A 72,089-nucleotide genomic window follows, 5' to 3' on the forward strand; every position below is an offset into this window, starting at 1 on the left:
GGGCCCCAATGCAGGCAAATTGGATTGATTCAGTTTACGATACCTGGTCAGTATGGACGAATAGGACAGAAGAGCCCGTTTCCATGCTATATAACTCTATGACTGTAATTTCCAAAATCCCTTTTAAAACATCATTAATGTGTACTTTACATCTCCTAAAGGTGTCATCGAATCATTTCAAAAGGGTACATTACTTCGCTGGTAAGTCTAGATCTTCTTCTACCAGGATCAAAGTGCAGAAGTCAGATTATGAACAGCAAATTTGATTAAGACAACTACATTTTAACACATGCCTCCACAAACAACAGATGTGCTGCTTGTAACACTTCATTATTCTCCCCTCTGCATAAATGGTGGGGATCATTTTTGAGACTGAAACTGCACTCCAAGTTTAACCTCTGATACCATTTTCCCTCAGACACAGAGTTTTCTGTCTATGCAAAAATTCAGACATCTGTTATCAATGATAAAACTAACTTCTTCAAACTAACTAACTAACTTGACTTCAGAACATTAGGGAAAACTATGCATTTCTGGGATTCAAATACCAACGTAGTAATAACGCATCATCAGTAAGGTAAAACTAATGTGTCTCATGATGGTCTCATCCCAATTTATGTTCCCAGCATGCCTTATTAAGCCTCATAAAAGTAAACATTCTTTTGTACAGTGGTAGGGGGGTTGTGGGTGGAAGTCAGCAGTTATTGTTTTTCTGGTCTAACTAGCTGAGCCTTCCTGAGGAAACAAGTGATTTTTATTGCATTATTGCAACTATTTACAGATTACTTGAACATGACCTGCATTATGACAGAGGGTGTTCGGAGTGTACTTGACTCAGGTTTGTCTCCTATAAGTTCTTTCTTTACTCTCCTCAAGTCCCCATGACTTCATCACAATGTGTGCTGCTTACTTCACTCTAACAAATATTACCTCCTTCAGATTCATTCACACCCACGTACAAAATCTCCCCTACATCTTTTTTCTCTCGCACTGTCATTGTTATACATTTGTTACTCATGGGCAGTATGACAACCTCACTGAATTCAGTGCAAATAATTCCATTGTCTGTCTATCTCTATACATTCTCTCAAGTGGTGTACGTCATTCAGTTGTTGCATCTTTGACTTTACTTCTTCCCAAACTTTAGTTCTTAATTGTTTGGATCTTTGCTATGACTCCAACAGTAATCTTGTCTCAAAAACATTGTGTTAAACCAAAATTGTGTACTGTCTTAAATTGCCCAAACTTACTTACTCCTGGTTTCTAGGTTAATGATTTCACCAGCTCTTTACTTCTGGCATAAGCCAATCCTTAACTGTGGGTCCCCTTAATTTTGATTATTTTTTCAGCCCTTCCTCATGGCATCTGTTAATTCTGGCAATGATGCCTGATCAAAACTGCAATTGCTTTTAAATTACTGTCACTTCAGCTTGAATTACTGTGCCTGTAAGGTTTTCCCTTTTGTGCAAAGGATATTTGGCTTTAACCCATGCAGTCCTAGAAACCTAGACAAGTTGTTGGCTCATGGCTCCAGAGACCACAACTCATGCTGCACCTGTAGCTCTGCCTTGGATGTGAACATTTGTTCTTTTCCTGCATATCTTCTGTCAGGTCTTCAATGATTTCTGTGTAATTCTCTTAAGTGTTCTTCTAAGGTGAGTGTTGCCTCAAGGTTTGTGAGGCTCAATGTTGTTAGCTAGATCAAAGATGGGGAGACCATCTAGTCCCTCTAGCCTGGTCTCCCATACTCCATCATGGCTAATCACTTAGCCCAATGACATTTTCCTGTGCTAAATACATATTGCTTGATGTCATTAATAACTAGAAATTCAACAATCTCTGCCTTGAACTTAATGACTGAGCTTCCATAGCTGTTTGGGACAGAGAATTCCAAAGATTCACCACCATGCGAGTAAGGAAGCTTTTCCCCATTTCAGTTTTAAATAGAACATAGAACATAGAACAGTACTGCATAGAACAGGCCCTTCAGCCCATGATGTTGTGCCGACCATTGATCCTCATGTATGCACCCTCAAATTTCTGTGACCATATGCATGTCCAGCAGTCTCTTAAATGTCCCCAATGACCTTGCTTCCACAACTGCTGCTGGCAACGCATTCCATGCTCTCACAACTCTCTATGTAAAGAACCCGCCTCTGACATCCCCTCTATACTTTCCTCCAACCAGCATAAAACTATGGCCCCTCGTGTTAGCAATTTCTGCTCTGGGAAATAGTCTCTGGTTATCGACTCTATCTATGCCTCTCATTATCTTGTTTACCTCAATTAGGTCCCCTCTCCTCCTCCTTTTCTCCAATGAAAAAAGTCTGAGCTCAGTCAACCTCTCTTCATAAGGTAGGCCCTCCAGTCCAGGCAGCATCCTGGTAAACCTTCTCTGAACCCTCTCCAAAGCATCCACATCTTTCCTATAATAGGGCGACCAGAACTGGACGCAGTATTCCAAGTGCGGTCTAACCAAAGTTTTATAGAGGTGCAACAAGATCTCACGACTTTTAAACTCAATCCCCCTGTTAATGAAAACCAAAATGCCATATGCTTTCTTAACAACCCTGTCCATTTGGGTGGCCATTTTAAGGGATCTATGTACCTGCACACCAAGGTCCCTCTGTTCCTCCACACTGCCAAGAATCCTATCCTTAATCCTGTACTCAGCTTTCAAATTCGACCTTCCAAAATGCATCACCTCGCATTTATCCAGGTTGAACTCCATCTGCCACCTCTCAGCCCATCTCTGCATCCTGTCAATGTCCCGCTGCAGCCTACAACAGCCCTCTGTCAACGACACCTCCAACCTTTGTGTCATCTGCAATCTTGCTGACCTATTCTTCAATTCCCTCATCCAAGTCATTAATAAAAATTACAAACAGTAGAAACCCAAGGACAGAGCCCTGTGGAACACCACTCACCACTGACTTCCAGGAAGAATATTTTCCTTCTACTACCACTTGCTGTCTTCTGTTGGCCAGCCAATTCTGTATCCAGACAGCTAAGTTCCCCTGTATCCCATTCCTCCTGACCTTCTGAATGAGCCTACCATGGGGAACCTTATCAAATGCCTTGCTGAAGTCCATATACACCACATCCACAGCTCGACCCTCATCAACTTTTCTAGTCACATCCTCAAAGAACTCGATAAGGTTTATGAGGCATGACTTGTCCCTCACAAAGCCATGTTGACCGCATTTAATCAAGCCATGCTCTTCCAGATGGTCATAAATCCTATCCCTCAGAATCCTTTCTAACACCTTGCAGACGACAGACGTGAGACTTACTGGTCTGTAATTGCCGGGGATTTCCTTTCTTGAAGAGAGGAAGTACATTTGCCTCTCTCCAGTCCTCAGGTACGACTCCAGTGGAGAGCGAAGATGCAAAAATCTTCGCAAGTGGCGAAGCAATCACATTTCTCATTTCCCAAAGCAGCCGAGGACCAATCTGGTCCCGGGTCTGGCAACTTGTCAATCTTAATGTTTGACAAAATTTTCAGCACATTAACTTCCTCTATCTCTATCCACTCCAGCATGCACACCTGCTCTTCAAAGGTTTCATTCACTACAAAGTTCGTTTCTTTCGTAAAGACAGAAGCAAAAAACTCATTTAGGGCTTCCCCTATCTCCTCAGACTCCACGCACAAGTTGCGTATGCTATCCCTGATCGGCCCTACTCTTCCTTTGACCATTCTCTTATTCCTCACAGAAGTGTAAAATGCCTTTGTGTTCTCCCAAATCCGTTCTGCAAAGCCTTTCTCAAAGCCTTGGCTCTCCTCAGACCATTTTTGAGCTCCTTCTTTGCCTGCCTGTAATCTCTAGAGCTGGGCTTGACCCTAGCTTCCTCCACCTTATGTAAGCTACCTTCTTCCTTTTGACGAGAAGCTCCACCGCTCTCGTCATCCAAGGTTCCTTTATCTTACCCCTTCTTGCCTGTCTCAGAGGGACATATTTATTCATCACTCGCAACAACTGTTCCTTAAACAGTCTCAACATGTCTATAGTGCTTTTACCATGGAACAATTGCTCCCAGTCCATGCTTCCTAACTCATGTCTAATCGCATCACAGTTTCCTCTTCCCCAATTAAATATCCTCCCATTTTGCCTAATCCTCTCCTTCTCCATAGCTATGTAGAATGTGAGGCAGTTGTGGTCACTATCACCAAAATGCTTTCCCACCACAAGATCTGATATCTGCCCCGGCTCGTTTCCGAGCACCAAGTCTAGAATGGCCTCTCCCCTCGTCGGCCTGTCAACTTACTGAGTTAGGAAACCCTCCTGAACACACCTTACAAAAACAGCTCCACTCAAATCTTCTGCTCCAATCAATATTGGGAAAGTTAAAGTCACCCATTACAACAACCCTACTACGTCCACACTTTTCCAAAATCTGCTGACTTATGCTTTCTTCAATCTCCCTGCTGCTATTGGGGGGCCTGTATACCCCTAACGAGGTGATTGCTCCCTTGCTGTTCCTAATTTCCACCCATACTGACTCAGTAGGCAGATATTCCTTGACAATGGAAGCTTCTGTAGCTGTGATACCCTCTCTGATTAATAGTGCTACACCCCCTCCTCTTTTCCCCTCTCCCTATTCTTTTTAAATGCTCTAAACCCTAGACCATTCAGCAACCATTCATGCCCCTGAGAAACCCATGTCTCTGTTATGGCCACAACATCATAGCACCAGGTACTGATCCATGCTCTAAGTTCATCACTTTTATTCCTGATACTCCTTGCGTTAAAGTAAACACACTTTAACTGATCCCTTGGTTCCTTCCCAGGATAATCCTTCCCACTAGCTGGTCTACCTCCTGCTATTGCCTCATCTGCATCAACTTTCACCTCCAGTTTACAGCTCAGGTTCCCACCCCCCGCCATACTAGTTTAAACCCTCTCGAACTACTCGAGCAAACCTTCCACCCAGGACATTGGTCCCCTTCCAGTTCAGATGCAACCCGTCCTTCTTGTACAGGTCCCACCTTCCCCAGAAGGCATCCCAATTATCTACGTATCTGAAGCCCTCTCTCCTACACCAGCTTTTCGAATAGAGATAAATGGCTTGCCTTTTATTTCAAGACTGTGACCCTTGGTTCTAGACATCACAGCCAGAGGAAACACATTTCTGCATCTACCCTGTATATCCCCTAAGTATTTTGCCAGTTTCTATGAGATTACTGATCATGCTTCTAAACTTTGGAAAGTAGTTAAGAAGGCAAATGTACTGATGACATTTATTTTGAGAGGACTTGAATATAAAAGCGGGGATGTACTTCTGAGGTTTTATTAGATTAGATTAGATTACTTACAGTGTGGAAACAGGCCCTTCGGCCCAACAAGTCCACACCGACCCACCGAAGCGCAACCCACCCATACATTTACCCCTTACCTAACACTACGGGCAATTTAGCATGGCCAATTCACCTGACCCGCACATCTTTGGACTGTGGGAGGAAACCGGAGCACCCGGAGGAAACCCACGCAGACACGGGGAGAATGTGCAAACTCCACACAGTCAGTCGCCTGAGTCGGGGATTGAACCCGGGTCTTAGGCGCTGTGAGGCAGCAGTGCTAACCACTGTGCCACCGTGCCGCCCACTTAACATAGTAGGCTCTGGTCAGGCCACATTTGGAGTATTGTGCGTCAGCTTTGGGCCCCATATCACAGGAAGGATGTATATACTGGCCCTGTTGCATGTTCAGAGGAGATTCACAAGAATGGTCCCAGGAATGAACAGCTTAACATATGAGGAATGTTTGAGGTCTATCCTCGATGAAGTTTAGAAGGATGAGGGGGTATCTAATTGAAACTTACAAAATATTGAATGCCCTGGACAGGTGAATGTTGGGAAGATGTTTTCATGAGTAGGAAAGATTAGGACCCGAGGGCACAGCCTCAGAGTACAGGGAATACCTTTTCGAATAGAGATAAGGAGGAATTTCTTCAGCCAGAGAGTGATGAATCTATGGAATTCACTGCTACACAAGGTTGTGGAGGTCAGGTCATTGAATATATTTAAGATGGTTCTTGATTGTAAAGGGGATCAAGGGTTACAGGGAGTAAGCGGGAGAATGGGATTGAGGAATTTATCAGCCATGATTGAATGGTGAAGCAGACTTGATGGGCTGAATGACCTAATTTCTGCTCCTACATCTTATGGTCTTATGGTCTAAAATACCAGTAGTAATCTTGCAATATGGCTCAGAAGGAATCTCAGGTGGTATGAAATGTTCTTGGTAGAATTGGTATGTTTCATGTGACTTGATTATTTGATTGATGTTCTTATTTATGAGAGACCAATCTCTTGAGTCATCTGTGCCTATATGATCTTCTTGTACTTGTATATAGTCTACCATGTTTTTAGATTAGATTACTTACAGTGTGGAAACAGGCCCTTCGGCCCAATAAGTCCACACCGACCCGTCGAAGCGCAACCCACCCATACCCCTACATTTACCCCTTACCTAACACTACGGGCAATTTAGCATGGCCAATTCACCTGACCCACACATCTTTGGACTGTGGGAGGAAACCGGAGCACCCAGAGGAAACCCACGCAGACACGGGGAGAACGTGCTAACTCCACACAGTCAGTCACCTGAGTCGGGAATTGAACCAGGGTCTCAGGGGCTGTGAGACAGCAGTGCTAACCACTGTGCCACCGTGCCGCCTGAGGTGGTTTTGATGAAATACTTGCAGAATTACTACTTCTTTGCCTTCAAATATTTTGCTGGAATAGTCACATATCACCAGAAAGAACCCACCAGGTTGGGTGTCTGTTGAATGCGTTCGGATCATCTTTTGATGATGTTTTTTGAGCTGTGCACTTCTTCATCATCTGACATAGCCCACTGAATTTGCTCCTCTAAGCTGTGACAAAAATCAATGAGATTGATGTTGAGACTATCGTCTAACGCAGACTTAATAATACCCCATGCAGATTTGAAGAATATCTTTTTCTTAGCTTGAAAGCCAGCTAAGAGTATTGCACCTAATCATTTGGGAGACTGGTTTGTGTTGAGCTTTCAAATTGTACTTTGGACTGGTGGAAGTATACATGTGAGACCTTCACAATAGATCATTTCTAAATCCTTGAGGTCAGTATGAACAATAAAATGCTTAAAATTGTTGTATCCTGAAAATCTTTCTTTGAAAATTGGGCATCTTTTCTTAGCTGAAACACCGCTCCACCAATCAGGTGTTGGCTAGACTCATCGCTGCATTCTGGAACCTTTAGTGTTGCAATTTGTGGATTGTAATTTTAGATCTATGCATTTTGGTAGACCTATAATGGAAGCTCTGGCTGTATCACTACCCAAAGGTTTTAGGTGTTCAAACTGAGAAATATATTCCAACAAACATGAATAATTCCAGCGCAAGGGATGGTACACAAATTGTGAACAGTTAGATTACCATATGTGGACTAAGCATTGCTTTTGTGTGTCTGATTTACTTGCTCACTTAATGGGTCTTGTCTTACACTAATGAGATGTAGTTTACCATGAGATGTCGTTTATTATCATTGAAACACAAGACATATACATGCAATTCTATGAAATGTCTCTAATTCCCGATTAACCCTATCTTCTCACACTGATTTAAAATCTGCTTTGGGAAAGTGCAGATGATACCCTGGTTACAGCTGGCTGAACTGAAGTTGAGGCTGTTCTTCCTGCTCCCGTGGTTCCTATTTCTTGGTTCTGACTTTGTCTCTGGAGTGGACTCAAATCCCTTCTAATTTGAGTGGCCTTTCTAAATACAGTCCTCCAGATCATCCCCAAGTACAGTGGCTTATGATTACTTGGTAAGAGCAATATGATGATAATTCAGTGACTCCATTTAAATTGAACTTCTGTTCCATGCAGGTTGTTACAAAAGACAGTGTTGATATTGTAATTTCCTATTGATTTGAGGCGATCCAAGGAGACAGGCTGTCTCAAAACAGTTCCACTGCAACTCTGATCTATTATTCCATCCGAAACCTTGCAGTATTGTTCTCTCAACACCAATTCAGTATTGTCAGTGAAGGTGAATAGCTTGCACATCTGTCTGGCTTGATCCAATTTGACAGTGAATCCTGCAAGTCTCTTGGCTTATTATTTTTGTTCCAGTGTCTCATTAATATGTATTCAATATAATCAGTCAAGGCAAATGGCTTGGATATCTGTTTGGCCTGATCCAATTCCCAACATGCTGTTCAGTTGGTCAGTGTTAGTCCCCCAAAAGAGCTGTTATTTTATTAGAAAGGACATTCCATTACCTACAGATTACACCATGTTGTGCCAGTTTTGTGAGTACATTTCTTAGTGCACTTGCACTAATGCCAATCTTGACTACTAATGCATTTTGCCTATTCCTTTTTGGGGATATCCCATGAATGGAGATAAAAACTTTAGTTTTTGTGATGGTATCCAAATGGGGTGTTAAATTGATAATATGCTCTGTCTGGCCGCTGGAAGCCACGAAGCTGCAAACATCGCTTTAACTTTATGGATATACTTGTTTGACATGGATGGAAATTTGAAAGCATCTTTGATATTGTTCCTTGGTTGACTCTACTTCACCTCCTGCTCTGGAGCATTATGTTACCCTTGGGTATACCTGCACAATCACATTTCTTGCATGCTTAACTCAATGGCCTCTTGAAGAACATAGTATTTTGTGATAAATGCAAGTTAGGAACTCCCTTGGTCAGTGAGACAAGCCTCAATTCCTACATGATTTTTGTTTTGCTAATAATGTAGATAGTTACAATAGTCTTAGAATACTTATAGTGTGAAAACAGGCAATTTGGCACAACAAGGGGGGCAACGCTCTGAAGAGCATCCCACAGACTCATCCACATCTCTATCATCCTGCATTTCCCATGGCTAATGCACCAAGCCTACACATTCCTGAATGCTATGGGCAATTTAACTGGCCGATCCACCAAACCTGCACATCTTTGGACTGTGGGGGAAAACCGGAGCACCCGGAGGAAACCCATGCAGATATGGGAAGAACGTGCAAACTCCACACAGTCACTGAGGGTGGAATTGAGCCCAGGTCCCTAGCCCTGTGAGGCAGCAGTGCTAACCACTGAGTCGTCATGTGCCGGAATAGTTGTTGAGAGTCAAGTAACTGAAGATGTTACTGACCAGCTGCAGTGCTTCAAATCTGCATGCTTCTTGTGGCTGTGAGTCAAAGGTACTTTCTTTGGATTTGTCAAAAAACTCTGTACGGTAGATTTTAATAGGCATAAAGGCATTGACCAATTCCATAAGTATTCAACTAAGTTAGCTTCAGTGAAATCACATTTCTACACCTTTGTGGCAACACTTGCATACAAATAGGTTGATTGTTTCCAGTAGGCATTCATTAAGGTGCCACATAAAAGATTATTGCACAAGTTCGGAACTCATGGTATTGTGAGTAATATATTAGCAAGTACTGAGGATTGATTAACACACAGGCAACAGAGAGTTGGGATTAAAAGAATTTTAAGGTTGGAAAGACACAAGAGTAGAATGCCACAAGAATCAGACCTCAAGCCTCAATTGCTTATTATCTTTATTAATGACTTATAGGAGGGGGTACAGTGCAATGTATTAAAACTTGCTGATAATATAAAAACTTGGTAGGGAGTCATGTAGTGATGGGACATAAGGAATTTGCAAGGGATAAATATTGGTTGAGTTTGTGGGCAAAAACTTGGCAGTTAGAGTTCAGTGTAGGTAAATGAGAGGTCATGAACTTTGGTAGGAAGAACAAAAAAACACCAAACTAAATGCACCACAGAGGAATCTAAGCAAATGAAATGTTGGCCTTTACTGCTTTTGGTAGAGTTTAAAATTAGGCACGTCTTATTGCATGGTGTTCGTGAGGCTGTGCCTGGAATACTGTATACGTTTTTTGTTTCTGTGTTTTGGGAAGGATGTATTGGCATTGGAGGCAATTCATAAGTTATTCATTAGGATGATTCCTGGGATGAAGTGGTTGGCTTATTAAAACAGCTGAACAGGTTCGGTCTTTATTCAATAAAGTGTAGAAGAATGAAGGGGCAATCCTGTTGAAATTTCTGAGGGAACTTGACTTGGGAAATCTTAAATGAGGGGACATGGTTAGAGAATAAGGGATTTGTGTTTAAAACTGTGATACAAAGAAATTTATTCTCTCAGAGTATCAAATGAACCCCAAGGAGTTGAGGCTAGATAATTGAAATTATTTAAAGAAGATGGAGATAGATTTTTGAATTACTGGGGATTTGTGAGCTCTGATGACCTAGTATGAAAGAGGTGATGAGACCTGCGCAGGTCAGCCATGGTACTGTTAAATAATAGGGTAGGTGTAAAGAGCTGAATAGTCTACTTCTGCTCTTGTGTCATATATTTCAGCTGGCTATTGTTAGTTTGATAAGAACTCAAGCTTGTGTACTGTGTACTGACGTGGACTTGAATGTTACGTTGATCTTCCAAAATGTGAAAAAACTTTAATTTGTTGCAACCATCATTGGAAATACTGGAGGATTTTACTCTTTTTAGTCCTTTGATTCCCAAAGCTATAAGAAGTTTGATAGTCTGTCTTCCTTTATCAGCTATTTGTTGAGTCGGTCAATAAAGATTGATGCTTGCTTTAAATAACTAAAGTTTCAAAAGAATGTCAATGGAGTACTAATCCATGCTCAGATGCTTGCTTTCTGTCTTTACTGACCTCTTTAAAATGGCAGTATAAAAATCTGTGTTGCAGTTCAGTGCCTTTTTTGTTTCTATCTGTTGTTAGCTTCTCCTTTTTTTGTCTCTTTTATTGTTGCTGTAGCTTTTGATGGCATGGTGCTTATAGCTGGCATTCATACAAAAGAGAGTGAATATCGTGACATCATGCACACTTAAAATTTATGAGCCATTTCGAGAGGCACGATGGAGGAATCAATTTCTGTCTGTGTACAGGCATTTTGATATAGAAATTGTACTTTTGGGTGTTGTATCGTATATTTCATTCTAGGTTGAAACTTCAATAGGTAGAGAAGAATCAAGGTATTAAAACGGAAGCTTCAAAAAAATCTGGACAAGCCAAACGAACAAAACTGGAAATGCCAAGAAGACATGGTAAACTGGTTAACAAGGTTAGATCACATTGAATACTGGGAAACTAGCTATTTGGATACAAAATTGGCTCAAAGGTAGAAGACAGATGGTGGTGGTGGAGTGTTGCTTTTCAAACTGGAGGACTGTGACCAGTGACATGCTACAAAGATTGGTGCTGGTCCACTGCTTTTCGTCACTTACATTAACAATTTGGGTGTGAATATAGGAGTATGGTTAGTAAGTTTGCAGATAACACCAAAATAGTGTAGTGAACAGTGAAGAAGGTTACCTAAGAGTACAATGGGACCTTGATCAGATGGGGGATGGGTCGAGGAGTGGCAGGTAGAGTTTAATTTGGACAAATGTGAGGTGCTACATTTTGGTAGGGCAAATCAGGGCAAGACTTAAACACTTATTGGTAAGAAGGGAATGTTGCTGAACAAGGAGACCTTGGAGTGCAGGTTCATAATTCCTTGAAAGTGGACAGAGTAGTGAAGAAGGCATCTAGTACACTTTCCTTTATTGATCAGTATGGGTTCATATTTCCATGAAAATGGTCAGAGTAGTGAAGAAGCCGTTTAGTACACTTGCCTTTATTGGTCAGTGTACTGAGTAAAGGAGTTCAGAGGATATGTTGCAACTGTACAGGATATTAGTGAGGTTACTTTTGGAATACTGTATTAAACTTGAAAAGGTTGAAAAACATTTTACAAGAATATTGCCAGGGTTGGAGAGTTTGAGCAATAGGGAGAGGCTGAATAGGCTGGAGTGTTGGAGGCTGGAGGTGACTTTGTAGATGTTTATGAAATCATGAGGGGCGTGGGTAGGGTGAATAGTCAAAGTATTTTCCCCAGAGTAGGTCAGTCTAAAACTAGATGACATAGGTGAAAGGTGAGAGGGGAAAGATTTAAAAGGGACCTGAGGGGCAACTTTTTCAAACAGAGGGTGGTACATGTATGGAATGAGCTGCCAGTGGAAGTGGTGGAGACTGTTGCAATTACAACATTTAAATGGCATCTGGATGGGAACATGAATACAAAGGGTTTAGAGGGATATGGGTCATATGCTGGCAAATTAATTTAGGATATCCAGTTGGCATGGATGTGTTGGACCGCAGGGTCTGTTTCCATGTTGTATGTCTTCATGACTCTATGTATTGAGTATGGGAGTGAGGAGGTCATGATGCTACTGTACGGGACATTAGTTAGGCCAAGTTTGGAATATTGTGTGCAATTCTGGTATCCTTCCAAGGATGTTGTGAAACTTGACAGGATTCAGAAAAGATTTACAAGAATGTTGCCAGGGTTAGAAGATCTGAGTTATAGAAAGAGGCTGAATAGACTGGGGCTGTTTTCCCTGGAGTGTTGGAGGCTGAGGGGTGTCTTTATAGAGATTTATAAAATCATGAGTGGCATGGATAGGATAAATAGATAAAATCTTTTCTCTGGGGTGAGGAAGTCCAGAACTAGAGGGCATAGGTTTAGGGTGAGAGGGGAAAGATATAAAAGAGACCTAAGGGGCAACATTTTCATGCAGAGGGTGGTATGTGTATGAAATGAGCTGTCAGAGGACGTGGTGGAGGCTGGTACAATTGCAGCATTTAAACGGTATCTGGATAGGTACATTAATAGAAGGCTTTTAGAGGGACTTGAGTCATATGGTGGCAAGTGGACTAGGTTAGGTTAGGATATTTGGTTGGCATGGATGAATTGGATAGACGGGTCAGTTTCCGTGCTGTACATCTCTATGACTCTATGACTTTATTTAAGCCACTCATAACAGTTTGAGGAATGAGGTCAGTCATTTTTTCCCAAGCCAAACATATGACCATTGGTACTTGCATAGGTCCCAATTATCCCTGTACCTTTGTGGGAGATGTGGAACATTCTTTGTACCAGCCCTACTCTGACCCACTTCACATTCTTTTTTGGATACATCAATGGTCTCTTTGGGCCTGCTTCCTTATTTTATGTGGAATTATAAAAATTAATCAGTTTTGCTTCCAATTTCCATCCTTCTCTCACCTTTACCTGGTCTGCTGCTGACTCTTCCCTTTCCTTTCTTGACTTCACAGTATCTACTTTTGAGGATATTGGCCACCAATATCCATTTTCAGCCTTCTGACTCCCACAGATAGCTCAACAGCACCCCCTTTGCTTCCTGCAAGGTTTCCATTCCATTCTCCCAGTTCCTCTGCCTCCATTATATGTTTCATGTTTGCCATATTCCAGCAGAATACCTCTGACATAACCTCCTTTTTCCTCAACTGAGGAGTGCCCCTCCTCCCACTACCAACCCTGCACTTGCCCCATCATATTGACGTTGACAGGCCTTGTCCAATCCATTTCACCCACTTCTTTTGCCTCACCCCTTCTCCTCTTTCCAAGAACAAATATTACTTTCCACCATTTGTTTCTGCATTTCAAGGATCAGTCATTCTATTGCCATTTCTGTCACCTCCCAACAAGTTTCCACCAATAAACACACCTTTGCCTCCTCTTCTCTGTCAGCATTCCACAAGGACTGTCTCCATTGTGACACTCTAGTCATTCCCCCATCACCCCTAACGCTTCCCCACCTCCCTCATGGCACATTGCCATTAAATGGCAGAAGTCTAGTGCTTAGTCATTCACCTCCTCCTTTCTTACTGTCAAAGGCCCCATACTTGCCTTCCGGGTGAAGCAGCATTTCACTTGTACTTCTTTAAATCTAGTCCATTACATTCACAGCTCATATGTGTTCTCCTTTACATTGGCAAGACCAAAAGCAGGCTAGGTGACTGCATTACACAGCACCTCTGTTCTGTCCATAGTAATGAACTTGACCTCCCAGTTGCTTGCCATTTCAATAAACCAGCTTGCACCCAGTCTGATGTCTCTGTCCTGAGCCTGCTACAATGTTCTAATGAAGCACAATACAAGCACAACAGCAACACCTCATTTTCCATTTAGTCATTTTACAGCTTTGAGGTCTCAATATTGAATTCCATTATTTCAGAAACTGACCACATTAGATCTATTTTCCATTTTTCGTAGTATCTTTCTCCCCACTGTGTTTTTGTCTTATTTGTGCCTTGTTTGCAGTAGAGAGGAACATTCTCTCCCTTTTGCACCTTAATGTACATGCATTTCAAGTCTCTTTCTCTTACACTACCATTAACAATCCCTTTTATGTTTTGCATTGGATTATCTACACCATCTGCCCCCTTGATTTTCCACTGCCTCAGTCAAAAGCACACAAAAAAAAGTTCCGATACCTTTTAATACTGAAACTGCACTGAAAATGTTAACTATTTCTTTTTACACAGATTCTGCCAGATTTGCTAAGTTTCTTCAGGAATTTCTGTATTCATTGAAGTCAGTTGCTGTCTAATCTGGGACAAAACCTGGTTGCAGCACATCAGGATGGACAGATTTAGCATACACATGCAAAGCATAGAACATAGAACTGTACAGCACAGTAATAGGCCCTTTGACCCACAATGTTGTGCCGAATATGACACCAAATTAAACTAACCCCTTCTGCCTGCCCTTGGTCCATATCCCACCATCACTTGCATATTCATGTATATATCATAAGTGTCCCCTAACATAGCTGACTACACCATCACACCTGGCAGTGCATTCCAGAATCCTACCACTCGCTGTGTTAAAAAAAAACTGCCCTTTGAACTTAACCCCTCACCTTAAATGTATGCCCCTTAGTATTAGACATTTCAACTCTGGGAAAGAAATTCTGACCGTCAAACTTATCTATACATCTCGTAATTTTATAGACTGCTATCAAGTCTCCCCTTTGCCTCCACCACTCCAGAGAAAACAACCAGAGTTTTTCTAGCCTCTCCTTATGGCTCATACCCTCTAATCCATGCAGTGTTTCTGTAAACCTCTTCTGTACCCTCTCTAAAGCCTCCACAACCTTCTGGTAATGTGGTGACCAGAACTGAACATGATACTCTTAAGTGTGGGCAATCTATAGTCTTATAAAGCTGCAACATGACATCCTGACTCCTGTGCTGAAAGCCCTGATCAGAAAAAAAGCAAGCATGCCATATGCTGCTTTTATCATCCTATCTACTTGACAACCTTCTATACTATCCACAACTCCTCCAATCTTTGTGTCATCTGCAAATTTACTAGATTAGATTAGATTCCTTACAGTGTGGAAACAGGCCCTTCGGCCCAACAAGTCCTCACCGACCCTCCGAAGAGTAACCCATCCAGACCTATTTCCCTCTGACTAATGCACCTCACACTATGGACAATTTAGCATGGCCAATCTACCTGACCTGCACATCTTTGTACTGTGGGAGGAAACCGGAGCACCCAGAAGAAACCCACGCCGACGCAGGGGGAGTGTGCAAACTCCATACAGACAGTCGCCCAAGGCTGGAATCGAACCTGAGTCCCCGGTGTGGTGAGGCTGCAGTGCTAACCACTGAACCTATCTACATTTTAATCAAGTCACTTATATTTATTACAAAAAGCAGAGGTCCCAGCACGGATCATTGTGGAACACCACTAGCCACAGACCTCTAGCTAGAAAAATACCCTTCCACCATTAACCCTGCCTTCTGTGGACAAACCAATTCTGAATCCACACGGCTAAGTCATCATGAATCCTATGCATCTTAATCTTCTGGATGAGCCTATCACGAGGGACCTTGTCAAAAACCTTGCTAAAATCCACTGACAACATCCACTGCTCTACTCTCATCGATCACCTTTGTTATCTCCTCAAAATTCAATCAAATTAATAAGACATGACTTGCACCACACAAACACACGCCAACCGTCTTTAATTAGACTATGGGAATCAACATTTCGGGCAAAAACTGATGAAGGGCTTCTGCCTGAAACGTCGATTCTCCTGCTCCTCAGATGGTGGCTGACCTGCTGTGCTTTTCCAACTCTAAACTCTGATCTCCAGCATCTGCAGTCCTCACTTTCTCCTACTTAATTAGACCATGCTTTTCCAAATGTGCATAAATTATATCCCTAAGAATTCTGTCCAAAAGCCTCCCAACCACTGATGTGAGACTCACCAGTCTATAGTTTCCTGGATTATCCATGTTTCCCTTCTTGAATAGACGATTAAGATTAGCTGTTTGCCAGTCTTATGGGATTTCTCCTATAGCTAACGAGGATACAAAGATTTTGGTCAAGGCCCCAGCAATCTCCTCATTTGCATCTCTCAGTAACATGTGGTAGATACCATCAGGCTCTGGGGACTTAGCCACCTTAATGTTCTTTAAAAGACCCAACACCACTTCTTTCTTGGCCACAACATGCTGTACCTGTTAGCATTCTCCGCACAGATCTCACTACCCTCCATATCTTTCTCCTGGGTGAATACCGACACAAAGTTATTTAGGGTCTCGCCCATATCCTCTGGTTTTGGGCAGAAGTTCCCTCCTTTCATACTTGAGTGGTTGCACCTTGTCTCTAGTTATCCTCTTATTTTTAATGTATTTGTAGAATGCCTTGGGTTTTTCTTTAACCCTATTTGCCAAGGTCATTTCATAGTCTCTTCCTGCTCTCCTAATTCCCTGCTTGAGCACTTTCCTGTTCTCTTTATTTTCCTCACAGACCCTGTCCGATTTTAGCTTCCTAAACCTTATACACGTACACAATCCTTTATCTGAAATTCTTGGGGTCAGTTGTTTTTTTGGAATTCGGAATAAATGACATTTTCAGTGAAATAAAAAATATTACTGAACAACAAACCCACGTGTGAGTAGCATGAGTGCTGAGACACAATTGACCCCCACCAGTGCTGGGCTATGCTGCCACATCACATCTGAGTGACTTGAGTTGAGTGGGCGTGGAGTTGGGTCACTTGTTTGCATGCCAAACAACCTTGTTATGCAGAAAGAAACTTCACGAAAAAATTTCAAATTTTGGAGCTTTTTGGATTGCGGAATTTTAGATAAAGGATTGTGTACCTGTGTATATTTTTTTTCTTTTGACGAAATTCATAACCTCACTTGTTATCCAAGGGTGCCTTATCTTACCATCCTTATCCTTCCTCCTTGCTGGAACATGCCGGTCATGAACTCTGTTCAGCAGATCTTTAAACAACTCTCATGTGTCAAATGCAGATTTGCCCTATAATTAACACAGTCTAGCTCCTGCCTAATGCTGACGTAATTTGCCTTCCCCCAATTTAGTACCTTCCTGCAAGATCCTGACTTATCCTTATGCATAGTTATCTTAAAACTTAAGAAGTTGTGATCACTGTTTCCAAAATTCTCTCCCATTGGTGGCCAGGCTCCTTGGCCAATACAAGGTCGTGTATGGTCCCTCCTCTAGCTGAACTACCCACGTACTATTTAGGAAAACCATCTTGGATGCACTTAACAAATTCTGCCCAATCTAAACCTATTGCTGTAAGGCAGTCCCAGTTTATACTGAGGAAGCTAAAGTCACCCACTGGCAATCCTGTTGTTATTGTATCTTTCCATAATTTGCCTACATATTTGTTCTTCAATGTTTCAGTGGCTGTTGGAAGGCTGTTGTAATTCAATCCTATTCAAGTGATTGCATCCATCTTATTTTTGAGCTCTACTCATACTACCTCAGTGACTGAGACTTCCAGTATGTCCTCTGAGTACAGACATTCTCCCTGATTAGTAATGCAACTCTTCCACATCTTTTAACTTCCTCTCTATCTCATCTGAAACAATGAAACCCTAGAACATTGAGCAGCTAGTCTTATCCCTCTTTCAATGAAGTCTTGGTAATAGCTACAACATCAATGTCCCACGTACTGATCCAGGATGTAGGCTCACCTGCCTTACTTATTATATTCCTTGCATTGAAATAAACACACTTCAGCCCATTATTTCCAATGTGTTCATTTATCTCTCTCTGCCTGTCCTTCCTTTCTGGCTTACTGGTCCTAACATCTACCTTCCCTTCCAGATTACACAAGTATGACCATATTACCATTGAAACTGTAAGGAGCACATTAGCCTCAGAATAATCCACTATAAATTTATTCATTACTCTCTCCAAGTCCACATGACAGCATCATGTGTGTGGTATTAGTTGCACTCAATAAAGTGTTAATCATTTCAGTCCCTTCAGATCCTTTAACACCACAATGTTTTCTGCGAGGATAGGTATAAGGATACCTACAAAATATTCAAGGCTGCAGGTTCTTTGACTGGTGTTCTAACATCATTGACTGGTGTTCTAACAATTTCTATTTGCAAAAACATTTTCTGAATGTGTGAGTAGCTCATGAGAAAATGACTAATTTGCTGTAGTAGGCTTTAATGTTATACACTGAAAGCATGCTAAAGTTCTTTTTTCTACCTCAATTTAGTTGAATTTTTAACTGGATGATGGATTGAAAGAAATCGCTAAAGAAGGGGAAATTTTAATTAAACACAACTGTGAACCTTGTGCCTAAATTATCCTTGCTTTCCCTCTTGATGCTATACATTAGTGATCTGATGCCTTTTAAGCCTCTAGCTGATGGTATGTTAATAGAAACCTAAGTAGACAGTTACTGGTATAAGAGACAGATTGTCTGATTAGAACTTCTATTAAACTTTAGTTAATTGCTCTGTTTATGTAAGAACAGGAGATTTTATTCTAAACTGTGCCAGTATTAGGATTACCAAGGATAGCGATTTATCTTATGAGCCTACCTTGTCAATATCAATGATTCCTATTACACATCCATTACAGAGAAGCAGTTTTCTGCATAGCCAAGCAGAAGCTACTGAAAATCCCTTTGAGATTTCACTTTAGTAGGTAAGTTCTAATCTTCAATGGAGTCACATACAAGACTTATTTTCAGTGATCTTATGTCTTTTGCTAATGTATATTTTACAATTCACTGGTTAGTAATTTGACTTTAAATTAAATTTTAGCGATGAAGGTGAATGTTGATTCACTATTAGTGAAGAAAATCAATCTGCTTACAATAAATTTCCAAATAAAAGCAGCCTGTTTATAGAAAATAAATATGTTTTGCTTAGAAAAAATGTTTCCAGATTGCTTGCAATTTAAATACCTCTTGGAATGTTTACATTTGTAGATGAGAATCCTAACCCATTGTTGGACTTTGTTCAGAATTTTCAAGCACAAATCAGAGTAGTGCTCATTTTTGCCATTTTGTGAGAAGTCCACCCAATGGTCATTGGAAGGACTAGTGCTAATCTTTCAAGATAAGGTTGAAAAGGTAGTGCAAAAAAAAAGGTGTGGTCTGTGTCAACCCACTCTGGAGTTGACAATTTTAGAGTCTGGTCTCAGTTAAATAAAATTACACAGGACTTTGCGCACTTTGCCCACAAGGAATTATAAAATCCAATCTACAATCTTAATACTTACCTTGTGGGGATTTTTCTGAACCAGCACACTGCTTGCAAGAAGTTTGTCTGACATGGAAGACTACACTTCCTGATTTGGGATTGTTACCATCCTGACCTGTGTGAGTGGTCACTGAATTAGATTCTACATACTCTTTGAACTGTTTTGATATCGTCTGCAGTAAACTCTTTATTTACGCTATATCCAACAGTACTTCATGGTAAAAAATATCGCTCCTCAAATGAAAGTAGGAACCTGTTCCTTCTTCATCTGCTCAGAAAGACCTGACAGGAAGTCAGTGTGATTACATGAAGTTTATTTTACCTGCCCACACCATATTTCCACCAGTTGGTGGTGAGATCCCATTTTAAAATGGGTTCAGTGAGTTAATTACCACACTAATACATTGTTCCAATTTGAACGTGGAACAGCTTTCAATTTTGATTGACATTTCTTTGTGCGATAATACTAAGGTGCAGACAAAATTGCAAAATGTCACTAAGCCTGCATAAGCAGGCAATTTTCAGACTGAGCTACAGCAGGTAACACAGTTACTAGTGATTTAGTTGAAACTTCCAAAAAGGTTCCATCACTCAGTTGAAAAATAAATTAGGATTGTCAAATATGTAACATTTCTAACATTTGCAGATTTTCTCAGGATTTAATACTTTTTGGAACTTAAATGACTGAATCTAAAACACAATAGATGTCAGTTCAGGTATGAACTGGTATGATATGAAAATGATGATGAATAAGTGATGATTTCTGCTGCTTTAACACACTGCATTGAAGAAAATTATAGAAAAGCAAGAGAAGCGTGACAGTAGATCCCGTGTTAAAGGTACATTGATTTGATGGAAAGTTTTGTTGATAAGTGCATACGAATCAGCACAAAAATCAAAATATACAGTTAGTTCTTTACATTAGAGTAATGGCAAAGACCTACAGTGTTACCTTTATAAAACTAATTGGGATTGTGACAGTATATATTTGATCTAAATGCCAAATTTGGACTTTGGGAGTAATTGTGTCTAAGCCTGAAAGGATAATCATGGAATCTGAAACAAATACATCTAGTACATTGTGAAATTTTAAAAAGATATGTAATTCGTGTTAAAAGAATGATTCTCCAAGTCAAGAAAAATAAGATGTAATCTAAGCGTGAAGTAATGGACTAAAAATCAAATAAAATGTAAATGACAGTGGACTGTATCACATGCATAGTTTGGGACTTATATTTCACCTTCAAAATTTAGATTATTATTCAAAGACATGGATGGGAATTTTGCTGCCTGTAAGGACAATCAGGCCCCAGTTTGGCAAAATTTGAATGTGGCTGGTATAAATTTGCTTTTCTGAGTTTCAAATTGAATCTCAAGCATGCTATTGGATCAGAGTAGAGGAAATTATAAGATGTGTCTGGGACTTTTTCATACTTTTGCAATGGTGGTCCTGGTGGAACAATGAAACTGTTTTCAGTTCAGAAATCTTTCTCACTGAGTTGCTCACTTGGCTTTACCATTTCCCTGAGCAAACCAATTGTCCTGCCTCCGTGATCCCTGAGCAGCTATGAAGTTTGGGCAGGAAGACTTACTTATTTTGTTAAAGATAGACTTTTAATTAAGGGGGCCACAGCATGGGTTACAAGAGCTCAACTTGGATTTTTTAAACTGCAGAAACTACATTAACAGTGCAGAGACCAGGGAAAGCTATTATTCTGGTTTATCACTGGAACCCACAATCCTGTTGTGGAACCTGAGGCAGCAGTGACATGATCTTTCCCAAAGGCTGGACGGACTGACCAGTTCTCCAACCAAGTAGTCATGGGTGGAAGTGTCTGAGGAAATCAACAGCAGTAGTGCGCTTTCCATCTGGAGAGATTGTAATAAGATGATCTACAGTGTTAGGAGGTAAATGGCAGGTAGCTTTTGATATGTATGTTTTCCTTGCTAACTTGTGTCTGGGTGGGTTCCATTCTGAAAGGATGGGAATGGACCCTCAATGCCAACTAGCAGTTGCAACACTGCTATAAACTAAACAAAAGCTAGAAAAACACTGAAGCTTGTGAAAAAATGGAGTTTCTAAAATAAACAGCAGCCTATGAAGAAGAAAGCTGAACAAAAGATATGACAAGCCTGTGGGAATACTGTTCCTGCAAAAGGAAAAGTTGTGATGAAACCAAAATTTTTAAAGAAATAGGAACATTGAGAAAGTGGGACTTCAATAACTATTCATGAATGGGAAATATCCAGTGAATAAAACTCAGGTTCTTACTTACTCAGGGAGTAAGTGAATCATATAAATAGTTTGTAAAAATCAGAATCACTTTGGGCAATGAGGGAATTAGGATCAACACATGGAGATAGATGTCTGAGGATCAGAATAACCTTAGCAAGATATGGACAGTCCTGGAAGATCAATTCAAACAAAATGTTATATTCTTGATCCATTGTATGGAGTTGATTATATATTGGCAATCATTAGATGTGTTCATTGACCAGTTTTGGCAAGATTTTGAAACAAAGCTCAAGAGTGTGATATTTTAGACATCAAATTATTGGAACAGAATTTGGTACTAGTCGTGGTATTTATCCCTTTACAGGCTTTTCAAAAAAGACCTGCTCATAAAAAAGGAGTACAGCATTTCCATGTTAGCTAACAATGGAAGGAAATATGAAACCATCATGGCTGGGCACTGACAGTTACAAGAGTGAAGGTTGGCTACATCAATTGGAATAATAATAAAAACTTAGAAGTATGGTAAACAGTGGTGTATTTACATTGATTTGTGCAATTCATAATTGTCTGGTGCACCAGGACTTCAAAAAGTGTCAGTTGCTCATGAGTATAGGAAGACCAGATCCAAAGCAAGTACATACAAATGGTGATAGGTCAATCACAGAGGAAAAGCATACAAGGTAAAGTGACAGTCACAGTCAATGGAAGGCCAACATAGAGTAAAAGTCTAAAAATATGTGGCAGGAGCCACATGGCAAAGAGCTATGTCAGTGACTTGAATAAAGGGACCAAATGTAAGGAAGCTAAATTTACTGATGATACAAGATACGTAGCAAGTTAAACTGTCAACAGGACATCAAGAATCTGCAAAGGCCTACAGATAGGTTAAGAGAATAGGCATAAATTTGGTGGAGTATACTATGAAAAATGTGAATGTGTCCACTTTGTCAGGATGAACCTAAAAGCAATACATTATTTGAATGGAACGAGGCTGCTAAATTCTACATTACAAAGATATTTCAGTTGTCCTTATGAAAAATCAGTACGCAGGTAGAGCAAGTGATTAATAAGGTATGTAGAATTTTGATGTTTATTGCAAAAGGGATTGATTATAAAAGTAAGGAAGAGTTGCTGCGGATGTCCAGGGTTTTAGTGGTTGAACTGTCTATTTGGCTTAACATGATGATGCTCTTATACAATCTGAAGTATTCCCATAACTTGGATTGTACATCTAAGGAAATTTTGGTAAACATTTGCTTAAAGTTAAGATTGACATGGGAGCAAATATTATTGAATTGCCTCTCTGCTCATTGAATGCAATGTATGTGGAAAAATATAAGGTTTATGGTATGATCTATCAGGGCCAGCTGAATGTGTACAGTAGATCACCATACAAGTTCATTGAAACAATAACTTTGCATGCACCTACGGGAAATCGAAATGAGTACAGGTGTCTCTCCCCCCCGCCTCGTATCTGTGGGTGATACGTTCCAAGACCTACAGCAGATACCCGAAACTGAGGATAGTAGTGAACCATATCATTTAAATGGGAAAATTACCTTCCCGCAGCCCCCTGGAATTATGTCTGGAATGTTCCACATAATATTTTTGGGCCGTGGTATTATGTGTAATAAAACGTGAACTGTTCTGGAATGTTCCACATAATATTTTGGGCAATAACACTATCCCTTACTCCCAACTCCTCTGCCTCTGCCATATCTGCTCTTAGGATGAGCAATTCCACTCCAAGGCATCCCAAATGCCCTTGTACATCAAGGGCTATAATTTTCCCTCCACTGTAATCAAAGGCCCTCAACAGCACCTTCTCCATTTACTGCACCTCCTCCCTTGAACCCCACCCTCCCAACCCCAACAAGGATAGAATTCCCCCGGTTCTCACATTTCACTCCAGTCTCCAAATCTAGGTGCTCACTCCCCACCAACTCCCCACCTGGCACCTTACCCTACTGCCGTAAGAAGTGCAAAACCTGTGTCCACAACTACCCCTGACCTCAGTCCATCTTGTACTTGTACATCTTCCAACCTCATTTATTGCATCCGGTGCTCTTGATGTGATCTCCTCTACATTGGAGAGACCAAGTGCAAACTTGCAGAATGGTTCAAGGAACATCTCTGGTCTGTACACACTAATCAATCCCACATTCCTGTGGCCATTCACTTCAACAACCCCTCCCACTCTCCTGAAGACGTCTCCTCCGCCATTTACACAAGCCATCTGCAAACTGAAGGAGGAACACCTCATCTTCCGCCTCTGGAGCCTACAACCACATAGCATGAACATTGAATTTACCAGTTTCCAAATCTCTGCTCCTCCCACGCCATCCTAGATCCACCCTCTAATTCAGAACCACTCCCTCGACCTGACCTACTTATTCATTTTCCTTCCCAGCTCTCCGCTCCACACTTCCCACCACCTATCACTATCACCTCCTATCCTTTGCCCACCTATCACCATCTCCGAGCTCCACCCCCTCAGTCTATTTATGTCTCAGTTGCCTTTCCCCTCCCTAGTCAACTCTCTTGCTCCTTGGATGCTGCCTGACCTGCTGTGCTTTTTCTAGCATCACACTTTATCAACTCAGTGTTCTACGATGGGCAGGCATGATCAGAATTTAGTCATTTTTTTCTAGTATAGAAGGTTCTTAGTTTTGTGTAATTGTAAAGTATGTTTCATTGGAATTTAATTTGCTGTTTTCTTTGACCTCTATTATCACCAATTATTCCATGCTTAGGAGCGAAATGCATTCCAAATTCAATGGCTTCATGGACTGCATCTATAGAAAATGGAAACAAATGCAAACAAGTAAAAGGAAGAAATGATTGCATAAAAATTCTTACATCTAAAACATTTCCCCACTTCTTAAATATTCATGCTGATAAAATTTATTTGAAGTAAAATGTTTATATTCAGTGCTGTGGTGTCCTAACTATCTTTTGTCTCAGGTGCTGGAAGAAAAGTGTTTAATTCTTTAATACACCCTGACTAAAAAGCTGTAATGTGAAGTGAGGTTGGGCTGACTTAATTTAAACTGTGGTGGGTATGGACCAACAACCGAAAACAGTCTTAATTTGACACCAAATCATTATCACGTTGAATTGAATCTTACACTGTTTCAGGCTTGACATGACTCTTGTTTGTTCTCTGAGAGAGCTCAACCTCCCTTCGGAAAAATTATGTGGAAAATGGAAGGCCTTTATGCTGATGTAGTACAAAGGCTGTTGCTGTGGCAGCATAAACGTTATTACTAAGGTCCTTAAGTTGATTACTGCTAATGTGAAATGCACCATCAAAAATTGCATTTAGATTTTCTACATTGATTCTGCCTTTGTCTGGTCACAGATTTTTTTCTGGAAGTTGGTGGAAGCCTTTGCAAGACAGACCATATAATCATTAATGCCACTTTTCTGTGTTTTCTGCTGTTTTTCATCAGTGCCTACTGCATTTTCGAGACTCTGGCAAAATGAGGCACTCATTTTATATTGGTGAAATTCTGTCCCTTTATGTCCAATTTTTAAAGTAGGAACAATAGAAACAATCTGGATGGGGCAAGTTCCCATAGAAACGGGATTTTCAGTATTTAGTTTTCTATAGCAGTTGTCACTGGATCTTGAAGCTGGGTGGAAGCTGCAATATATTTCTCCCTCCGACTCATTCTCAGAGATTTCTCTTAATTTTTTTCCATCTTGCTGCTGGAGTTGAATGTGAGAAATCTGTTTTTCTGAATTTGCCTTTGTCAAGGGGTGATCATGGGATGTTACTTTGTTGGAACAATTAATTAGTAGTAGTTACTGTATCTATTATTCTGTTAAGCTTTACAATACAGTTAAGTTCTTCTAATTTCCTCTTTCTGTTGTATTTAACTATAGTTATGAACAAAACATGTTTTGCTTAATGTCAAGTAGTTTGAGCAATCAAATTGTATCTGGAATGTAACATCTTACACTTCTCTTTAAAATAAGAAAGAAGTTAGGGTTTGGACTATTTTCTCAATATATTTTGAGGGGGTTTGGTCCATAACACCTCATCCTGCCATTGACTGACACACAGAATAGGGGATAGAGGGCTCTCCATTCAACACGCAACAACATAACCAGGGTTTGTTTGGCAACCCCTGGGGAAGGGAGTGTGGGGGGGCATCTTTCTTTCAAAGGTACTCATTCCACATGAAAGGATCTGGCATCATGAACTTAAGGACTGTTAAGAGCTACACTTTCTCTTGCTTCAGACTCCCATACGTTGCCTCCTTCCCATGATGTCCATTCGCAAATCCTGTCAGTTATCACTCACCTTGGTCTGGATCATGGAGCTCGGGTAGTTACTGTTCTGGCAGCAGCCACTGGCCTCTTGGTGGTGTTGCAGTTCAAAAAAACTGCCGGCCTCTGCTTGGCTGGAGGATCTCATTTGGCACGGCTTCTTGTTTTTGTTGAGTCCAACAGCTGATACTGGGTCCTAATACTGAGGAGTACAATAACACTGGACATCATGGTGGGTAGCAATCTTTGTTATGAGCAGCAATCCATAAGGCCTGATCCTGGTGAAAGCCCCACTGTTGCTTCATCATCTGACTTATTGGCACAAATTACCAGTAGGCCTTCCTAGAAGGAAATGATACAGCTCTCCACCTGGCAACTGAGACGCTTATCATTGGCAAAGATGATGCCAAAAGACTCATGTTGTTACCAGTCATATGTCTACCAGACCAAATGTTATCAATTCAATGGTAAAATTTCCTAGGGATGGTAGGGAATATTTTAGGCATTGATAAACATTGAATTGAAATTTCCACACAAAACTGATATATTGATCTCAGTGAATAAACTCTCTTGATAGTTAATCATGTAAATGCTTGCAAAAGAGAGATATAGCTGATCAGTGTAACTACTAAAATTGTCATGAACATAATTTCTGCTCCATAACGTTTGATCAAGGTAAGTTGCAAAAAAGGTAAAATTTATGTTCTTTTCAATGGTTCATAAAAATGAGAGGCTGGAAGTGTATACCAATAAAAATATTAATGAAAGAACAGTTCACATTTTATTACACATAATACAACTTGTAACAGTTCTTCCACTAGCTGTAAATTTGATTACATTGACAGGTTTTCTTTTACACTTATATTGCCTTTGATTATAATAATGCTAATTATAAATGAATAAATTATTAGTTTTCAGTGTATTAAACAGGTATTGTTTCTTTGTTTAAAGTAATCACCTTGACATTTGTTATTATGGTTGATATCATTTTGGGACTACCTTTTTTTAACGAAATGAAGAAATAGAAATAAGGTTGTTTTTATGAATTATTTGGATGCTGACAGTTGATTAGGAAGGAATATAAAGGTGTAAACTTTCTTGAACAATTTTGGTGACCACATGCAAATGAGATGGCAACAGAACGGTAACTTCATTTATCCCCTTTTCCATTTCTGTTTCATCTGTACTGTTTATTCACAGTATGTGGATGTCATTGGCCAGGTCAGAATTTATTGTCCATCCATAATTGTACAGAGGGCAGTTGACAGTCAACCGCATTACTGTGGATCTGGAGTCACATGTAGGCCAGACTGGACAACCATGGCAGATTCCTTCCCTAAAGGTAGTTCCTGTGTTTCTCAGAAAAAATGGTACCCAGTTTTGCTAGATTTTATGAAGTAGAAACAAACTTAAAGAACCCACCAGCTGTAACTGGAAGATTGGTCAGAAGGAGGAATTTGTAACCTAGGTGAGAAAAATGGATGAAATGGATGGGTGCCTACACGTATCTGATCTGCTGAATAAAGGTTTGTAGGTTTCAGGTTTGTATTTCTTAACTAGGTACCATACAGAAAGAGATCATTTTGCTCATGGTGTCTGTGCCAACTCTTTGAAAGGGCTGTTAGTCCCTGGCCTTCCCACGTAGTCTGGTCAATATCTGTACTATGAACGAGTTGTCATGCTAGTTATTCATAGTTCCTTCATTAAGATTGGAGTGAATCCAGGTTAAACTGATATCATTTAAAATCAATGATGCATTTCGTATAAATGCTGCATGTTTCTGTGCTTAAAAATGAAGAATATGGTCAAAATGAGTATCGTAATGGTCTCATTATTTTCAGACAACGTGGTGGAAGGCATTATTGAGGAGGGAGATCTTACTTTTGTCTGATGAAAGAGTGCTGTCAAGACAACCGGGTCTGGAAGAAGTCAAGCAAGTCCACATTAGCTGTTTTTAATGGAATGGTATGGTCATGACATTGTTTCTGGTGTTAGGGATGAGCAAAATTAATCATGAATTTTGATTTTGATTGCAATGCAAGCATTACTTCTGAAAATTATCTGTGTGTGAACATTGACAGCAGAATTAAGCTGAGGCTGACTCAAAACAGAAAAATAAGGCAATAGTTGGCAGAAAGGTAAACAAGTTGGCATGTATTATTTTGAAGGAAATACTTCATCTATGGAGATCTTGTTCACTATAACAGTGAAATGATATTCCTGAGAAGCAGATTACAAAGGTCTTAAATATTTTGAGTTAGTAATGGAGTTAGATTCATAAATATAGAGGAACCTTGATTATCCTAATATCATTTCTCGGAATTTCGGATTATTTGAAGAAGATCTCAAGGTCTCGATAGAAACATAACATCAAAGAGGTGTTTCCAACACTGATCACGTCTTTTGTTAACAATGGTTAAAAATGAATTCGGCTTACTGAAATCCTGGACGTTGATGGGAGCCCAGGCACCGTCTCCAAGTCACTGATCTCCCGCCCTTTCTGTCACCCTAAAATTTCCCTGGAGTTCTACACAGGGGTGTATCCTAAACCCCCCTTCCTCAGATAATCTCTCCAACATTGTCCTGTACAGGGCAAAGTGACTCTCCTCCCAAAGCCAGCAGCAGCCTTGCTGTTGGTGTCCATTCCAGCTGTCCTGGGGGAAGGGCTGATGGATGGTGGGGGCGGGGCCACAGATGGGGATCGGGGATGAGGGCGGACGGGGTTGGGAGTGGAGGTGCGGACAGACGAGATGTAGAGCTGGGGGTGGGTGGGGCAGGCAGGGGAGCAGGTCTTGTGCATTGTGTGCTGCTGTCTTGGCTCCTGATTGCGGAGTGGACTTAGCAAATGCTTGCTGTGTCAATCCCATTGAACTGATGGGGGTGGGGGAAGGCTTCAACAATGCTGCAGGCCCCGTACGCACAAATGTGTGTCTGCTCAGAAATAAACTCTGAGACAGAAAGAGGGAGCAAGGCAAGGAGAGCGAGGAAAAAGGAAACTTCAGAAAGCTCTGAGCCCCAGAAGAGAGGCATTGAATCAATTTACTGAATAATCAATTATCCGAACAAAATACTGTTGCCTATCTCGTTCAGATAATCGAGGTTCCTCTGTAATTGATAGGGTTATGTTGTTACTATGCGAAGTACAGTAATATAGTTTGTCTGTATGCCTACTGCCCCAATCTCTTTGATTTGATTTATTATTGTCACATGTACTTAGATAGAATGAAATCATAAGTCACAGGAGCAGAATTTAGGCCATTGAGTTCACCGAGTCTGCTCTACCATTCAAACATGGCTGATCAGTTTCTCAACCCCATTCTCAGGCTATCTTCCTGTAACCCTTGATCCCTTTGATACTGAACAACCTATCTATCTCATTCTTAAATTTGCTCAATGATCTGGCCTCCACAGCCTTCTGTGGCAATGAATTCCATCGATTAACCACTCTCTGGCTGAAGCAGTTTCTCCTTATCTCCATTCTAAAAGGTCTTAACTTTAAGGCTGTGCCTTCAGGTTTGAATCTCTCCAACCAATGGAAACATCTTCCCAACATGTCCTCTGTCCAGGCCATTCAATATTCTGTATGTTTCAATTAGATCCCATCCCTCATCCAACTAAACTCCATTGACTCCCTTGAGTCCTCGAACGTTTCTCATACGTTAAGCTTTTCATTCCTGGGATCATTCTCATGAACCTCCTCTGAATATGCTCCAGAGCTAGTACATCCTTCCTGAGATATGGGGCCCAAAATTGTGCACAATACTCCAAATGTGATCTGACCAGAAAGGTATGTTGAAAAGTTTTGTTTTGTGTGTAGTACAGGTAAGTAATACCACACAAAATACATTAGAGTAATAGAACAGAGCAAAAAATGCAATGGTACGGCTGCAGAGAGGTACGAAAAGAGGGAGACTAATATTAAATTTAAAATTTGAGAAGGGGAAAAAAAAGGTGGTGACATCTTGAAAAATGTCCATATTACAGAGGCAGAGGTGCTGGATGTCTTGAAATGCATAAAAGTGGATAATTCCCCAGGACCTGATCAGGTGTACCTTAGAACTCTGTTGAAAGCTAGGGAAGTGATTGCTGGGCCTCTTGCTAAAATATTTGTATCATCAATAGCCATGGGTGAGATGCTGGAGACTGGAGGTTGGCTAACATAGTGCCACTATTTAAGAAAGGTTGTAAGGAAAACCCAGGAAATAATAGACCAGTGAGCCTGACATTGGTGGTGGACAAGTTGTTGGAGAGAATCCTGAAGGACAGGATTTACATGCATTTGGAAAGGCAAAGACTGATTAGGGATAGTCATCATGGCTTTATGCATGGGAAATCATGTCTCATGAACTTGATTGAGCTTTTTGAGGAAGTAATGAGGAGGATTGATGAGGGCAGAGTGGTAGATGTGATCTGTATGGACTTCAGTAAGGTGTTCGACAAGGTTCCTCATGTGAGACTGGTTAACAAGGTTAGATCTCATGGAATACAGGGAGAACTAAACATTTGGATACAGAACTGGCTCGAAGATAGAAGACAGAAGATGGTGGTGGAGGGTTGCTTGTCAGACTGAAGGTCTGTGACCAGTGGTGTGCCACAAAGATTGATGCTGAGTCCATTGCTTTTAGTAATTTATATAAATGATTTGGATTTGAACATAGTAAGCATAGTTATCATGATTTGGAGATGCTGGTGTTGGACTGAGGTGTACAAAGTTAAAAATCACACAACACTAGGTTATAGTCCAACAGATTTAATTGGAAGCACACTAGCTTTCGAAGCGACGCTCCTTCATCACTATCACCTGATGAAGGAGCGTCGCTCTGAAAGCTAGTATGCTTCCAATTAAACCTGTTGGACTATAACCTGGTGTTGTGTGATTTTTAACTAAGTATAGTTAGTAAGTTTGCTGGTGACACCAAAATTGGAGGTGTAGTGGACAGCGAAAAAGGTTACCTCAGAGTCCAATGGGCTGAGGAGAAGCAGATGGAGTTTAATTTAGATAAATGCGAGGTGCTGCATTTTGGGAAAGCAAATCAGAGCAGAACGTATACACTTTATGGTAAGGTCCTCGGGAGTGTTGCTGAACAAAGAGACCTTAGAGTGCAGGTTCATAGTTCCTTGAAAGTGGAGTTGCAGGTAGATAAAATAGTGAAAAAAGGCATTCGATATGGTTTCCTTTATTAATCAGAGCACTGAGTATACGAGTTAGAAGGTCATTTTGCGGCTGTACAGGACATTGGTTCAGCCACTTTTGTAATATTGCGTGCAATTTTAGTCTCCTTCCTAGTAGAAAGATGTTGTGAAATTTTAAAGGGTTCAGAAAATATTTACAAGGATGTTGCCAGGTTTAGAGGATTTGAGCTATAGGGAGAGGCTTAATAGGCTGGGGCTGGTTTCCCTGGAGTGTCGGAGGTGGAGAGGTGACCTTATAGAGGTTTATAAAATCATGAGGGGCATGGAATGTATAAATAGACAAGGTCCAGAACTAGAGGGCATAGATTTAGGGTGAGAGGGGAAAGATATAAAAGTGATCTAAGGGGCAACCTTTTCATGCAGAGAGTGGTGCATGTATGGAATGAACTGCCAGTGGAAGAGGTGGGGGATGGTACAATTGCAGCATTTAAAAGGCATCTGGATGGGTATTTGAATAGGAAGGGTTTGGAGGGATATGGGCCAGGTGCTGGCAAATGGGACAAGATTAGGTTAGGATATCTGCATGGACAAGTTGGACCAAAGGGTCGGTTTCTGTGCTGTACATCTCTATGATTGTGAGTCAATTCAGAAGTCTAATAACAGCGGGGAAGAACATCAAACAATGCAGCACAGTACAGGACCGTCTGCCCTTGATATTGCTCCAAACTGTGAAATTGATCTCAAGCCTATCTAACCGACACTATACTACTTTCATTCATATGTTTATCCAGCCATTTAAATGCCCTTAAAGTTGAAGAGTCTACTACTGTTGCAAGCAGGACATGCCACACCCTTACTACTCTCTGAGTTAAAAAACCTACCTCTGATATCTGTTCTATATCTATCACCCCTCAATTTGAAGCTATGTTCCCTCGTGCTAGCCATCACCATCCAAGGAAAAAGGCTCTCACTGTGCACCCTATTGAATCTTCTGATCATCTTGTATGTCTTTATTAAGTCATGATTTGGAGGAGCTGGTGTTGAGCGGGGTGGACAAAGTTAAAAATCACACACCAGGTTATAGTCCAATGGGTTTATTTGGGAGCACTAGCTTTCGAAGTGCCTTCACCCATGCGCCATCAACCACCTGATGAAGAAGCAGCGCTTTGAAAGCTAGTGCTCACAAATAAATCTGTTGGACTATAACCTGGTGTTATGTGACTTTTAACTGTATTAAGTCACCTCTTAACTTTCTTCTCTCTAATGAATACAGTCTCAAGTCCCTCAGCCTTTCTTCATAAGACTTTCACCCCTGGTAAACCTCCTCTGTACCCTTTCCAATGCTTCCACGATCCTCCTATAATGCAATGACTGGAACTGTATGCAATATTCCAAGTGCGGCCGCACCAGTGTTTTGTGCAGCTCTTGAAGCTTTTCTTGAATGTGTGTGTGTGTGTGTGTGTGTGTGTGTGTGTGTGTGTGTGTGTGTGTGTGTGTGTGTGTGTGTGTGTGTGTGTGCTTTTATATCTTCTGCCTGATGAAAGAGTTTGGGAGACATTATAACTAGGTGGGAAGGGTCTTTGATTATGTTGGCTGCCTTCCCGAGGCAGTGAGAAGCATAGACGGAGCCAGTGGATGTAAGGTTGGCCTGTGTATGGACTGGGCTGTGTTAACAATTCTCTGTAGTTTCTTATGGTGGTGGGCAGAGCAGTTGCCATACCAAGTCGTTATGTGTCTGGACAGAACAGGACTTGTTTGAGTACAATAAACAAAGAAATATTTCGGACTATTTGGTATTGAAATCAAATAGATTACTGCTGTAATGTGTCTAAGTTCTATTAGTGAGCCAGTAAAGTCTGAATTCACACGTGAAAAATGGCCACATATAATAAACTGTTAGTCACACATTCAATTAAATCTGCTGGAATTTGAAGGGTGTCAGTGAGAATTTGAATGGAGGAGACAGGCACCAAGATGTGCACATCACTTATTCCGGAGTTTCCTCACATGGGAGGCATTTGTTTAAACAGCTGTTTCATGTTTCCAATGTAAAGGTATACTTCTTTTCTTTGAAGATGATGTCCCAGATGTCCGCAGGATTTCACAGATCACAAAATCCCTATAGTGCAGAAGCAGGCCATTCCGGCTCATCTAGTCCATACTAACCGTCTGAAGAGCATCCCACCCATCCTGTAATCCTGCATTTCCCATAGTTAACCTCCCTAGCTTGCATATCTGTGGACACTGTGGGTAATTTAGCCTGGCCAATCCACCTAACCTGCACATCTTTAGACTGTGGGAGGAAACTCACACAGAAATGGGGAGAAAGTGCAAACTCCACACAGTCACCTGTGGCTGGAATTGAACTTGGGTCCCTGGCATTGTGAGTCAGCAGTGCTAACCACTAAGCTATTGTGCCACCCTTGTGGGGTCTATCGTTATTCCATCTACAGCTAGAACATATCAATTTATTGGGTATACTGACCTTGATAGATTCACCTGGTCCGACTTATTCAGAGAAAGGTAACCTCTTGGTATAAGATGGTGAAGTCCATTTATTACCTCTCACATGCTGATGTCTTTCTCATAGAAGGTGGCTGAAACTGGAATTTTGAATTTTGGAAATTTCTAGAAACACCAAAAGCCCAGGGGTCAAGATCTCCCCATACTTTCTGAGATGGTGGGAATTGGGATGGGGGCTTATCCACTCATGGGATTACAGGTGGAAACTGGCAAAATGTTTACCCTTCATTTCCAGTACACACATGGTGGATAAATTCTTCCAGTGTCTGTTCCCAGAACTGAAACATTCACTAAGAATTCCCTGAAGTGGATGTGCTCTGTATTGTGTGATATGCCAACAGGCTGTCTGCATTCTTACTGACTGTAACACTTGAATTTCAGCCAAACAAAGCCAAAGCTGTCACTGCTTTTCATTATTGTCAAACAACATTGGCAAAACACTAATTATGTGGAATGGACCTAGATCATATGTTCAATTAATACATTAAAATGAATTGATGTGTAATTAAATTAATATTTCAATTATGAAACAAATTGCTACATTTTATCTGGATCTAAAGATTGTGCAAAAATCCTTATAAAAATATAGTGTACAAAGTAGCTTTGGTAACTTTTGCTATTTGTGATTTCATTAAGTAAGAATGTCTTTTAACTTTTTATATTTTTATTTAGCTGTGAATTCATGTTCAGCAGTATTACCACAGCTTTAAATCTGGAATAGTATCAGGATATTATCAAACGAAGTGCCTTTTTTTTATTGTTAAGGGTATTACTCAACTCCAATTAAGTCTACATGGTCATATCACCTCTGCTTTTTTGAATTTAGAAAATTGGAATATCTATTGTGGTGTAAGTACACAAGTAGACCTAAAATTAAACAAATTTTGCCTACTAAAAATATTTAGATATATTCAAGCTTAATATAAAGTCGGTTACCATTGTTGGCTTTTTTTGGACACAATGTTCAACTTTCTCCTCTGTCTTTTTGTAATCATTTGACTGGTCCAACAACTGACCAGATTTTGTGGTTCTGACCATAAGCAGACAGGCACATGCCTTCCCTCAACAGCACTCATACTATTAAAAGAGGGCAGAAAAGTAGAGTAGCTGTCTTCCTGAGAAAACAAAAGATTGAGTACAGTCAAAATAAAAATACGTTGGTCAATGATTTCTCCCTAGGCTTGACACTTAGATGCTCTGATGCCCCACCATCAATTTGTAGGTCATTTTCACATTTTGAAGTCACATGTATGAATACACATTTAACTGAGGGTGGGTACCTGGGAATGCAATTTCATTAGTTTCATTGACATCACTGGATCTATGTCTATGTTTGGAATACCTGGAAATCATTAGGCAGTGAAATAATGCAATATGCCTCCACTGTTACTTCCTCTTCTCAATGCTTAGAAGGTGAGCTTTAACCATTTGAATGGTTGCATGTTGGATTTCCATTCAGAATAATCCTGTTGGTATTTCAGTATTGGTTGTCACTTTTAAGCTTGATTAGGCTAAAAAATCTAACATTCTTTATTGTTGCATTAACACAGTCTTAGCAGGACTTATACACTTAATGGTAAGGTCCTAGGAAGCGTTGCAGAACAAAGAGACCTTGGAGTGCAAGTTCATAGCTCCTTGAAAATAGAGGTGCAGGTAGGTAGGATGGTGAAGAAGGTGTTTGGTATGCTTTCCTTTATTGGTCAGAGTATTGAATACAGGAGTTGGGAGGTCATGTTGCGGCTGTACAGGACATTAATTAGCCACTTTTGGAATATTGCGTGCAATTCTGGTCTCCTTCCTATCTGAAGGATGATATGAAACTTGAAAAGTTCAGAAAAGATTTACAAGGATGTTGGCATGCTTGGAGGATTTGAGCTATAGGGAGAGGCTGAATAGGGTGGGGCTGTTTTCCCTGGAACGTCGGAGGCTGAGGGGTGACCTTATAGAGGTTTATAAAATCATGAGGGGCAAGGAAAGGGCAAATAGACAAGGGTGGGGGAAGTCCAGAACTAGAGGGCATAGGTTTAGAGTGAGAGGGGAAAGATGTAAAAGAGACCTAAGATGCAACTTTTTCACACAGAGGATGCTGTGTGTGTGGAATGGGCTGCCAGAGGAAGTGGTGGAGACTAGTACAATTGCAACATTTAAAAGGGATCTGAGTGGGTATATGAATAGGAAGGGTTTGGAGGGATATGGGCCAGATTCTGGCAGGTGGGACTAGATTGGGTTGGGATACCTGTTTGGCCTGGACGAATTGGACCGAAGGGTCTGTTTCTGTGCTGTACATCTCTATGACTCTACTTGAGCATTTCTGGTCATTTGCTACCTTTGTGAAATAAAAAATGGAGCAGATTGCACTGTGTATGGAAGACGCAGAGAGGCAAAGGGCTAAGTGACAGTGAGTAGGGGATGAAAAGTTTCAATAATGGATTATTACTTTATTCATGATGAATGATATTTATAAGATAATACAAAATTATCCTATTCTGTTTATTCAGTGAACAGTTAAAAAGCAATTGCATCTGTCTTGTGATTTCGAAATTAATTTTTTTGCCTTAATTAGCATAACATGAGAACATTTACAAAAACACAATCTAATCTTTATTATTATATTTAATATTTTCAACTTCAGTTTTCTTACCCTGCAGCCTCAGGTGTTGGTTTAATTTAATTTCTGGGATCAGTTTGAAATGCCACCTAAAGATAAGTCAGAACTTTTTTTTAGATTAGATTTCTTACAGTGTGGAAACAGGCCCTTCAGCCCAACAAGTTGACACCAACTCTCCAAAGAGCAACCCACCCAGAACCATTCCCCTACACCTAACACTACAGGCAATTTAGCATGGCCAATTCACCTGACATGCACATTTTTGGACTGTGGGAGGAAAGCGGAGCACCCGGAGGAAACCCACACAGACACGGGGAGAATGTGCAAACTCCACACAGTCAGTCACCTTAGTTGGGAATTGAACCCGTCGTCTCTCGCGTTGTGAGGTAGCAGTGCTAACCACTGTGCCACCGTGCCACCCACTTGATTAAATAAATGATAAATATTCTTGGTGCATGTATTGCAGATATTACCTTTACAATGCCTGGTATTATGAATTTGAGAGCCTATACCAAATAGGTGAAGAACTGCACAATGTTGTTTTACATAGTTTTGTTTAGAAACTGTTGGTTATAACTCATTATATTCAGATACAGTGTTGCAGCAGCTTTTGAAACCTGCAAAAAAAGCGATTTAAAGCTCCTTTGTCATCAGATAGATAAAATATCCACTTTAAAGGGCAAGTGAAAAAGTGTTTTCGAGCAGAAAACCAGATAATCTCACTTCCAAGGTTAAATGGATGTGAAAATTTATGGGATATTTAAATGATTGACGGTCTGCTCTAAACCACAGCTGGGAGCCAGTGAAGCTGGTTTTAAGTGACACAGTGGGGATCCAGGCATTTGACTTACAACATTGAAAGACTGCAGAGCTATTCCAAATGGCCTGCTGGAAAGGTCCAAGGCTTCTAAAATAGCTGTTTGTGAGCAACAAATTTGATGCACTCCATACAGGCGAGCAGACACAATTACAAATCTGCTTTTCTTGGGTATCCAACATGAATTTATCTTTCAATAACATTTTATTGAAAAAACCTTGTGTATTTTTAAATGGCTTTTTAACTTGAAGTCATCATCATAATGGCTGGACAAAACAAGAACAAATTAAAAGTTCTAAAAAATCAGTAACATTATACTGCCTCATACCTATACTCAATTTCCATTTGTTAATCAAATCAAAGAAAACATAAGCTCAAATTCTATACATCAAATAGGTGACTGTCAGTAGCAAGTCACATCATGAATAGATTGGGTGAAACTGAGGGCTGCAGATGCTAGAAATCAGAGTCAAAAAGTGTGGTGCTGGAAAAGCACAGTTGGTCAGGGGGATGCTGTCTGACTGGCTGTGCTTTTCCAGCACCACACTTTTTGGATCATGAATTGATGCAAATTGGGCTCTTCTTATGCAATTAAGACCATGATGTTAATGCAAAGTCACAGAGGTTCCAACCAGCACCAATCCCACCAGTAAAACCTGAGTAAAAATGATGCTTCTGAGCTGTGATTTATGATTTCTATGTAATGATTTTCTTACTTGCCTTCAAGAAGCTTTATCATTGAGGTGTTACCAGTTTCATTTGGATGTAGGAATAGTTGATGTAAGAGGCATGGTCACCTCAAGACATCATCAATAGAAATTGGACCAAATAGAAGACCATAGGTGATGAGATAATAGACAGCTGCATGTAATCGATGCTGTTCTGGCCAAGAATTACTTCCCTGGATCTGTTTGAAGAGCAATGTGCCGGGAGAATACATTTCTCCAGCAGGCAGTTGCAGATCTCTGCAGCCTTTTGCCTACTACTTATTGACCTCTGTGGTCATACTTTGATAATGGTATTTACATAGGTATACATTAAATACATAGCACAGACACAAGTGAATTATCTCTGCTCTATCAGTATAACTCTATTATTTTTTCCCTTTTCTCTACTTATCTAGCTTCTCCTTAAATATATCTTAATATTAGTACAACAATAGCTTCTTTGTGTCAGCTCTCTGCCTCACCATTGCCTTATACAATTGTACTAAGACTTTATGCTTTGTTCTGAATATTCCTCTGGCATTTCCTTGGGGCTGCAAGATCCTCATATTCACTGATCTGTGGGAATGCAAAGGAGAATCGACGTTTCGGGCATAAGCCCTTCTTCAGGCTTATGCCCGAAACGTCGATTCTCCTGCTCCTTGGATGCTGCCTGACCTGCTGCGCTTTCCCAGCAACACATTTTTCAGCTCTGATCTCCAGCATCTGCAGTCCTCACTTTCTCCTAGGGAACTATAGGCCGGTGAGCCTGACATCAGTGCTGGGCAAGTATTGGAAGGGATCCTGAGTGACATAATTTACATGTATTTGGAAAGGCAAGGGCTGATTAGGGATAGTCATAGAGTAATAGAGATGTGCAGCATGGAAACAGACCCTTCAGTCCAACTTGTCCTTGCCGACCAGATACCACAACCCAATCTAGTTCTATCTGTCAGCACTCAGCACATGTCCCTTCATATACCCATCCAAATGCCTTTTAAATGCTGCAATTGTACTTGCCTCCACCACTTCCTCTGGCAACTCATTCCTTATACGTACCATCCTCTGAGTGAAAACATTGCCCCTTAGGTCTCTTTTATATCTTTCCCCCTAAACCTATGCCCTCTAGTTCTGGACACCACCATCCCAAGGAAAAGACTTTGTCTATTTACCCTATCTATGCCCCTCATTTTAGAAACATCTATAAGGTTACCCCCCTGCCTCTGACACTCCAAGGAAAATAGCCCCAGCCTATTCGACTTCTCCCAATCGCTCAACTTCTCCAAGCCTGGCAACATCCTTGTAGATATTTTCTGAACCCTTTCAAGTTTCGCAACATCTTTCCGATAGGAAGAAGACCAGAATTGCATGCAATATTCCAACAGTGGCCTAACCAATGTCCTGTACAGCCTAAACATGACCTCCCAACTCCTGTATTCAGTACTCTGACCAAGAAAGGAAAGCATACCAAATGCCTTCTTCACTATCCTATCAACCTGAGACTCCACTCCCTTGGATCTTACTGCTAATCAGGCTAAGATTTGCTTTCCCAAAATGCCGTACCTCACATTTATCTAAATTAACTCCATCTGCCACTTCTCAGTCCAAAGGCCCATCTGATCAAGATCCTGTTGTAATCTGAGGTAAGCTTCTTCGCTGTCCACTACACCTCCAATTTTGGTGTCATCTGCAAACTTACTAACTATACCTCTTAAGCTCACATCCAAATTATTTACATAAATGATGAATAGTTGTGGACCCAGCATGGATCCTTGTGGCACTCCACTGGTCATAGGCCTCAAATCTGAAAAACAAGCCTCCACCACCACCCTCTGTCTTCTAACTTCGAGCCAATTCTTTATCCAAACGGCCAGTTCTCCATTAGTATTCAACATGGCTTTGTGCATGGAAAATCATGTCTCATTAACAATTGAGGTTTTTGAAGAGGTAATGAAGAGAATTGATGAAGGCAAAGTGGTGGAAGTGATGCATATGAACTTCAGTAAGGCACTTGACAAGGTTCTGCATTGTAGACTGGTTAGCAAGGTTAGATCGCCTGGAATACAGGGAGAACTAGCCATTTGGATACAGAACTGGCTTGAAGGTTGGAGACAGGGGTGGTGGTGGAGAGTTGTTTTTCAGAATAGAAGCCTGTGACAGCAGTGTGCCACAAGGATCGGTACTGGGTCCACTGCTTTTCGTCATTAATATAAATGATTTAGATGTGAACATAGGAGGTATGGCTAGTAAGTTTGCAGATGACACCAAATTGGTGATGTAGTGAACAGCAAAGAAGGTTACCTCAAAGTATGATGGGATCTTGATCAGGTGGGCCGAGGAGTGGCAGATCGAGCTTAATTTAGGTAAACGTGGGTGCTGCATTTTGGAAAGGTAATGATTTAGAGATGCCGATGTTGGACTGGGGTGTACAAAGTTAAAAATCACACAACACCAGGTTAAAGTCCAACAAATTTAATTGGAAGCACACTAGCTTTCGGAGCATCCAATTAAACCTGTTGGACTATAACCTGGTGTTGTGTGCTTTTCAACTTTGGAGAGGTAAAGCAGTGCAGGACTTAAACACATAATGATAAGGTCCCGAGAAGTGTTGCAGAACTTAGACTGCAAGTTAATAATGCCTTGAAAGTAGAATCACAGGTAAACAGGATAGTGATGAAGGTGTTTGGTATGCTTGGTATCATTGGTCAGTGAATTGTATACAAAAGTTGGTCAGCATGGGCAAGTTGTATCAACAGGTCTGTTTCCATGTTGTACAACTTTATGACTCTATATTGTTTAGGATCTTGGTTTTCCAGCTTCTGGGAGTCACTTGCTGGGAATCCACTGCCACTGGAGATTGGGAAGAGAAGGATCTGTGCAAGGAACCTGAAGATTGACTACATTCATGCATACTCTGACGCCTCAGTGGCTGGGTTAGCAGTTACTATCACCGTGTCACTCTCTGCATTGTCAAGGTGCCAATGCCTGGGACATGCTATTTTGCAAAGGGCCACTCCTGCTTTTACATGGAGAATCTCTGGCCTTTCCTACCCCAGGGCTACAACAGCACCTGCCAGGCAATTGGCATTAAATCAGTGGAATGATCGTTGTTAGATATCCCAGATGCTGCTGGTTACCAACTCCTACTCCACTGCAGTAGTGAGCTGTATGGTCCAAAATGCGACTTTGTTAGCCCACCCCACCAGCCTGGCTGCAGAGCTTAATCTCCAGTCACCTTACATTTTACCTGCCTTTGGGCCAAGACCCTGCTGTGCTGAAATGGTTACTGTGCCACCTCATTAAATCCGTGCACAGGCAACTTGCACATCCTTCCTTCCCTCATTCCATCCAAATCCATTTCAGGACCTGGAATATAAGGACCCTTATGACCAACCCTCAGCAACATTCCTGAACACCGTACTGCTGTCATACCCTGGAACCTCTGACATTACAATGTTGACATCATCACCAAAGTTTTCAATAAAAGGCGGACGAGGAGAAGAAAAATTTGCAGTACAACCCACTTGAGCTCATGGATGAATCTTTAATTGAAATTATTCAGGCAGCAAAGCAATGTGGTGACAAATTAGTACAGCAGATTTGACTTTAATGTCAGATGATGAGATGACCCAAGTTCAAGAGGAAGATCTCAATTTTTCATCTTCCAAAAAAGAATTATCAGTCCCATTGATAGATGTCATACTAAATAAGCAGTTACCATGAAGTAACATGATTGAGGATTTGAAAATATCTAATTCACCAGGAAATCACCAACAGAGGGTCAATGAAAATGTCCAATTTAATCAGTCAAATTAAAGCACTTACATACTTCAACACAAATAATTGAGCAGATTACGAATTAAGATACTCTTACACAAATTGAAGATGAGCTGCATATTACTCAACTGTAGCCAAATCAAACTCCACAGATTCAGATGTGGTCAAGAAGAAATGAGCTTACTGAGAAATCCAGGATATTGCAAAAAAGAAACTACCTGCTTCAATATGCTACAATGGACCTTGACCTGATTAAAGATTCCCGAAGATGAAGTAATAACAGGCATGACCAACAGAGGACAACGAAAAGGAAATAACGAAGGAGAGAGAATGTATATGACAGTAAGCTAGCCAGTAATATAAAAGAGGATTGAAAGACTTTTTTAAATATATAAAGGGCAAAAGAGAGGGAAAAGTTGACATTTGCTGCTGGAAAATGATGCTGGAGAAGTAGTAATAGGGAATAAAGAAATGGCAGAGAAACTGGACAAGTACTTTGTGTCAGTCTTCATGGTAGAAGACACGAGTAACATCCCAAAAATTTCTAGAGAGTTGGAGGGGCAAAGGTGAGTATGGTGGCTATCACCAAGGAGAAGTTGCTAGAAAAACTAAAAGGTCTGAAGATGGCTAAATCACCTGAACCAGGTGGACTACCTCCCAGAGTTCTGAAGGAGATGGCTGAAGAGATAGTGGAAGCATTAGTGATGGTCTTTCAGGAATCACTGGAGTCAGGGAGGGTCCCAGAGGACTGGGAAATTGCTAACTAATTCCCCTGTTTAAGAAGAGAGTGAGGCAAAAGATGGGAAATTGCAATCCGATTAGCCTGACCCTGTCATTAGTAAGATTTTGGACTCCATTGTGAAGGTTGAGATTTTTGAATATTTGGAAATGCATGGTAAAATAGAGCAAAATCAGTATTGTTTCATCAAGAGGAGGTCATGTGTGACTAATCTGTTGGAATTCTTTGAGGAGGTAATGAGCAGGTTACACTAAGGAGAGTCAATCGATGTTATCTGTTTAGACTTTCAGAAGGCTTTTGACAAGGTGCCACACAGGAGGCTGCTGAGTATGATAAGGGCTTATGATGTTAGAAGCAAGGTACTAGCATGAATAGAAGATTGGCTGTCTTCTATTACTCAACTGTAATAGAAGGCAGAAAGTGGGGCTAAAAGAATCCTTTTCAAGATGGAAGCTGGTGACTAGTAGTGTTCCACAAAGCTCAGTTTTGGGACCACAACGTTTCATTTTATACATTAGTGATCTAGATGCAGGAACTGAGAGTATTCTGGTTAAGTTTGCAGATGATAAAAAGATAGGTGGAGGGACAGGTAGTATGAGAAGGCAGGGAGGCTGAAGAAGGATTTAGGTGCAGAGAGTGGGCAAAGAAGTGACAGATGGAATACAATGTGGGAAAGCATGAGGCCATGCACTTTTGTCAGAAGAATAGAGGCATAGACTATTTTTTAAATGGGGCAAAGATTCAGAAATCTGAGGTGCAAAGGGACTAGTCTAGGTTTCTGTTAAGGTTGAGTCAGTAGTCAGGAAGGCATACACATCGTTGGCATTTATTTCAAGAGGACTAGAATATTAAAGTAGGGATGTACATCTGAGGCTTTATAAGACTCTGGTCAGACCACATTTACAGTATTGTGAGCAATTTTGGGCCCCATATCTCAGGAGCGGGTCCAGAAGAGGTTCATGAGAATGGATGCCAGGAACGAGAGGCTTAACATATGAAAAACATTTGAGGACTCTGAGTCTATGCTTAATGGAGTTTTGAAGGATGAGAGGGAAATCTATTTGAAACTGAATGGCCTGAACAAAATGGCTATTGGGAAGATGTTTCCATTAGCAGGAGAGACTAGGACTGAAGGCACAGCTTTAGAGTAAAACCAAGACCCGTTACAACTGAAATGAGAAATTTCTTCAGCCAGAGAGTGGTGAATCTATGGCATTTATTGTCACAGAAGGCTGTGGAGGCTGGATCATTGAGTATATTTAAGACAAAGGAGTTAGGTTCATGATTGTCAAGAGGATCAAAGATTACGGGGAAAAAGTGAAAATGGTGTAATTTCTGCTCTGATGTCTTATGATCTTATGGTAACAGCAAGACGTCTTCAGTGAATGAAATTTGGGAGAGAAAATCTTCCCCCAGATAAAGGTTTGCACTAACAACTGCTTTTAGCATGACGCCCATTTTGAGGGATGTTGAAAAGAAAAGAAAGTTCTAAAATGGTGGACTGAGACCAATGTGGATCTTACAGCAGGTGAGATTCAGGCTTATTTCTCGATTTACTTCTAGATTTCTAGAGGTTATTACATTTCAGTTGTACAAGGTTTTTATTTTGAGTAATTTTCAGTTCTTTTATACTCAAAATTGACATTTCGATAAGTACATGAATATTTGGAGAGAAATGGGCCCAGCGCAGGCAGGTCAGACTTGTTTAGTTCAATTGAATCTCTTAATCAATATACAGATTATAGGGGAATTGTAAGGAAGAAATCAGGAAGGCAAAGAGGGGTTATGAGAGCATTGGCGGATAAGGTTAAGGATAATCTAAAGAGATTCTACAAACACATTAAATGAAAAGGATAACCAGAGAAAGGGCAAGGCCCATTAAAAATCAAGGAGTTTGTCTTTGTGTTGAATCCCAGGAGTTGGGGGAATACTAAATGAATATTTTGCATCAGTTATTACCACAGAGGAAGAAATGGAGGCTGGATAACGCAACTAAATTTTGATGTTTTAAAAACAGTTCACATGACAGAGAAAGACGTTTGGGAGCTCTTGGAGAATATAGAGATGGAAAAATCTGTGGGACCCAATGTCGTGGGAGGTATGGGAGGAAATTGCAAGACCTCTTGTAGGAATATTTGCATCATCTATAACTACAGGTGAGATATCTGATGACTGGAGGGTGGCTAATGTTATACTTTAGTTTAAAAAATGTTGTAAGGTTAAACCAGAGAACTACAGACCTATGAGTCTGATTTTGGTTGTAAGTTGTTGGAGGTGATTTTAAAAGATAGGATTTATGGGCATTTGGAGAGAAAGAAATTGATAAGGGATAGTCAGCATGATTTTGTGTGAGGAAAATCATGTCTCACAAATTTGATTGAGTATTTCAAAGAAGTTACTAAAATGATTGATGAGGACAGAGCAGTCAACATTTACTTTGACTTTAGAAAGATCTTCAACAAGGTTCTGCATGGTGGATTGATTAGTAAAGTTAGGTCAAATGGGATTCAGAGTGAGCTTGGTAATTGGATATATAAATGGCTTAATGGCAAGAGACAGAGAGGGTAGTGGCGGGTTGTTTTTCAGACTGGAGGCTTGTCACCAGCGATATTCCACAGGGATTGGTTGTGGGTCCTGCTTTGTTTGTCATTTATATAAATGATTTGGATGAGAATATAGAGAATAATGAGTTTATGGACGACATCAAAATTATTGGCAGAGTGGACAGTGAAGACGGATTTCTAAGATTACAAAGGGATCTCGATCAAATGGTGGGTGAAAAAATAGATGGAGTTTAATTTGAATAAACGCGAGGTATTGCATTTTGGGTATAACAAACAAGGGTAAGACGTGTACGATTAATTGTAGGGCCTTGGGTAGTGTTGTAGAATAGAGGGACCGAGGTACATAATTCTTTGAAGTTTGTGTCACATCTAGACAGGGTGGCAAAAAAAATTAGCACGCTTGCCTTCATTGTATAGTCCTTTGAGTATAGGAGTTGGGAAATCATGTTGAGGTTGTACAGGGCATTGTATGAGGCTTCCTCAGAAGTACTGTGTCCAGCACTGGTCATCCAGTTATAGGAAATATATTTTTAAGCTGGAGAAGGATCACAAGAGATTTACAAGCATGTTAGCCGGTATGGAAGATTTCACTTATTAAGAGAGTTTGGCACATCTTTCACTGGAGTGTAGGAGATTGGGATGTGACCATATGGAAGTTTATAAAATAATGAGAGTTATAGATGGGGTTAATGGAGTTGTCTTTTCGTTAAGATCAGGGATTTCAAGACAAGGCTATACCATTTTGATGAGAGAGATTTAAAACAGATATGAGAATTAATTTTTTTACACAGAGTGCTTCGTATGTGGAATGAACTTCCTGAGGAAGTGGTAGATGTGGATACAATTACATTTAAAAGACATTTGATAAGTACTTGAATAGGAAATCTTTGGAAGGATTTGGGCCAGGAACAGGCAACTGGGACAAGTTTAGTTTGGGATTATGTTTGGAGTGGACTGTTGGAACCTAAAGATCTGTTTCTGTGCTGTATGACTCTATGACATGAACACTCACTCTGTGTCATAACCTCTTTGACTCCTCACAGAATGTTTGTTTTTGAAAATCCCAGCACATGACACGCACTGGGAGCTCAGGACCACATCACAACTGAGGGCTGCTGCTATCACAACTAGAACCATGACAACACATCATCGTGGGGTCTTACAAAACACAACAAAGTGAAGCGATGTGTGCACTTGGCTCGGAGAGACGCCTAGAGAGGAGATCAAGCTAAGTGCACTGGAAACAGTCCATTCCTCCCTGGGAGGGTATGTAACTGAATTAGCAGAATTAGAGAATTTTCAAAGGCAGACTAAGCAATGAAGCCTGTTCTTCATTTTTTTTCTATTGCAGTATAGGAGATAATTGCTGAGAGACAGAAGGTAAGTATCAAACCCTTCAGAAAATTGAAGAGGGGATCTTGTTGATGGAACACAGCAAAAGACAGCAATTCACACAATCTCTGAGATGCTCATCATGTGTTCGCGGTGGTTGGATGACAGCAAGGAAGTGTTGGGGAATTTTGTGGGCACACTGCTTAGAGGACTGATTCCATGCTGTACTGATGATTCCATTGTAGTACAACAGATGGCCCTCAATGTAGTCTGTACAATCTTGTCCATTTAATTAGTGGGTGATGGAGCCAGCCTAAAAAGCACTTAGGGAATCTGAAGACCCTTCATGAAGACCTAATTGGCCCTGATGAAGAAGTCCAGTTCCAGAAATGTCATCAGATCATGGAACTGATTTGTCAGAGACTGCCCCATAGTCAGCTGGCCAACCTGCTGCTTATGGTCTGCTTGTCTGACCAATATCTCAGCTGTGCCTGGATCGCTTCCTTGCTGTTAGAAAACCTCTTCCTAGACAGAAATAAGAACTTCAGGGTCGGCTCTCAAATATCCTTCATGTGCTGGGGCTTCAGTTGAAGTAATCCCTCACCAGGAGTGAAATGGGGAGTTTTGTGAGGGATAATCACTTTGACATCACAGAACTCGACAGCATCTGTGTCCCAGCTCCTGTTTTGTCGCACCCTCCCACCCCCTCCAATGTTCCACAATGTGTGGAGAATAGCAGCTGAGGACAGAGCCAGCAATGGTGAGTAATATCAAACATCGTATCTACTCAGATGAGAGAAAAACCTGCCGCGTCAGTGAGGATTTCTATTCGGCCAATGTCTCACTGACTGCCATCCATGACCTACATGAAATTCTCACTCAGCCCAGGATGGTAGACATTGTTTCCCACAGATATTCAGTGACCTACTTGTATCTGGCTGCCCAGTGATTCAGATATTCAGTCAGAGCAGAGGGTTTTCACAGCTGGGTTTGATATTGATGTTGATACAAGTTGGTCACTGAATGAAACGTGTGAGATCACTGGCGGCCCTGGTTGATCTGACCTGTTGAAGTGACATCTCTGACAAGGTGGTGACAGTAGAAGGATGGCAGCGGTACTAGGGGTTGTATTTGATTGAGGTTTGTTCTGCTGGGCAGAGCAATGATTGCATTTGCCAGTGATAATTTGTCTAACACCATACATCGACTTGCTTCCCAAATCCTTCGAATCTGAGACTGTCAGGCAGTCCCTATAATCATCTTCTTTGGTGAACTCCTGAAAGCTCCATGTATTTCTGAGCTGGGTCCCACAGACATGGTCATTAACAACTTAATCCGATACCTCTGCTGGTATGACTCCTCACCCGTTATCCAGTTGCTCTGTGCCAGAGCTTTAGAAAGCGTTGATTTTGGAGCGAGGCGACGCTTTGGGAGTGTAACCAATATCTTGGTGAGCTTGTTGGGGAAATACAGAGAACACTGATGAATTTATGTTTGTCGTGTTGTCTTGTCTGCAAAACAACCATTCTTGAGGCACCAGCAGAAACAATCACACCGTTATGAAATTTATCCTCACTTGATTCAATGACTGAATTTGAGGCAGGGAGTAAGTAAGTCTTAGTGAAAGCTTTCCAATTCTTCGGAATATTGGCCAAATTTGGAGACTCTGGTGACTTCCTGCAGCAGTTCCATGCCAACATTACGTGCTTGCTGTTACACCTGGGCAATAGGAGTGAGATAATCATCCAATGTTTTAGTACAACAATGCAGATGATCATCTTATCCACTGGATCTACAAAGGCTTGCAACTTAATTGAAAGGTATCTGGAAGCGGCAAGCTAGAGTAATCTGGACTTTCTGAGGTGCGTTTCATGTCAACTCGATGACGACCCGTACATGGTGAATTCTTACATCTCGGACTGTGTATCCTTGAGCTCCAAACGGGACCAACTCCACGATCATGCAATGGCCTCGGCAACATTTCTCATGAAGCAAACACACAGCTTCCGACTTATTAATTTGCAATTGCTGCTGTACAACGCCCAAGTGAGACATCATCACATCAGGCTCTGAATTTGGCCCATAACCTTGTCTGCCTAACACCAACTATTCTACTCCAAATCCGCACTCATCAAAATTCTAACAGACCTTCTGAATATCAATGTTTGTGCACACTAACAGATCTTGTCAGCTTCATTACAACATCTGATGTTCTTCAAATCCTTAACTTTGTAAAAGTATTGAATCTCTCAAATCCTCGCCTTTTTAAGAGCAAGTGATCTTTCCAGTTCCTCAATTTTGTCTCAGTATTCATCTTCATCAGATCCTGAACATTGTAACAACAGCTGATCTCTCCAGATCCTCACCTTTGTGATAGAAACTGATCCAAAAACATTCATCATGCTGGTTGGTGTCATCCAGAGACTCCAGTTCATAAAAGCAATTGATTCTTCTCCCAGTTATATTTGTACATATCGTAAAATAAAATTATGCTGAATAAATATACTGTTTCACTGTAAAAAACAACTGTGGCAGTGTTGTCATACCTGCACATGTCACATAAGTGCACTCACCTCGTGGGAGTGGTGACCTCTAGATCATCAGGGGTCATCTTTTCCCAGGCAGTAGCTAAAGAGAAGGCAGGGCTTGGGGACTCTGGGACTTCACTGACCACATTTGCAGGAAGTAGTACTGGTTTGATCAGCTTGAGAATGAGATTTTAGAGCTTGAGTATTGTGATGTGGCAGATTAAGGAAATGTTTGACTGTGACAGTAAGTACTGGTTAGAAAAAGGGAGGTAGTCAGAGGTTCAGGAAAGCCCCAGAATGCATCATCTCACTCAAGAAGAGATTTTCTGTGTTGGAAAGCAGTGAGAGTGACTGTTCCTCTGGGATGTGAAGCCAAAGCTCAACTGCACAAAGTGGAGAGCAGAAAGAGAGAGAGAGCAATTGTGGTGGGAATCATGAAGGAGACCGGATATTTCTGCAGCCACAGATGTCACTCCAGGATGGTGACTTGTCTTTCTGGGGCCAGAATCAAGAATGTCACTGAACCGCTGCAGAACATTGTGAAGAGGGAGCAGTCACATAAGATGATTCACATCAGTGCCAATGACATAGGTAGTAGAAGCAAAGAGGTCCTGTAATAAGAATTTAGTGAGCTATGTAGCCTATGAAGGTTGTAATTTCTGAATTACTCCCAATTTTATGTGCTGGCGAATATAGGAATAGGTGAATAGAACAGATGAATTAGGGGTAGTTTCTTCACTCAGAGAATGGGGCGTTAGACTTTTGGATCACTGGGTTGGTTTCTTGGGAATGTAGGGCCTATCCAAGGCTGATGATTTGCACCTAAACCACAATGGAGCCAGTACCCTTTCGGGGAGATTTGAGAGTGCGGTTTTGGTGGGGTTTCATTTTAATTTGGCAGCAGGCTGGAATGGTGTCGGGTGTGATCCACAGACAAATGTAGAAGGTGGACTAAGTCAGTGAGAAAAAATGAGCGGCTGTGGGAAGGTTGGGGTCATGCCCTACCACAGACTGGAGGTGTTCTACAAAGTGGTCACCCAGTCTGCATTTGGTTTCTTTAATGTAAAGGCGGCCGCATTGAACATTGAATGGGATAGACTAGATTGGAGAACGAACAGCTGAAATGTTGCTTTGCCTGGAAAGGGTAGTCACTTGGACAGTGAGCAGAGAAGAGGTAAAGGCGCAGGTATTGCACCATCTATGGTGACATGGGAAGGTACCGTGGGAAGGGGTGGTGGTGTTGGTGATCATTGAAGAATGAACTAGAGATTCCTGAAGGAACATTCCCTGCGAAATGCAGATGTGGAAATGAGGTGAAGATGTGTTTGGTGGTCGCATTTTGCTGATGTTCTCTGAAATGGTGGAGGATGAGCCTTTGAATGTGGAGGCTGGTGGGATGAAAAGTGAGGACAAGGGGGACCCAATCATGCTGTTGTGAGTGATAGGAAGGTGCAAGGGTAGAAGCCCGGGGAGATAGGTCGGTTGTGGTTGAGGGCCCTGTTGACCACAGTAGGTATCAATTCACAGTTCTGGAAGAAGGAAAACAAGTCAGTAGTGCTGTTTTGGAAGATGGCATCATCTGAACAGATAACAATATAGACCATGCAACTGGGAGAATGGGGTGGAAGCCTTATAGGTCATGGGGTTTAAAGAGCTGTAATGAAGGTAGCTATAGAACATACAACATTACAGTGTAGTACAGGCTCTTCTGCCCTTGATGTTGCGCCGACCTGTGAAAATAATCAGATGCCCATCTAACCTACACCATTCCATTATTATCCATACGTATGTCCAATGCCCATTTAAATGCCATTAACGTCGGTGAGTCTACTAATGTTGCAGGCAGGCCATTCTATGCTCCTACTACTCTCTTAGTGAAGAAACTACCCCTAATATCTGTCCTAAATCTAGCACCCCTCAATTTAAAGCTATGTCCCCTAGTGTTAACCTTCCCCATCCGAGAAAAAAGGCTCTCGCTGTCCACCCTATTTAATCCTCTGATCTTATACATCTGGATTAAGTCACCTCTCAACCTTCTTCTCTCCAACAAAAACAGCCTCAATTCCATCAGCCTTTCCTCATAAGACCTTCCTTCTATACCAGGCAATATCCTCATAAATCTCCTCTGAACACTTTCCAAGCTTCCAAATCCTTCCTATAATACAGTGACCAGAACTGCACGCAATACCAGGTGCGGCTTTACCAGTATCTTGTATAGCTGAAGAGTGACCTCCTGCCTCCGTAATTCAATCCCCCTACCAATAAGTGCCAACACACCATATGCCTTCTTAAAAACCCTATCAACTTGGGTGGTACCTTTCAGGGATTTATGCACCAGGACATTGAGATCTCTGGTGTTCATCTACGTTGCCAAGAATTTTACCATTAGCCCAGTACTCTGCATTCCTGTTATTTCTTCCGAAGTGAACTGTCTCACACTTTACGCATTAAACTCCATTTGCCACTTCTCAGCCCAACTCTGCAGCTTATCTATGTCCCTCTGTAACCCACAACATCCTTAGGCACTGTCCACAATTCTGTCTACCTGCAAATTTACTAACCCATCCTTCTAAGTCCACATCCAGATAATTTATAAAAATGACAAACAGCAGAGGCCCCAAAACAGATCCTTGCGGCACATCACTGGTAACTGAGCTCCAGGATGAACATTTCCCTTCAACCACCATCAGCTAGCCAATTTCTGATCCAAACCGCAAAATCACCTTCAATCCCAAGACTTTGTCTTTTTTGCAATAGCCTACCGTGTGAAACTTTATCAAATGCCTTGCTGAAGTACATATACACCACATCAACCGCTTTACCTTCATCCACCTGTTTTGTCACCTTCTCTATGAACTCAGTAAGGTTAGTTAGGCATGACCTACCTTTTCATAAAAACAATGACTGCAGATGCTGGAAACCAGATTCTGGATCAGTGGTGCTGGAAGAGCACATTAGTTCAGGCAGCATCCAACGAGCAGCGAAATTGACGTTGCGGGCAAAAGCCCTTCATCAGGAAAAACCACTTTGACTATCCCTAATCAAATTGTTCCTTTCCAGATCATTATAAATCCTATCTCTTATAACCTTTTCCAACACCTTACCCACAACCAAAGTAAGGCTTGCTGGCCTATAATTACTAGGGTTGTCCCGACTCCCCTTCTTAAACAAGGGAACAGCATTTGCTATGCTCCAATCTTCTGGCACAATTCTTGTCGATAATGATGACATAAAGATTGTAGCCAAAGGTTCTGCAATCTCCTCAATGGTTTCCCAGAGAATCAGAGGATACATCCGAACTAGCCCAGGGGTCTTATTATTTTCAGATCTTCCAAAATTGCTAATCCTCATTTTTGACAACCTCAATCCCATCTAATCTTGTACCCTGTATTTCTGTGTTCTCACCAACATTGCTCTTTTCCGATGTGACTACTGATGAAAAATATTCATTAATTGCTTCCCCATGTCCTCAGATTCCACAAACAACTTCCCACTACAAAGTTTGATTGGCCGTAATTTTACTCGAGTCATTCCTTTATTCCTGATTTACCTGTAGAAGGCATTAGGGTTTTCCTTAATCCTGTCTGCCAACAACTTCTCATGACCCCTCCTGGCTCTTCTTAGCCCTCTCTTTAGAACTCTTCTGGCTAACATAACTCTGCAGACCCTATCTGAGCCTTCACGCCTCATCCTTATCTAAGCTGCCTTCTCCCATTTGACAAAAGCTTCAACTTCTTTAATAAATCATGGCTCCCTCTCTCGCTAACTACCTCCCTGCCTAATATTCCTTGTACGAGCTCCACATTTCAAGTGTGTCCATTCCCTGCAGTTTCCTTCTCCATCCTATGCATCCTAAATCTTACCAAATCACATCATAATTGCCTTTCCCCAGTTAGACCTCTTATCTCTGGGTAAAAACAATTACCGCAGATGCTGGAAACCAGATTCTGGATTAGTGGTGCTGGAAAAGCACAGCAGTTCAGGCAGCATCCGAGGAGCAGTAAAATTGACGTTTTGGGCAAAAGCCCTTCATCAGGAATACAGGCAGAGTGCCTGAATGGTGGAGAGATAAATGAGAGGAGGGTGGGGGTGGGGAGAAAGTAGCTAGAATACAATTGGTGAGTGGGAGAGGGGATGAAGGTGATAGGTCAGGGAGGAGGGTGGAGTGGATAGGTGGAACAGAAGATAGGAAGGTAGGACAAGTCATGGGGACAGTGCTGAGCTGGAAGTTTGGAACTGGGGTGAGGTGGGGGAAGGGGAAATGAGGAAACTGTTGAAGTCCACATTGATGCCCTGGGGTTGAAGTGTTCCGAGGTGGAAGATGAGGCGTTCTTCCTCCAGGCGTCAGGTGGTGAGGGAGTGGCAGTGAAGACGGCCCAGGACCTCCATGTCCTCGGCAGAGTGGGAGGGCGAGTTGAAATGTTGGGCCACAGGGCGGTGTGGTTGATTGGTGCGGGTGTCCCAGAAATGTTCCCTAAAGCGCTTTGGTAGGAGGCGTCCAGTCTCCCCAATGTAGAGGAGACCGCATCAGGAGCAACGGATACAATAAATGATATTAGTGGATGAGCAGGTAAAACTTTGATGGATGTGGAAGCTCCTCTAGGGCCTTGGATAGAAGTGAGGGAGGAGGTGTGGGCACAGGTTTTGCAATTCCTGCAGTAGCAGGGGAAGGTGCCAGGATGGGAGAGTGAGTTGTAGGGGGGTGTGGACCTGACCAGGTAGTCATGGAGAGAACGGTTTTTGCGGAAGGCAGAAAGGGGTGGGGAGGGAAATATATCCCTGGTGGTGGGGTCCGTTTGGAGGTGGCGGAAATGTCGGCAGATGATTTGGTTTATGCGAAGGTTGGTAGGTGGAAGGTGAGCACCAGGGGCATTCTGTCCTTGTTACGGTTGGAGGGGTGGGATGTGGATGAGATGCGTTGGAGGGCATCTTTAACCATGTGGGAAGGGAAATTGCGGTCTCTAAAGAAGGAGGCCATCCGGTGTGTTCTGTGATGGAACTGGTCCTTCTGGGAGCAGATATGGCGGAGGCAGAGGAATTGGGAATACGGGATGGCATTTTTGCAGGAGGTAGGGTGAGAAGAGGTATAATCCATATAGCTGTGGGAGTCGGTGGGTTTGTAAAAAAATGCTGGTGTCAAGTCGGTCATTATTAATGGAGATGGAGAGGTCCAGGAAGGGGAGGGAGGTGTCAGAGATGGTCCACGTAAATTTAAGGTCAGGCTGGAATGTGTTGGTGAGGTTTATGAATTGCTCAACCTCCTCGTGAGAGCACGAGGTGGCGCCAATGAGTCATCAATGTAGCGGAGGAAGAGGTGGGGAGTGGTGCCGGTATAACTAATGAAGATCGACTGTTCTATGTAGCCAACAAAGAGACAGGCATAGCTGGGGGCCATATGGGTGCCCATGGCTACCCCTTTGGTCTGGAGGAAGTGGGAGGATTCAAAGGAGAAATTGTTAAAGGTAGGACCAGTTCAGCCAAACGAATGAGAGTGTCGGTGGAAGGGTACTATTGGGGACGTCTCTGCCCATTGCTATTGTAAACATAACTGAATTATGGTCACTATCACCAAAGTGCTCACCTACCTTCAAATCTAACACCAGGCAGGGTTCATTCCGCAGTACCAAATCTAATATGGCATAGCCCCTTGTTAGTCTGTCTACATACTGTGTCAGAAAACCCTCCTGCACACATTGAGCAAAAACTAACCCATCTAAACTACTTGAACGATAGTATTTTCAGTCAATATTGGGGCAGTTAAAGTCCCCCATAACAACTACCCTCTACTCTTGCTCCTATCGAGAATCATCTTTGCTATCCTTTCCTCTACATCCTTGGAACAATTTGGAGGCGTAAAGAAAATTCCCAAAAGGGTGACCTCTCCTTTTCTGTTTCTAACCTCAGCCCAAACTACCTCAGTGGATGAGTCCTCAAATGTTCTCTCAGCTGCAGTAATACTACCCTTGATGCCACCCCCCCTTTACCATCATCTCTGTTCTTGCTGAAACATCTAAATCCTGGAATCTGCAACAACCATTCCTGTCCCTCCTCTAGCCATGTCTCTGAAATGGCCACAACATTGAAATCTCAGGTATCAATCCATGCTGTAAGTTCAAGGAGAAAGTGAGGTCTGCAGATACTGGAGATCAGAGCTGAAAATGTGTTGCTGGAAAAGTGCAGCAGGTCAGGCAGCATCCAAGGGACAGGAGATTCGACGTTTCGGGCATAAGCCCTTCTTCAGGAATCTGTAAGTTCACCCACTTTATTCTGAATGCTCCTGGCATTGAAGTACATACATTTCAAACCAACATCCTGGTTGCTGGTGCCCTCTCACAACCTTGTAAACCTATCCCTGACCTCACTCCCCTCAACTTTCTGTACATTGAAACTACAATTCAGGTTTCCATCCCCCTGCTGCATTAGTTTAACCCTCCCCCCCCCCCCCCGCCCCCATCGAAGAGCATTATTAAGTTTCCCCCTGAGGATATTGGTACACCTCTGGTTCAGGTGAAGACCATCCTGCTTTTAGGGGTCCCACCTACCCCAGAGAGAGCTCCAATTATCCAGGAATCCAAAACCCTCCCTTCTGCACCATCCCTGCCGCCACGTGTTCAGCTCTGCTCTTTCCCTGTTCTTCACTTCATCAGCACTTGGCACGGGCAACAAACCAGAGAAAACAACTCAATGTTTGTTCTAGCTCTAATCTTCCAACCGAGCCCTGGCACCTTGGGGGCAACAAACCAATCATGTGTCTCTCTTGTTCCAAAAAACCTCCTATCTGTTCCGCTAACGATGGAGTCCCAGTGACTAAAGCTCTGCTCCTCTTCCCCTTTCCCCTCTGAACACCAGGAATAGTTTCTGTGCCAGAGACCTGTGCCTCATTGCTTACCCCTGAGAAGTCATTTCCCCCAACAGTATCCAAAATGGTATACTTGTTTTTGAGGGGAACCACCACAGGAGATCCCTGCGCTGTCTGCGGTTTCCTTTCCTACCCCTGGCAGTAACCCATCTGCCTTCTTCACGTGGCTGTAGAGTAACTATCTCTTTGTAACTCCTCTTAATAACCCCTTCTGCCTCCCGAATGATCTGAAGTTTATCCAGCTCCAGCTCCAGTTTCCTAACGCGGTTCTCGAGGACCTGGAGTTGGGTGCACTTCCCACAAATGAAGTCAGCAGGGACACTAGAGGTGACCGTTACCTCTCACCTACTGCAGGAGGAACATTCAACTGCCATAACCTCCAGTCCCACTATTCTAAATTCCCAAATAAATGGCTGAAAAAATGGAACATGAAAGAAAACACTTATCACCATACCAACCAACTCACAGAACTTTTGTTTGGTAAAGGAGGAGGATGGGTGGGAGATACTATCCGAGTAGTGTTTTGGGTAAAGCAACAACCCAAATATGTAACCTTGTGACCTCTTCGACAGCCTCCTCCTCGACACTTCTGCACTTCCTGACGCTGGAACAACAGTGGTGGGCCCCGATGCTAGAGGTGAGTTTTAAAACTTTATTCCTCACCTTCCCGACAGCCTTCTAATTGATGCTCCTGCACTTCTTGCTGCTGGAACAACAATGGTAGTGGGAGTCAGTGACATTGTAATGGGATGTAGAGGACAGTTTATTCCCTGAAATGGAGCTGGAAAGGTCAAGGAAAGGAAGGAAAGTGTTGGAGATAGACCATTTGAAAATTAGACAGGGAAATTAGGCAAAATGAGCAATTTTTTCCAGGTGCAGCCATGAACATGATGCGGTATGGAAACTCATCGATGTAGCGACAAAAGAGTTGTGGGAGGGGGCCAGAATAAGACTGGAACAAGGATTATTCTACATACCGCATACAGAGGCAGACAAAACTGGTACCCATGTGGGTTTCCACAGCCAGTCCTTTGACTTGACAGAAAGGAGAAAAGTTAAAGGTGAAATTGTTCAATGAGAGAACAAATTCAGTCAAGTGGAGGAGAGTGTTTGTGGATGCGGATTGTTCAGGTCTCTGGTCAAGGAGGAAGCTGAGAACGCTCAGACCATCCTGGTGGGCAATGGAAGTACAGAGGGATTGGACATCAGTGGTGAAGTGGAGACAGTTTTGACCAGGGAACTGGAAATTGTTAGTATGGAGGAGGGCATCAGAGGAATTATAGATTTAGGTTGGCAGGATCTGGACAAGACAATGGAGCTGATTGTGACAGGAACAGGCTGATGCAACAGACCTTCCAAGACAGTCTGGTTTGTAAATTTTGGGAAGGAGATAGAAGTAGTCTGACTGGGAAGGGAGATGAGAAGATTTGAGGCTGTCAGGGAAGATCTGTGGAGGTAATGAGTTCGGTAACACTCCAGGCAACAATGGCTTAATGTTCGTATGCAATGTCATATTCCAGGGAGAGGGGAAGAAGTGTCTGAGAGTTAGCATTGAGGCATCACGGTAAAGGTCAATGCACCAAGACTACAGGATACCAGTCTTTTCAGCAGGTTTATGAAAATGTCAAGAGTGTAATGCTGGAAAAGCACTGCAGGTCAGGCAGCATCCGAGGAGCAGGAGAATTGACGTTTCGGGCATAAGCCCTTCATCAGGAATCATGCCTGAAATGTCGATTTTCCTGTTCCTTGGATTCTGCCTGACCTGCTGTGCTTTTCCAGCGCCACACTCTTGATTCTGATCTTCAGTGCCTGACTTTCTCCATGTTTATGACAAAGTTCAGATTGGTCCTGATAGAGCGAAGTGCTGCAATTTTAGAATGGGACAGATTAGAGTGAGTGAGAAAGAGAAGTTGAGATAGCCCGATGTCATGCTGACAGTTTTCAGCGAAAGATTGAAGGCAGGTAAGGGGCCAGTAGAACGGATCTGAGTAAAAGGTGTATACTGGAGGTGAGTGAAGGGATCAGTGGAGGCAGGGGATTCCTGTGTGAAGTAGTGAGCACATAGATGGAGGCAGTGGTAAAGGATCGACATCATGGTGAACCTATTCCATGGTGTAGAAACTTCAGGCCACAGGCAGGGTATAATGGAGGCAATTGTTGTAATAGGGAGGGATGATACCTTAGAAAGCACCTCAAATGTGGCTATGTAAGTCAAACCTAAAAGCAAGAATTGACCAATCACATTGCTGGTGATGCGTTATATATCCCCAAATTGTCAGAGATGGGAAGACTGACATGTAAGCAAATTTCACAGAAGTGTAAAAATAATCAGGTTATAAGAGTCTGGGACTTCAATTATCCCAAAATTATCTGAGATACACATCATGAGAAAGGCATAGAGGTGGCAGAACGCTTAAATTGTGGACATGAGGACTTTATAAGCAGGAGGTTTTGTGGGGATCTGAGGAAATATTTTTCATCCTAAGGCTGGTGGGTGTCTGGAACTGACTACCGAAAAGATGGGAACACTCAAAACATTTAAGAAGGGTTGCCCGGTTACCGTCCTTGACAATAGTTATTGACTTGGCACAAAGAGGACAAGTGTCTTTTCTATGTCAAAAACTGTGGCACTTGGAAAGCATAGCAGGTCAAGCAGCATCCGAGGAGCATGAGAGTCGATGTTTTGGGCAATAACCCTTCATCAGGAATTGATTAAGGGCTTATGCCCAAAACATGACTCTTTTGCTCCTTGCATGTAGCCGGACGTGCTGTACTTTTGTAGTGCCACAGTTTTTGACTCTGACCTCCAGCATGTGCAGTCCTCACTTTCTCCAAGTGTCGAGTCTGCATCAACTAACCACTATTAGTTTAGTTAAAACAGACACACAATTACACATTTTGGTTTGGACAAGACTAACATCAGGCATGCAATTCATGCAATGTGAAAGTTTAAGTGCACACCAGAAACCCAATGGACAACACAGATTTGAGGGGAGATAACTGGGCACACAGTGTGTATAACTGCCAGACCAGGAGGGAGCCTTTTTTTCAACAACAAGCTTCTGCAGAAACAGCTTCTCCAGGGGTTTCCAGCAACATCAAGCAGTGTTGGAACCAAGAACCACAGAGGCTGAATAGAAAAGCTGAATTCTGAAGCCAAACCAAAAGCATTATCAGAACAAAGGATATCTGAGCAGGGGGACGCCAAACAAACACTATCTGAACAAGAGTGTACAGACACAGGCCTGTTGTGAACCAAGAAAGCTGATGGCAAAAACCTCAGCAACCAGGCGCACTTTAAAACCCTATTTTCCGCCGCTGAGTTGAAACTCCCAAGACCCCAATCTTCCACCTAGCTGGCAGAGTGGGAAGGCTGGTGGTGACGGTGCATTGGGACCCCAAGAGTAGGAAGCCTGATTTAAGATTCTGTCATTAAAACTGTTGTTTGAAATTTCTAATAGTGTTTCATCTAGCTAACAGTGTATTTAACAGTATTACTGTCTTCTGTATAGTTGATGGTGTTAATTTCTCTGTTTATTGCATCCAGCTGTATTTTCTGGTATTGTAGGAGAAAGTGAGGACTGCAGATGCTGGAAAGTCAAAGTTGAAAAGTATGGTGCTGGAAAAGCATAGCATGTCAGGCAGCTTCCTCATTTCTCCTCCCCCCGCCCCCTTACCCCAGTTCCAACCTGCCAGCTCAGCACCATCCTCATGGCCTACCCTACCTGCCAATCTTCCTTCCCACCTATCCACTCCACCCTCGTCTCTGACTATCACCTTCATTCCCACCTTCATCCACCTATAGTACTCTTAGCTACCTTCTGCCCAGCCCCACCCCCCTCCCATTTGTCTCTCCACGCCAGAGGCTCCCTGCCTCAATCCTGTTGAAAGGCTTTTGCCTGAAACGTCGATTTTCCTGCTCCTCGGATGCTGCCTGACCTGCTGTGCTTTTTCAGCACTAATCTAATCTAGCATCTGAGGAGAGTTGATGTTTCAGGCATAAAACCTTCATCATTTACAGCACCACACTTTTTGACTTTCCTTGTAACGTATTTGACTTTTGTATTTTAAATAAATGCAGAGATTCTTTTACCCTGAAACACCTGTCTACTGCCTTCTTTATTTTATGCTCCCAGAATTAGTGTAGTGTCTAGAACCATTTGGGGGTGATTTGAACCATTTAAAAATCTGAAAATTCCTGATTGCAAACCGGAACCCTACAGAATCAAATCTTACATCAACATTTCATTGCGATTTTTCCTGCACACAAATGCTGATAGTTCCGTAAAAGTACATTACATTAACCATACATGTTCCACACCGATACAGACACACACTTTCAAATCACCATACATTCCAAACATTTAAACTAAACTCAATTGTTCCCAGATCGCGAGTTCCAGGAGACAAAAGACACAAATTACACAATACAACATTTAACAACCAACAAACAAAGATGCATGCAAACAAGAACATTAAGAATTAACACTTAGTAGAGGGGATATGGGCACTCACATTCACATCCAGATAGGAAAGGGTTATTAGTTCGGTCAAATGCAAATGTTACTCTTTCTCTCTGTCTCCAAGACTTAGAAATAGAGCAAAAAGCACATAGCAGCTTCAAGTTCCAAGAAAAATTTTAAGGATGAATTTTCTATTTCTATGTTCTTTCCATCAGTAACCCCTGTTGTTTTTGTTTTGACAGAAATGGTCCCTTGGGATCATTTGCTATCACAATGTTACATTTATGGGGTGTCCCCTGGTAAATTATCTGCTAACATGGTGAGACTTGTCTCAGCATTTCCACCTCTGTCACTACAGGGGACATCGACTCAGAAGGGGCATCGTTCTCCCCTTTTCTCTCAAAAGGGGAAGGGAATTCTATTCCTGTTTACTCTCCTTGCTGTACTGAGCAGAGTCACATGCTAAACCTCCCCAGTCTATTGCTCCATCACCTTCCCTATCTATTTCAGTCCAAATGCATACAAGGGAATCTTCTTAGGGAACAGCAGGATGCATGACATTGAGAACAATTTATTGCACGTGCCGTGTTTGAATAGTTTGTCTCCAATATGAATATGTTGATATCTACAGAGATATGATGAATCTGAGAATGATTTTGTCACACCTCACACGTGAATGCTTTTCCCTCGGTGTGAACCCTCTGGTGGCACAGGGGTCTCAATGAGTTGGAAAATGATTTGTCACAGACTTTGTGTTTGAAGTTTCTCCCCATGTGGATGTGTTGATGTTTGCAGAGGCTCTCTAACTGTGGGAATGACTTCTCACACATCTCTCACCTTAATAGTTTCTCCCCTGTGTGAATGCGTTGGTGTTTGCGCAAGGTTGATCACTGGGAGAATGATTTGATCCACACCTCACACATGAATGGCTTTTCCCTTGTGTAAATAAATTGGTGCATAAGGAGCTTTGATGGCTGCTGGAATGGTTTGTTGCATCCCTCACAAGAATGATTTTTTTCCCCTGTGTGAATGCACTAATAATTATGTGAAGTCCTTGGCACGACTCTCACATTTAAATAACTTCTTGAAGTTGAACGTGTTGCTGATTCATGAGCAGTGATGATTGTGTAAAGCCTCAGGAACAGATCTCCCTCTTGAACAGTCTCATACCCATAGGAAAGAGTCAGTGGATTATGAGGCTCAATGAATGATTGAAGCTCTCACCACACTTGAAGCCACTCACACTTGTTCCCAGACTCACCTTTACTGATCGCCCAGAGCCAAACCATACACATCACACTTTGTGTGAATAGGTTGCCCTCAGGTTCTTTTTAAATCTTTCCCCTCTCATCATAAACTTTTGCCATCTAGTTCTGGACTCCCCCAGCCTGGGGAAAGAACCTTGTCAATTTACCCTGTCCATGCCACTCGAGATATTATGAACCTCTATTGGTCATCCCTCAGCCTCCAAAGCTCCAGGGAAAACAGCCCCAGTCTATTCAGCCTCTCCCTATAGTTCAAACCCTCCAACTCTGGAAATATCCTTGTAAATCTTTTCTGAATCCTTTCAAATTTTACAATATCCTGTAGGAGGAGACCAGAACTGCATACAATATTCCAAAAGGGGCCTAATCAATGTCCTGTAAAGCTGCAACATGTTTAATCCTATAAAGGTGGATAAATCCCTGGACCTGATGAGGAGTACCCTAGAATGTTGTGGGAAGCAAGGAAAGTGATTGCTGGGCCCTTTGCTGAGATATCTGTATCATCACTAGTCATAGGTGAGGTGCTGGAAGACTGGAGGTTGGCTAATGTGGTGCCTTTATTTAAGAAAAATGATACAAAAAAGCCAGGGAACTGAAGACCGATGAGCCCAACATTACTGGTGGGAGAGTTGTTGGAGGGATAGGATTTACATGTATTTGGAAAGGCAGGGGCTCATTAGGCATAGCCCAAAATGGCTGTGTACGTGTGAAATTGTGTCTCACTAACTTGAGTTTTTTGAAGAAGTAGTGAAGAGGATTAATGAAGGCGGAATGGTGAATGTGATGTATATGGATTTCAGTAAGGCATTCAACAAGGTTCCACTCGGTAGACTGGTTGGCAAGGTTAGGTTACATGGAATACAGGAAGAACTAGCCATTTGGGTACAACACTGGCTTGAAGGTTGGAGACATAGGGTGATGTTGCAGGATTGCTTTTCAGACTGCAACCCTGTGACCAGCAGTTTGCCACAAGGATTGGTGCTGGGTCCACTGCTTTTCATCATTTATATAAACAATTTGGATGTGAACATAGGAGGAATAGTTAGTAAGTTTGCAGATGACACAAAAATTGGAGATGGAGTGGATGGCAAAGAATGTGACCGCAGAGTACAACAGGATTTTGATCAGATGGGCCAAGGGGCTGAGGGGTAAAACATAGAGTTTAATTTAGATAAATGTGAGATGCTGCATTTTAAATAAGCAAATCAGAGCAGGACTTATACACTTAATGGTAAGGTCTTAGGGAGCGTTGCTGAATAAAGAGACCTTGGAGTGCAAGTTCATAGCTCATGAAAGTAGAGTTGCAGGTAGATATGATAGTGGAGAAGGCTTTGGTATGCTTCCTTTATTAGTTAAAGCATTGAGTATAGGAGTTGGGAGGTCCTGTTGCGACTGTACAGGACATTGATTAGGCCACTTGTGGAATATTGTGTGCAATTCTGGTCTCCTCCTATAGGATGTTGTGAAACTTGAAATGGTTCAGAAAAGACTTACATGGATGTCTCCAGAGTAGGAGGATTTGAGCTATAGGGAGAGTCTGAATAAGCTGGGACTGCTTTCCCTGGAACGTCAGAGGCTGAAGGTCACCTTATAGAGGTTTATAAAATCAAGAGGGGCATTAATAGGATAAATAGCGAATGTCTTTTCCCTGGAATGGTGAGTCCAGAACTAGAGGGCATAGGTTTAGGATGAGAGGGGAAAGATATAAAAGAGATCGAAGGGGCAACTTTTTCGCACAGAGGCTGGTGAGTGTGTGGAATGAGCTGCCAGAGGAAGTTGTGGATGCTGGTACAATTACAGTATTTAAAAGAAATCAGGATGGGTATATGAATAGGAAGGGTTTGGAGGGATTGGGATATCTGGTCAGCATGGACAAGTTCGACCAACGGGTTTGTTTCCATGCCATACATCTCTATGACTCTATGATCTATGGCTGTCTTTATTGAATGGTACATTGGGTATAGGAGTTAGTAAGTCATGTTGTGTCCTCTGTACAGGACATTGGTTACGCCAGTTTTGGACTACTGTGTTCAGTTCTGGTCTCCCTGCTAATAGAAGCTTATGAAACTGGAAAGTGTCCGGAAAAGATTTGTAAGAATGTTGCCAGACTCGGAAGGTTTAAGTTATAGGGAGAGTCTGAATAAGCTGGGGCTATTCTTAGTGGAGCATCAGTGACAGAAGGGTGACCTTATAAAAATTTATAAAATTATGAGGGGCATGGATAGGGTGAATAGCCAAAGTCTTTTCCCTAGTACAGGTGTGGCCAAACTAGAAAGTATAGATTTAATCTGAGAAAGGAAATTTGATAGGGACCTAAGGGACAACTTATTCAAACAAAGAGTGGTGCATGTATGGAATGAGCTGTCAGAGGAAGTGGTGGAGGCTGGTATAATTATAGCATTTAAAAGGCATCAAGAAGGTTATATGAATCAGAAGGGTTTAGAGAGTATATGAGCCAAATGCTAGCAAATGCTGTCTAGATTAATGTTGGATAGCTGGTCATCATGTACCGACATAGACAGGCAGGAGGCTGGAAGAACACAGCAAGTCAGACAGCATCAGGAGATGGAGAAGTCGACGTTTCAGGTATAACCCTTCTTCAGGACTGAACCTCCTAATGCTGCCTAGCTTGATGTGTTCTTCTGGCCTCCTGCATGTCGACTTTGGATTCCAGCATCTGCAGTTTTTCTGTATCTTAGCGTGTACCAATGGGCATGTTTCCATGTTTTAGAGCTCGAGACTCTATGACTCTAACATGCAGATGAGGAAAAAATAATTTGCAATACAATCTACTTGAGCTCATGAATGAATCTTTAACTGAAGTTATTCAGTTGTACAGTAGATTTGACTTTAATGTCAGGTGATAAGATAACCCAAGTTCAAGAGGAAGATTTTAATCCTTCATCTTTCAAAGAAGAATTATCAGTCCCATGGACAGAGGTAAGACTAAATAAGCAAAAAGCCTGGATTAACATGACTGAGGATGAAAATGCACCAGAATATCATCCCCTGAGAGCCAATGAAAATAGAGTCATAGAGTCATAGAGATGTACAGCATGGAAACAGACCAACCTGTCCATGCCGACCAGATATCCCAACCCAATCTAGTCCCACCTGCCAGCACCCGGCCATATCCCTCCAAACCCTTCCTATTCATATACCCATCCAAATGCCGCTTAAATGTTGCAATTGTACCAGCCTCCACCACATTCTCTGGCAGCTCATTCCATACACGTACCACCCTCTGCGTGAAAAAGTTGCCCCTTAGGTCTCTTTTATATCTTTCCCCTCTCACCCTAAACCTATGCCTTCTAGTTCTGGACTCCCCAATCCCAGGGAAAAGACTTTGTCTTTTTATCCTATCCATGCCCCTCATAATTTTATAAACCTCTATAAGGTCACCCCTCAACCTCCAACATTCCAGGGAAAACAGCCCCAGCCTGTTCAGCCTCTCCCTGTAGCTCAGATCCTCCAACACAGGCAACATCCTTGTACATCTTTTCTGAACCCTTTCAAGTTTCACAGCATCTTTCCAATAGGAAGGAGACCAGAATTGCACACAATATTCCAACAGTGGCCTAATCAATGTCCTGTACAGCTGCAACATGACCTCCCAACTCCTGTACTCAATACTCTGACCAATAAAGGAAAGCATATCAAGCACCTTCTTCACTATCCTACCTACCTGCGACTCCACTTTCAAGGAGCTATGAATCTGCACTCCAAGGATTCATTGTTCAGCAACACTCCCTAGGACCCTACCATTAAGTGTATAAGTCCTGCTAAGACTTGCTTTCCCAAAATGCAACACCTCACATTTATCTGAATTAAACTCCATCTGCCACTTCTCAGCCCTTTGGCTCATCTGGTCCAGATCCTGTTGTAATCTGAGGTAACCCTCTTTGCTGTCCACTACACCTCCAATTTTGGTGTCATCTGCAAACTTACTAACTGTACCTCTTATGCTCGCATCCAAATCATTTATATAAATGAAAAAAAGTAGAGGGCCCAGCACCGATCCTTCTGGTACTCCACTGGTCACAGGTCTCCAGTCTGAAAAACAACCATCCACCACCAACCTCTGTCTTCTACCTTTGAGCCAGTTCTGTAACCAAATGGCTAATTCTCCCTGTATTCCAAGAGATATAACCTTGCTAATCAGTCTCCCATGGGGAACCTTGTCGAACGCCTTACTGAAGTCCATATAGATCACATCTACTGCTCTGCCCTCCTCAATCTTCTTTGTTACCTCTTCAAAAAACTCAATCAAGTTTGTGAAACATGATTTCCCACGCACAAAGCCATGTTGACTATCCCAAATCAGTCCTTGCCTTTCCAAATACATGTACATTCTGTCCTTCAGGACTCCCTCCAACAACTTGGCCGCCATTGAGGTCAGGCTCACTAGTCCATAGTCCATAGTTTCCCACCCTTCTTAAACAATGGCACCACATTTGCCAACCTCTAGTCTTCTGACACCTTACCTGTAACTATCGATGATACAAATATCTCAGCAAGAGGCCCAGCAATCACTTCTCTAGCTTCCCACAGAGTTCTCAGATACATCTGATCAGGTCCCGGGGATTTATCCACTTTTAACCGTTTCAAGACATCCAGCACTTCCTCCTCTGTAATCTAGACATTTGCAAGATGTCACCATCTATTTCCCTACAGTCTATATCTTCCATATCCTTTTACACAGTAAATACTGATGTAAAATATTCATTTAATATCTCCCCCATTTTCTGTGGCTCCACACAAAGGCTGCCTTGCTGAACTTTGAGGGGCCCTATTCTCTTCCTAGTTATCCTTTTGTTCTTAACATAGTTGTAAAAACCCTTTGGATTCTCCTTAATTCTATTTGCCACAGCTATCTCATGTCTCCATTTTGCCCTCCTGATTTCCCTCTTAAGTATACTCCTACTTTCTTTCTACTCTTCGAAGGAATAACTCGATCTATCCTGTCTATTCCTGACATATGCTTCCTTCTTGTTCTTAACTAAACCCTCAATTTCTTTAGTCATCCAGCATTCTCTATACCTACCAGCCTTCCCTTTCACCCTGACAGGAATATATTTTCTCTGGATTCTTGTTATCTCATTTCTGAAGGCTTCCCATTTATCAGCTGTCCCTTTACCTGCGAACATTTGCCTCCAATTAGCTTTGGAAAATTCTTGCCTAATACCGTCAAAATTGGCCTTTCTCCAATTTAGAACTTCGACTTTTAGATCTGGTCTATCCTTTTTCATCACTATTTTAAAATGAATAGAATTGTGGTCGCTGGCCCCAAAGTGCCCCCCCACTGACACCTCAGTCACCTGCCCTACCTTATTTCCCAAGAGTAGGTCAAGGTTTGCACCTTCTCTAATAGGTACATCCACATTCTGAATCAGAAAATTGTCTTGTACACACTTAAGAAATTCCTCTCCATCTAAACCTTTAACACTATGGCAGTCCCAGTCAATGTTTGGAAAGTTAAAATCCCCTACTATAACTACCCTATTATTCTTACAGATAGATGAGATCTCCTTACAAGTTTGTTTCTCAATTTCCCTCTAACAATTGGGCTCTATAATACAATCTCAATAAGGTGATCATCCCTTTCTTATTTCTCTGTTTCACCCAAGTAACTTCCCTGGCTGTATTTCTGGGAATATCCTCCCTCAGCACAGCTGTAATGCTATCCCTTATCAAAAAATGGCACTCCCCCTCTTGCCTCCGTTTCTATCCTTCCTGTAGCATTTGAATCCTGGAACATTAAGCTGCCAGTCCTGCCCATCCCTGATCCATGTTTCTGTAATTGCTATGATATTCCAGTCCCATGTTCCTAACCATGCCCTGAGTTCATCTGCCTTCCCTGTTAGGCCTCTTGCATTGAAATAAATGCAGTTTAATATATTTGTCCTACCTTGTCCATGCCTGCACGGCGGCACGGTGGCACAGTGGTTAGCACTGCTGCCTCACAGCGCCTGAGACCTGGGTTCAATTCCTGACTCAGGCGACTGTCTGTGTGGAGTTTGCACGTTCTCCCCGTGTCAGCGTGGGTTTCCTCCGGGTACTCCGGTTTCCTCCCACAGTCCAAAGATGTGCGGGTCAGGTGAATTGGCCATGCTAAATTGCCCGTAGTGTTAGGTCAGGGGTAAATGTAGGGGTATGGGTGGGTTTCGCTTCGGCGGGTCGGTGTGGACTTGTTGGGCCGAAGGGCCTGTTTCCACACTGTAAATCTAATCTAAAAATCTAATCTGCCCTGACTGTATGACTCACTTCTGTTCTCAGATCGATCTCTTTCCTCACTATCTCCCTGGGTCCCACCCCTCCACCTTACTAGTTTAAATCCTCCCAAGCAGCTCTCGCAAATTTCCCTGCCAGTATATTAGTCCCCTTTCAATTCAGTGCAATCCGTCCTTCTTGTACAGGTCACTTCTACCCCAAAAGAGATTCCAATGATCCAAAAATGTGAATCCTTCTCCCATACACCAGCTCCTCAGCTATGCATTCATCTGTTCTATCCTCCTATTGCTGCCCTCACTAGCTTGTAGCTCTGGGAGTAATCCAGATATTACTACCCTTGAGGACCTCCTTTTTAAATTCCTGCCTAGGTCTCTGTAATCTCCCTTCAGAATCTCAACCTTTTCTCTTTCAATGTCATTGGTTCCAATGTGGACAATGACCTCCTGCCAGCCCCTCTCCCCCGTGAGAACATTCTGCACCCTCTCTGAGACATCCTTGATCCAGGTACCAAGGAAAGAACACACCATCCTGCTTTTTCTCTGTTGGCCACAGAAAAGTCTGTCTGTACCTCTGCCTACAGAATCCCCTAACACAGTTGATCTCTTGAAGCCGACATACCCCTCATTGCATTAGAGCCAGTCTCAATACCAGAAACTTGGCTGTTCGTGCTACGTTCCCCTGAGAATCCATCACCCCCTACATTTTCCAAAACCGCATACCTGTTTGAAATGGGTATATCCACAAAAGACTCCTGCATTAGCTACCTACCTCTCTTATCCTTCATGGAGTTATCCCATCTATGTGACTGTATTTGAGACTTCCCCCTCCCACCTTCCTATAACTGCCATCCATCACATACTGTTGCTGTTGCAAATTCCTCATCGCTTGTATCTGTCTCTCCAACCGATCCACTCGATCTGATAAGATTCGCATCCAACAGCGTTTATGGCAGATATAATCCGCAGTAACCCTTAAACTTTCTTTAACCTCCCACATCTGACAAGAAGTACGTATCACTGCAAAGGACATTTTTGCTCCTTCACAATCTACAGACCCAGAAAATAACACCATCTTATTTCTCTACAAACACTGCCCCAGATTAAATTAATAGCTATGGCTTATATTTTAAGTTTAAATAAGAGACTTATCTCCAAAAACATATAATCAAGAAAGAACGCACTGTACTCAGCCTTTCTCTTGGACAGACTTAAAACTACAATGAGCTTATCTGATTCTATGCTGTGAACTTCGCCCAACAGTTCCTCCAAGATTAGCTGTGAATTTCACTGTTTGTTAATTTTCCCAGATGCACTCCGACATCTAGTGATACACGAATTCAAACAGCAAAGGCAGTAATTGTGTAGGCTTTCTCTCTCTCTCTCTCTCTCTCTCCTGCACTGTCCTCACCATGGGCTTCCTTTGTCTGCTCAACTCCCTTTTAAAACTGATGTTGTTTTGACTTTTTTTTCCCAAAGTTCCAAAACAATGCAACAGCATATAAAATAGTAATTGCTGTTCCTGGAATTTGAGGAAATCACCTCCAACACCTAAAATACCTCAAAAAAAGGAGCAGCTCTTACAGCCAGAAATTTTTCCTATCCTCTATCTTGGATGCAACTTCATCAGTCAAATTAAAGCACAACCATACTTCAACATAGATAATTCAGGAGCTTCAGAAGTATGATTTTCTTGCACAAAATGACAATGACAATGAGTTGCATATGACTCAGCTGTTTTCAATCCAAACTATACAGATTCAGGATATGGTCAAGGAGAAATGAGCGAGCTCAGAAATCCAGGATATTGCAAAAAAGAAACTAATGCTCCGACAGAGCTGTCAAGTGCTGCAATAGACATTCATCTGATTCAAGATTCCCCAGATGATGTAATTGGAAGAAATCTTCAGTAAAGGGAATTTGGGAGAGAAAGTGATCTCCCGGGTAATGGAATGTGCCAACAACTGCTTTTAGCAGAAATGGCACCCATCTTGTGGGCTGTTGAAAAGAAACAAAGTACTTAAAATAGTGGACTGAGAGTAATGTAGAGGTTTATTTCTAGGCTTGCTTTTAGATTTCTTACAGGTATTACAATTCATAAGTATAAGGTTGTTACTTTGATTCATTTTACTCTTTTGTACTCAAAACTGACATTTCAAGAAGTACACAAATATGAAATATTTAGAGGAATGGGCCAGGCACAGGCAGGTGAGACTAGTTTAGTTTGGGATTATGGTCAGCATGGACTGGTTGATCCGAAGGGTCTGTTTCCATGCTGTATATTTCTATGAATGGTATGGCAGCAGAGAAATCATTGACCAGTCAAAGCTAAAATCTCCTGTACTGTTGTCTTTTAATCAGCACTGTTAATCTATGTTCATATTTCCACTTTGATCACATGTTCGTATTAGAGTGAAGGGTATAGCTGGTAAGTTTCAGGAATAATGGATGAATAAATATATTGAGGTCCTCGTAAAGAATAAAAGAGGATCTTATTTTATATGTAGACAACTTTGGTCAATTGAATCTCTTAATCAATAAAAAGAGGGTTAGGGCATTCTTAAAAAAGATACCAGGAAGTCAAAGAGGGAGGTATTGGCAAAGAATGAGGTAACATTGACAGCCAAGGTTAAGGACAATCCAAAGTATAAGGGTAACTACCGAGAGGGGTACGACCTCTTAAAGATTAAGGAGGTAATTTTTGTGATGAACCCCAGGAGATGGGGAGGCATGAAATGAATATTTTTTATTGTGGAGAAAGAAATGGAGGCTTGAGAACACAGAGAGATTTTGAGCATTTAAAAACTGTTCACCCTACGAAAGAGGACATTCAGGAAGTCTTAGGAAGTATAAAGGTGGACAAATCTGCGGGATGGATCTAATGTATCCCAGAACATAATGGGAAGTAAGGGAGGAAATTGTGAGACCATTTGCAGAAATATTTGCATCATTACAGCTACAGGTGAGGTGCTTGATGACTTGAGGGCGGCAAATGTTATACCTTCATTGAAGAAAAGGTTGTAAGGAGAAACCAAGGAACTATAGATCTGTGAATCTGACTTCAGTTGTGGGTAAACTGTTGGAGGTGATTTTAAATGATAGCATTTATGGGCATTATGAGAGGCTAAAACTGATTAAAGATAGCACGGTTTTGTGCGAGGAAAATAGTGTCTCGCAAACTTGAGTTTTTTGAGCAAGTTACTAAAAAGATAGAAGAGGGCAGTACAGCAGACGTTGTTTACTTGGATTTTAGTGAGGTTTACAGAAATGTTCAGCATGGTAGTCTGATTAATAATGTTAGATTACATGGTATTCAGAGTGAATTCACAATTGGATACATAATTGGTTTAATGACAGGAGACAGACAGTAGTGCTGGAAGATTGTTTTCCCTGTAAAGGGTAGTTTATTGGGAGTTTGCACTTTGCTGCCAGCGCTACTGTTATTGGAATTTGGAAGCTGAAGTGGCAATACCTGTTGCAACTGAGGGCAGCTGGAGTTGGTTGAGGCCGAGAATCTGAAAACTCTGGTGCTGTAGCCTACCTGACGAAAGTGAGAATTGCAGATGCTGGAGATCAGAGTCAAGATTGGTTCTGGAAAAGCACAGCAGGTCAGGCAGCATCCGAGGAGCAGGAAAATTGACGTTTTGGGCAAAAGCCCTTCATCAGGAATGTGTCCTGTAGCCTACCTGCCTTGAGGAACTTGAACCTAGGATTCTCCATTGCTGCTGCCTTTGGAAGCCTGGTGGCCTGAATTTCTCTTCAGTGAGTTCAAGACTGCCACAATAAAACCTGCTGAGTCAGGGAGAAGCTGCTGTGGATTGGAGCCTAGAACCTGTGACTTCGGTTGCTGCAACCTGTCTGTCTTCCTGGAAGGACTCAAGCTTAGGACTTATGGCTGGTGCTGTTGCTGCCACCCCCCTGCACTTTTAGACTAGCTTCCCTACAGTCTGGAAACAGTCCCTCCGGCCCAACAAGTCCACACCGAAAGAGTAACCCACCCAGACCCATTCCCCAACCCGACATTTATCCTCGACTAATGAACCTAACACAATAGGCAATTTAGCATGGTCAATTCACCTAACCTGCACATCTTTGGATTGTGGGAGGAAACCGGAGCACCCGGAGGAAACCCATGCAGACAAGGGGAGAACATGCACTCTCCACACAGACAGTCACCCAAGGCCAGAACCGAACCCAGATCCCTGGTGCTGTGAGGCAGTAGTGCTAACCACTGAGCCACCATGCTGCCCATGATCTATTCGGCTGGTGGAGGAGGCTTGTTTCTGGAGCCTGGGCTACAACTCCAGAGAGCTGGACATTAATTGCTTAGGGCTTGAACACCTGCAGTGAGTTACTGTATGTTGGAGTCTGGGTCCTTGAACTGTTTAGAGCTTGGGCCATCTCCTTTTATTACTTTATGACTGTGGCCTATTCGTTTGCAGTGACTATTGCCTCTGGGCATTGGAGAACAATTGTTTGGGTTGGGTGACAGGTTGGGACATAGTGAACTGAGGCAACCAGACTGGCAAAGGAGGCCTCATAGGACTCTCTGTTCCCTTTATTTGTGTGAGGGATGGCGGTGGTCATGGTTTGTGGAGGGAGTGATGGTGACCAACCAACCAACTGTGGTGTGCTCTAAAACAACAT

The sequence above is a fragment of the Hemiscyllium ocellatum genome, chromosome 6, assembly GCF_020745735.1.
Source record: "Hemiscyllium ocellatum isolate sHemOce1 chromosome 6, sHemOce1.pat.X.cur, whole genome shotgun sequence".
Lineage (NCBI taxonomy): Eukaryota > Metazoa > Chordata > Chondrichthyes > Orectolobiformes > Hemiscylliidae > Hemiscyllium > Hemiscyllium ocellatum.